General features: G+C 41.0%; 5 protein-coding genes across 6 annotated transcripts in view; all 5 read right to left on the bottom strand.

Moving 5' to 3' along the window:
- LOC124024441 (zinc finger protein OZF-like) overlaps positions 1-6,432 on the bottom strand; it is a 10,048-nt gene extending 3,616 nt beyond the window's left edge. The window contains exon 1 of the mRNA XM_046338335.1: positions 5,771-6,432. Coding sequence (XP_046194291.1) covers positions 5,771-6,143 — 373 coding nt within the window. The 5' untranslated portion in view covers positions 6,144-6,432. The remainder of the gene's footprint in view (positions 1-5,770) is intronic.
- Positions 6,433-12,503: 6,071 nt separating this feature from the next.
- On the bottom strand, positions 12,504-21,390 carry LOC124024440 (zinc finger protein 135-like). The gene is made up of 3 exons (XM_046338334.1): positions 20,935-21,390; positions 19,072-19,452; positions 12,504-14,618 (listed from the first exon to the last, which is right to left on the bottom strand). Exons 1-3 carry the CDS (start codon positions 21,143-21,145, stop codon positions 14,098-14,100), a joined length of 1,113 nt encoding a protein of 370 aa, XP_046194290.1. The 5' UTR covers positions 21,146-21,390; the 3' UTR covers positions 12,504-14,097.
- A 2,812-nt stretch (positions 21,391-24,202) lies between these two features.
- LOC124024437 (zinc finger protein 135-like) lies at positions 24,203-38,013 on the bottom strand. The gene is made up of 4 exons (XM_046338332.1): positions 37,432-38,013; positions 30,112-30,489; positions 25,367-25,894; positions 24,203-24,264 (listed from the first exon to the last, which is right to left on the bottom strand). Exons 1-4 carry the CDS (start codon positions 37,778-37,780, stop codon positions 24,203-24,205), a joined length of 1,317 nt encoding a protein of 438 aa, XP_046194288.1. The 5' UTR covers positions 37,781-38,013.
- Positions 38,014-43,920: 5,907 nt separating this feature from the next.
- Positions 43,921-60,490, bottom strand: LOC124024434 (zinc finger protein 239-like). 2 transcript variants are annotated; one of them, XR_006836981.1, is made up of 3 exons: positions 59,923-60,490; positions 44,869-46,071; positions 43,921-44,826 (listed from the first exon to the last, which is right to left on the bottom strand). XR_006836981.1 is itself a non-coding variant. In XM_046338328.1 (2 exons), the coding sequence occupies exons 1-2, from the start codon at positions 60,281-60,283 to the stop codon at positions 45,299-45,301; spliced, it is 1,134 nt and encodes a 377-aa protein (XP_046194284.1). In that variant the 5' UTR covers positions 60,284-60,490; the 3' UTR covers positions 43,921-45,298. The 2 variants fall into 2 exon arrangements, 1 of the variants encoding a protein (XP_046194284.1); XM_046338328.1 differs by having other exon boundaries at positions 43,921-46,071.
- Positions 60,491-63,719: 3,229 nt separating this feature from the next.
- LOC124024435 (gastrula zinc finger protein XlCGF49.1-like) lies at positions 63,720-70,051 on the bottom strand. The gene is made up of 2 exons (XM_046338329.1): positions 69,870-70,051; positions 63,720-64,458 (listed from the first exon to the last, which is right to left on the bottom strand). Exons 1-2 carry the CDS (start codon positions 69,916-69,918, stop codon positions 63,863-63,865), a joined length of 645 nt encoding a protein of 214 aa, XP_046194285.1. The 5' UTR covers positions 69,919-70,051; the 3' UTR covers positions 63,720-63,862.
- Between the last annotated feature and the right edge of the window lie 1,646 nt (positions 70,052-71,697).

The following is a 71,697-nucleotide window of genomic DNA, read 5'->3' as shown; positions in this document are numbered from 1 at the left end:
ATATACCACATACTATTAGTTAATTGTAGTATACTGTAACTACTTAATGAGTATATACTACATACTATTAGTTAATTGTAGTACACTGTAACTACTTAATGAGTATATACCACATACTATTAGTTAATTGTAGTATACTGTAACTACTTAATGAGTATATACTACATACTATTAGTTATTTGTAGTAGACTGTAACTACATACTTAATTTGAGTATATACCACATACTATTAGTTATTTGTAGTATACTGTAACTACATACTATTAGTTATTTGTAGTAGACTGTAACTACATACTTAATGTATATACTGTAACACATACTATTAGTTATTTGTAACTACATACTTAATGATACTGTACTACTAAGTCACTGTAACTACTTAACTATATACCACATACTATTAGTTATTTGTAGTATATACTGGCTATTTGTAGTAACCTCACTGTAACTACATACTATCATAGTATATACTACATACTATTAGTTATTTGTAGTATGACTGTAACTACATACTTAATGAGTATATCCACAGTTATTATTTGTAGTAGACTGTAACTACATACTATTAGTTATTTGTAGTAGACTGTAACTACATACTTAATGAGTATATACCACATACTATTAGTTAATTGTAGTATACTGTAACTACATACTATTAGTTATTTGTAGTATACTGTAACTACATACTTAATGAGTATATACCACATACTATTAGTTATTTGTAGTAGACTGTAACTACATACTATTAGTTATTTGTAGTAGACTGTAACTACATACTTAATGAGTATATACCACATACTATTAGTTATTTGTAGTATACTGTAACTACATACTATTAGTTCATTTTAGTAGTATAAACGACTGTTTCCTTTCAGATGAGTGTACTGTTTTCCTGGGCTCGGATGTGATGTGTGCTATGCAACCTCTTGCTAGCTAAAACTAGTACATTTTACTCATCCAGGAATGTAGTAGTGTAACTACGCCGCAGTTCTTATAGTGTTCAACTTTCCTAGAAGTTTCTTTCAGATGAGTGTACCTAGAGCTTTCTCCACTGGCTTCCAGTTGATGCTGCATCCGCTACAACCTCTTGCCCACAACCTGTAGTTAGCATAACGGCCCTAGTACCGCAGGGCAGGCTTGAACCGCAGGGCTTTACCCCATTTACTGGGCACCGTCCACAACCGCAGGGCACCGTTGAGCCTACAACCACCTGTCTGGTTATAGTAGTGGTAGTGTCTACAGTAGTAATGTTCAGTAGTGACTGGTTATAGTAGTGGTAGTGTCTACAGTAGTAATGGTAGTGACTGGACTGGTTATAGTAGTGGTAGGGACACCTGGTTATAACCCCAGTGTCTCTTTAGGTAATGGTAGTGACTGGTTATAGTAATGGTAGTGACTGGTTATAGTAGTGGTAGTGTCTGGTTATAGTAGTGGTAGTGTTCCACTGGTTATAGTAGTGGTAGTGACTGGTTATAGTAGTGGTACTGGTTATAGTAGTGGTCTGGTTATAGTAGTGGTAGTGTCTAAACTTATAGTAGTGGTAGTGACTAATTATAGTAGTGGTAGTGTCTGGTTATAGTAGTGGTAGTGGGTTAAGTAGTGGTAGTAGTATAGGTAGTGTCTACAGTAGTAGACCTAGTGTCTGGTTATAGTGGTAGTGACTAGTAGTGGTAGTGACTGGTTATAGTAGTGGTAGTGACTGGTTATAGTAGTGGTAGTGACCTAATGGTAGTGTCTATAGTAGTGGTAGTGACTGGTTATAGTAGTGGTAGTGACTGGTTATAGTGGTAGTGTTATAGTAGTGGTAGTTTGTGGTAGTGACTGGTTATAGTATGGTAGTGTCTGGTTATAGTAGTAGTAGTGTCTGGTTATAGTAACATAGTGTCTACATAGTAGTGGTAGTGTCTGGTTATAGTAGTGGTAGTAGACTGGTAATAGTAGTGGTAGTAGTGTAGTACATAGTATTAGTTAATGGTAGTATACTGTAACTACAGTAGTAATGGTTAGTATATACCACATAGTAGTGGTAGTTATTTATAGTAGTGGTAGTACTGTAACTACAGTAGTAATGGTAGTGTCTACAGTAGTATGGTAGTTATAGTGGTTATAGTTATAGTGTAGTGACTGGTTATAGTAGTGGTAGTGACTGGTTATAGTAGTGGTAGTGTCTACAGTAGTAATGGTAGTGTCTGGTATAGTAGTGGTAGTGTCTGGTTATAGTAGTGGTAGTGTCTGGTTATAGTAATGACATAGTATCTGGTTATAGTAGTGGTAGTGTCTGGTTATAGTAGTGGTAGTGAGTTATAGTAGTGGTAGTATTGGTTAATAGTAGTAGTAGTGTCTACAGTAGTAATGGTAGTGTACTCTGGTTATAGTAGTGGTAGTGTCTGGTTATAGTAGTGGTAGTGTCTGGTTATAGTAGTGGTAGTGTCTGGTTATAGTAGTGGTAGTGTGTAGTAGTACTGTAGTGTCTACATAGTAGTAATGGTTATAGTAGTGTCTGGTTACAGTAGTAGTGACTGGTAGTGGTAGGACTGTTATAGTAGTGGTAGTGACTGGTTATAGTAGTGGTAGTGACTACAGTAGTAATGGTAGACTGGTGTAGTGGTACTTAAGTAGTACTGGTAGTGACTGGTTATAGTAGTGGTAGTGACTGGTTATAGTAGTGGTAGTGACTGGTTATAGTAGTGGTAGTGACTGGTTATAGTAGTGGTAGTGACTGGTACATAGTAGTGGTAGTGACTGGTTATAGTAGTGGTAGTGACTGGTTATAGTAGTGGTAGTGACTTTATAGTAGTGGTAGTGACTGGTTATAGTAGTGGTAGTGACTGGTTATAGTAGTGGTAGTGACTGGTTATAGTAGTAGTGACTGTTATAGTAGTGGTAGTACTGGTTATAGTAGTGGTAGTGACTGGTAACTAGTAGTGGTAGTGATGGTTATAGTAGTGTAGTGACTGGTTATAGTAGTGGTAGTGACTGGTTACTAGTAGTGGTAGTGACTGGTTATAGTAGTAGACTGGTAGTACATACTTAATGAGTAGTGGTAGTGACTGGTTATAGTATTGGTAGTGACTGGTTATAGTAGTGGTAGTGATTGGTTATAGTGTAGTGACTGGTTATAGTAGTGGTAGTGACTGGTTATAGTAGTGGTAGTATACTGTTATAGTAGTGGTAGTGATGGTTATAGTAGTGGTAGTGACTGGTTATAGTAGTGGTAGTGACTGGTTATAGTATGATAGTGACTGGTTATAGTAGTGATAGTGACTGGTTATAGTAGTGGTAGTGACTAGTTAGTTGGTATAGTAGACTGGTTATAGTAGTGGTAGTGACTGGTTATAGTAGTGGTAGTGACTGGTTATAGTAGTGGTAGTGACTGGTTATAGTAGTGGTAGTGACTGGTTATAGTAGTGGTAGTGACTGGTTATAGTAGTGGTAGTGACTGGTTATAGTAGTGGTAGTGACTGGTTATAGTAGTGGTAGTGACTGGTTATAGTATGGTAGTGACTGGTTATAGTAGTGGTAGTGACTGGTTATAGTAGTGGTAGTGACTGGTTATAGTAGTGGTAGTGACTGGTTATAGTAGTGGTAGTGACTGGTTATAGTAGTGGTAGTGACTGGTTATAGTAGTGGTAGTGACTGGTTATAGTAGTGGTAGTGACTGGTTATAGTAATGGTAGTGACTGGTTATAGTAGTGGTAGTGTCTGGTTATAGTAGTGGTAGTGACTGGTTATAGTAGTGGTAGTGACTGGTTATAGTAGTGGTAGTGACTGGTTATAGTAGTGGTAGTGACTGGTTATAGTAGTGGTAGTGACTGGTTATAGTAGTGGTAGTGACTGGTTATAGTAGTGGTAGTGTCTACAGTAGTAATGATAGTGACTGGTTATAGTAGTGATAGTGACTGGTTATAGTAGTGGTAGTGACTGGTTATAGTAGTGGTAGTGACTGGTTATAGTAGTGGTAGTGACTGGTTATAGTAGTGGTAGTGACTGGTAGTGGTAGTGACTGGTTATAGTAGTGGTAGTGACTGGTTATAGTAGTGGTAGTGACTGGTTATAGTAGTGGTAGTGACTGGTTATAGTAGTGGTAGTGACTGGTTATAGTAGTGGTAGTGACTGGTTATAGTAGTGGTAGTGACTGGTTATAGTAGTGGTAGTGACTGGTTATAGTAGTGGTAGTGACTGGTTATAGTAGTGGTAGTGACTGGTTATAGTAGTGGTAGTGACTGGTTATAGTAGTGGTAGTGACTGGTTATAGTAGTGGTAGTGACTGGTTATAGTAGTGGTAGTGACTGGTTATAGTAGTGGTAGTGACTGGTTATAGTAATGGTAGTGACTGGTTATAGTAGTGGTAGTGTCTGGTTATAGTAGTGGTAGTGACTGGTTATAGTAGTGGTAGTGACTGGTTATAGTAGTGGTAGTGACTGGTTATAGTAGTGGTAGTGACTGGTTATAGTAGTGGTAGTGACTGGTTATAGTAGTGGTAGTGACTGGTTATAGTAGTGGTAGTGGTTTGGTGTATCTAGCTTGAATGGTTCAATAGTTTACTGGTAGTGGGTTATTTTATGTAAATTTATGCACATTTATATAGGTTAGTCGATAATGGATTGAAGATAGGATATCCTAAACATGTGAACATTGGTTTGGTGTATGTAGCTGTACTTGTGGTGGTCAGTAGCGTTGTGGTTGTGGTCAGTATCTGTAGTCAATAGGTGTGGTCTGTGGTAGTCAGTAGTTGGCGTCGGTAGGTGAGGTCTGTGGTAGTCAGTAGTTGTGGTCAGTATCTGTAGTCGGTAGGTGTGGTCTGTGGTAGTCAGTAGTTGGCGTCAGTAGGTGAGGTCTGTGGTAGTCAGTAGTTGTGGTCAGTATCTGTAGTCAGTAGGTGTGATCTGTGGTAGTCAGTAGTTGTGGTCAGTATCTGTAGTCAGTAGTTGTGGTCAGTATCTGTAGTCAGTAGGTGTGGTCTGTGGTAGTCAGTAGTTGGCGTCAGTAGGTGTGGTCTATGGTAGTCAGTAGTTGGCGTCAGTATCTGTAGTCGGTAGGTGTGGTCTGTGGTAGTCAGTAGTTGGCATCAGTAGGTGAGGTCTGTGGTAGTCAGTAGTTGTGGTCAGTATCTGTAGTCAGTAGGTGTGGTCTGTGGTAGTCAGTAGTTGTGGTCAGTATCTGTAGTCAGTAGGTGTGATCTGTGGTAGTCAGTAGTTGTGGTCAGTATCTGTAGTCAGTAGGTGTGATCTGTGGTAGTCAGTAGTTGGCATCAGTAGGTGAGGTCTGTGGTAGTCAGTAGTTGTGGTCAGTATCTGTAGTCGGTAGGTGTGGTCTGTGGTAGTCAGTAGTTGGCGTCAGTAGGTGTGGTCTGTGGTAGTCAGTAGTTGTGGTCAGTATCTGTAGTCAGTAGGTGTGGTCTGTGGTAGTCAGTAGTTGGCGTCAGTAGGTGTGGTCTGTGGTAGTCAGTAGTTGTGGTCAGTATCTGTAGTCGGTAGGTGTGGTCTGTGGTAGTCAGTAGTTGTGGTCAGTATCTGTAGTCGGTAGGTGTGGTCAGTGTCTCAGGTTCAGCCTAATGGGACTACCTCCCTGCTTTGAGGATATAGAGTATTCATTTATATTGTTTACAAACAAAGGAGTAAAACAAGCTTATATTTTAGGTTCGGAGTTCAGTGGACATTTATAAGTTGTATTCTCCAAGAATCAATGGCGAGGCTCAGAGCCAGATATTAAAACGATATATTAATTCAACAAGGGCAGTTTGTGGCCCTGCTTTTAAGACAGTACTCACTGGTGATAATCAGATCTTCAGTCTCCTCTCCTTCCTCTTCATCTCCCAAAACGTCTTCCTCCTCTTTTCTTAAGATAGCCTCCTCTGCCACAACAAAGGGTTCTTTCTCTTCTTCCACTGTGACAGTCTCTATCCCCTCTTCATCTTTCACTCTAAAATGTTCTCTCTCTTCTTTCACTGTAACATCATCCTCTTCTTTCAATGTGATACTGATAGCCTCCTCTTCCTCCTTTTTCATTCTGAAAGCTTCTTCCTCTCCTTTTACTGAAACATCCTCTTCTTCTTTCATGACAATGTTCATCCCCAGAGGTTCTTTCTCCGTCCAGTAGACCTCCTCTTCTTTAACAGGAGGAGAGTAGCTTAGTGAACTCATGGTCTGGGATGTTAGCTAGCTAGCGGGTTAGCATTAACGACTAGCCTGGAGCTAATCTAATTTATCCAGCCAGCTAGCTACCCGATTTACAAAGTAAATATGAAATTAAATGGGGCAACTAGCTATACGAAAGAAGTATGTTTTAAAACACAGAAAAATATACACTGAACGCGTCTAAAGAGCTCCAATGTTTCGGCTATGTTGCCTAGCAAGCTACCGAGATAGCTCAACAAGCTGTTGTTAATAAAGAAGCGGCCCGTCCACTAGATTAGACGTCACACTCGGCAGCGTCGCCTTAAAGACGAATGACAACATCCAACATGGCGCCTGGTGCGGTTGCTAGGTGATTTGTGGAGCAAACGCAAAGCCCTCTATATGTAGATGTATATAATGATTGTCCAATAATGGTGCAGGCTTTCCACATTTTATTTCCATTCAGACAGAAATATGTTCCATTAATTAAATCATTTTTTTTTTTTACAATCAGCACATTTTACAATCTGACATGGTGAAAAAATACTGATGGTAAGATTCATGAGGTGGTGAATGTTTTTTTTTAAAGTCAACAATTTATCAATGTTGTTATCAAAACAACAGCATCCTATTTTCATACAACAACGACCTCTGTCATTGCCAACAAAGGGTATATAACAAAGTATTGAGATAAACTTTTGTTATTGACCAAATACTTATTTTCCACCATAATTTGCAAATAAATTCATAAAAAATCCTACAGTGATTTTCTGGATTTTTTTTCTCATTTTGTCTGTCATAGTTGAAGTGTACCTATGATGAAAATTACAGGCCTCTCATCTTTTTAAAAGGGAGAATTTGCACAATTGGTGGCTGACTAAATATTTTTTTTGCCACACTATATTTTTTTAAACAATTAAATATTGCCTTGGTGACCTAGTGACTTCAAACAAGGTTCAGAATGTCCCTTCAATGGGCCTACACATTGCACACCCTTTTGTTGGTCATTTGGGGTGGCAGGGTAGCCTAGTGGTTAGAGCATTGGACTAGTAACCGAAAGGTTCAAGTTCAAATCCCAGAGCTGACAAGGTACAAAATATGTTGTTCTATCCCTGAACAGGCAGTTAACCCACTGTTCCTAGGCCGTCATTGAAAATAAGAATTTGTTCTTTAACTGACTGGCCTAGTAAAACAAAGGTAAAAAAATCTCATCTCATGCGATTTTACGTGAATTTTGTAAACTTTCAAATTTCAATAGCTCCTTGACCATCAAACTACCTATCTACCAAGAATCTGCATGAACCCTTCTAGTCTGAAGAGGTGATAAATAGGTATATTCTCTCTCTGGGTTGAAGAGGTGATAAATAGGTATACTCTCTCTCTCTGGGTTGTAGAGGTGATAAATAGGTATTCTCTCTCTCTCTCTGGGTTGAAGAGGTGATAAATAGGTATACTCTCTCTCTCTCTCTCTGGGTTGAAGAGGTGATAAATAGGTATTCTCTCTCTCTCTCTCTCTCTGGGTTGAAGAGGTGATAAATAGGTATACTCTCTCTCTCTCTCTCTGGGTTGTAGAGGTGATAAATAGGTATACTCTCTCTGGGTTGAAGAGGTGATAAATAGGTATACTCTCTCTCTCTCTGGGTTGTAGAGGTGATAAATAGGTATACTCTCTCTCTCTGGGTTGAAGAGGTGATAAATAGGTATACTCTCTCTGGGTTGAAGAGGTGATAAATAGGTATTCTCTCTCTCTCTCTCTCTCTGGGTTGTAGAGGTGATAAATAGGTATTCTCTCTCTCTCTCTCTCTCTGGGTTGTAGAGGTGATAAATAGGTATTCTCTCTCTCTCTCTCTCTCTCTGGGTTGTAGAGGTGATAAATAGGTATACTCTCTCTCTCTGGGTTGTAGAGGTGATAAATAGGTATACTCTCTCTGGGTTGAAGAGGTGATACATAGGTATACTCTCTCTGGGTTGAAGAGGTGATAAATAGGTATATTCTCTCTCTGGGTTGTAGAGGTGATAAATAGGTATTCTCTCTCTCTCTCTCTGGGTTGTAGAGGTGATAAATAGGTATACTCTCTCTCTCTCTCTCTCTCTGGGTTGTAGAGGTGATAAATAGGTATACTCTCTCTCTGGGTTGAAGAGGTGATAAATAGGTATATTCTCTCTCTGGGTTGTAGAGGTGATAAATAGGTATACTCTCTCTCTCTCTGGGTTGTAGAGGTGATAAATAGGTATATTCTCTCTCTGGGTTGTAGAGGTGATAAATAGGTATACTCTCTCTCTCTCTGGGTTGAAGAGGTGATAAATAGGTATACTCTCTCTCTGGGTTGAAGAGGTGATAAATAGGTATACTCTCTCTCTGGGTTGAAGAGGTGATAAATAGGTATACTCTCTCTCTCTCTGGGTTGTAGAGGTGATAAATAGGTCTACTCTCTCTCTGGGTTGAAGAGGTGATAAATAGGTATACTCTCTCTCTCTCTCTCTGGGTTGAAGAGGTGATAAATAGGTATACTCTCTCTCTCTCTCTCTCTCTGGGTTGAAGAGGTGATAAATAGGTATACTCTCTCTCTCTCTCTCTCTCTCTCTGGGTTGAAGAGGTGATAAATAGGTATACTCTCTCTCTGGGTTGAAGAGGTGATAAATAGGTATACTCTCTCTGGGTTGAAGAGGTGATAAATAGGTATACTCTCTCTCTCTCTCTCTCTGGGTTGAAGAGGTGATAAATAGGTATACTCTCTCTCTGGGTTGAAGAGGTGATAAATAGGTATATTCTCTCTCTGGGTTGTAGAGGTGATAAATAGGTATACTCTCTCTCTCTCTCTCTCTGGGTTGTAGAGGTGATAAATAGGTATATTCTCTCTCTGGGTTGTAGAGGTGATAAATAGGTATACTCTCTCTCTCTCTCTGGGTTGAAGAGGTGATAAATAGGTATACTCTCTCTCTCTGGGTTGAAGAGGTGATAAATAGGTATACTCTCTCTCTGGGTTGAAGAGGTGATAAATAGGTATACTCTCTCTCTGGGTTGAAGAGGTGATAAATAGGTATACACTCTCTCTCTCTCTCTCTGGGTTGAAGAGGTGATAAATAGGTATACTCTCTCTCTCTCTCTGGGTTGAAGAGGTGATAAATAGGTATACTCTCTCTCTCTCTCTGGGTTGAAGAGGTGATAAATAGGTATACTCTCTCTCTGGGTTGAAGAGGTGATAAATAGGTATACTCTCTCTCTGGGTTGTAGAGGTGATAAATAGGTATACTCTCTCTCTCTGGGTTGAAGAGGTGATAAATAGGTATACTCTCTCTCTGGGTTGAAGAGGTGATAAATAGGTATACTCTCTCTCTCTCTCTGGGTTGAAGAGGTGATAAATAGGTATACTCTCTCTCTGGGTTGTAGAGGTGATAAATAGGTATACTCTGTCTCTCTCTGGGTTGAAGAGGTGATACATAGGTATACTCTCTCTCTCTCTGGGTTGTAGAGGTGATAAATAGGTATACTCTCTCTCTCTCTGGGTTGAAGAGGTGATAAATAGGTATATTCTCTCTCTGGGTTGTAGAGGTGATAAATAGGTATACTATCTCTGGGTTGTAGAGGTGATAAATAGGTATACTCTCTCTCTCTCTCTGGGTTGTAGAGGTGATAAATAGGTATACTCTCTCTCTCTCTCTCTGGGTTGAAGAGGTGATAAATAGGTATACTCTCTCTCTCTCTGGGTTGTAGAGGTGATAAATAGGTATACTCTCTCTCTCTCTCTGGGTTGAAGAGGTGATAAATAGGTATATTCTCTCTCTGGGTTGTAGAGGTGATAAATAGGTATACTATCTCTGGGTTGTAGAGGTGATAAATAGGTATACTCTCTCTCTCTCTCTCTCTGGACTGAAGAGGTGATAAATAGGTATACTCTCTCTCTCTCTCTCTCTGGGTTGTAGAGGTGATAAATAGGTATACTCTCTCTCTGGGTTGAAGAGGTGATAAATAGGTATACTCTGTCTCTCTGGGTTGTAGAGGTGATAAATAGGTATACTCTCTCTCTGGGTTGAAGAGGTGATAAATAGGTCTACTCTCTCTCTGGGTTGTAGAGGTGATAAATAGGTATACTCTCTCTCTCTGGGTTGAAGAGGTGATAAATAGGTATACTCTCTCTCTCTCTCTCTGGGTTGTAGAGGTGATAAATAGGTATACTCTCTCTCTCTCTCTGGGTTGTAGAGGTGATAAATAGGTATACTCTCTCTCTGGGTTGAAGAGGTGATAAATAGGTATACTCTCTCTCTCTCTGGGTTGTAGAGGTGATAAATAGGTATACTCTCTCTCTCTCTGGGTTGAAGAGAAGATAAATAGGTATACTCTCTCTCTCTCTCTCTGGGTTGAAGAGGTGATAAATAGGTATACTCTCTCTCTCTCTCTCTCTGGGTTGAAGAGGTGATAAATAGGTATACTCTCTCTCTGGGTTGAAGAGGTGATAAATAGGTATACTCTCTCTCTGGGTTGAAGAGGTGATAAATAGGTATACTCTCTCTCTCTCTCTCTCTCTCTCTCTGGGTTGAAGAGGTGATAAATAGGTATACTCTCTCTCTGGGTTGAAGAGGTGATAAATAGGTATACTCTCTCTCTCTCTCTCTCTCTCTCTCTGGTTGAAGAGGTGATAAATAGGTATACTCTCTCTCTGGGTTGAAGAGGTGATAAATAGGTATACTCTCTCTCTCTCTCTCTGGGTTGTAGAGGTGATAAATAGGTATACTCTCTCTCTGGGTTGTAGAGGTGATAAATAGGTATACTCTCTCTCTGGGTTGAAGAGGTGATACATAGGTATACTCTCTCTCTCTCTGGGTTGTAGAGGTGATAAATAGGTATACTCTCTCTCTGGGTTGAAGAGGTGATAAATAGGTATACTCTCTCTGGGTTGAAGAGGTGATAAATGGGTATACTCTGTCTCTCTGGGTTGTAGAGGTGATAAATAGGTATACTCTCTCTCTGGGTTGTAGAGGTGATAAATAGGTATACTCTCTCTCTGGGTTGAAGAGGTGATACATAGGTATACTCTCTCTCTGGGCTGAAGAGGTGATAAATAGGTTCTCTCTATAAGGTTGTAAGGTAACAAAATGTGGAAAAATGTCTTGGGGGGTCTGAATACTTTCCAAAGGCATTGTATGACTTCATGACTGCCCCTCGCGAAAAACAAAATGGCAGTCAGGGTGAAATATAACTGCAGAATGCTGTGTCAAACATTAAATTCAAGAGGTTTAAGGTTAGAATCAAGAAATGCAAAAACTCCATTCATCTAATATATAGAGAGCAATATCCCCAGAATATAATGAACAACAGAGGGTTTATACTTGTATGCCAACACATTAAAGTTCATAATCAAAACACATTGTTTTGTATTCATCATTTGCCGTGACGTTACTATCATTAATCTGACGACTGTTATTTATTTGATCAAACTATATTGAATTGATACTCAATTATATTAATCATGAAACAATGAACTCATTAGGAATATGGGGCACCACGGGAACAGTTGTTTAATAACCTTTTACGACTAGGGGGCGATATTTTACTTTTTGGATAAAAAACATTCCCGTTTTGAACAAGATATTTTGTCACGAAAAGATGCTCGACTATGCATATAATTGACAGCTTTGGATAGAAAGCACTCTGATGTTTCCAAAACTGCAAAGATATTGTCTGTGAGTGCAGCAGAACTGATGTTACAGGCAAAACCCAGATAAAAATCCAAAATCCTCTCATTTTTTAAAACCGCCTCATGCCAATGACTCCTTATATGGCTGTGAATGAGCTACGAATGAGCTTACGTTTTCTACGTATTCCCCAAGGTGTCTACAGCATTGTGACGTCTTTTTACGCATTTCTGTTGACGAATAGCCGTAAGGGACCACATTTAGCAAGTGGTCACCTGATGTCTCCCGCAGAAAATCTTGCGTAAAATACTGAGGTAGCCATTTTTCCAATCGCTTCTTATGAGAAACCAATTGCCTCGACGGATATATTATCGAATATATATGTTAAAAACACCTTGAGGATTGATCCTAAACAACATTTGCCATGTTTCTGTCGATATTATGGAGCTAATTTGGAAAAAAGTTTGCCGTTGTAGTGATAGCATTTTCCGGTCGATTTCTCAGCCAAGCATGATGAACAAACGGGAGCTATTTCGCCTATAAAAATAATATTTTTGGAAAAAAGGAACATTTGCTATCGAACTGGGAGTCTCCTGAGTGAAAACATCCAAATTATCTCAAGAATATATAGATATTATAACAGTAACTCATTTAATCATTTCCTCGTATCAGTATCATTGTGAACGTCATGACTTCTTGAAATCGGTACAAACCCAAGTCTCACTGACTATTTCCATACCACACAAATTGATTTGATTATTTATTTACTAAAAAAATAAATGATAACATAGGATACACAAACATGGTATAGGTTATTGATTGGAAACTTAATACGACGGCAACAAGTCCCTAGCGGACTAACACGATATGACACTTGTTACACAAGATGGAGAGTTAGAGAAAGAAAGAGACGCAACACGGATACATTTGGGAACTACGCCCACAGTATAGCCCTTAATATCTTGCCCCAAGCTGCCACTATTCTGGGTAAGAAGTAACGCATGTATTTACGCGCTGGAGGTCTCTGTCGGGTATCACTGTTGGGCCCGTCGTGGGCCGGGTTCCTGCTTGATGAGGAGGGTTTAGTTGGGCCTTCTCTCTGTTGGGCCCTTCGTGGGCCGGGTTCCCACTTGATGAGGAGGTTCCTTCTTATTTCGGCTGGCCTTCTCCGGTCGTTCTCAGGTGTAAGGCTCTGATTTGTCCACAAAATGTCACGATGTCCTTTTTTTAGTTGTCTGATTACTTTGCACTCATTCTGGAAGAGTGGGTTGATTGTTAAGAGGTTCCGTTGTCTTCTTCAATGTGTTGTGTTTTGCGCTGTGGGTGGAGGGGGGGATGTGACTAATCGTAGATCTCAGCGACAGCTCGTGGTCCTCCTAGTCTGATATGATCATTCTTAACTCAATGTTTTTATACCCTCGTGTAAAACGGAGGCCTTTTTCGTCACTCTGACCCGTTCTCCGGGCTCCCTGGGGCGTGGCTAGTTATGAGGCAAGGTATCAGAATTACTATCTCGTTAGAGTACTAAAATCACAATCCTAATCATCACAAAAACATTCTCTTTAACCTTGATATTTTCTACACAACGTACAGAATGTAAACCTTAAATGTAAATGTAAACCTTGATATACATAGTGCGAAAGTTCTTGAAGTTAATGCTTTCATTAAAACCTATTTCTAACAATTTTAATGACATCACAAAATAGACATTACATTTTCCATATTCCATCTCTCATCGTTCCCAACATTCGGATGTTGGAATATATTGTCCCAGTGTCCATCGTTTGATGTTGAAGTTTTTTGGGTCGTCTAAGAATCTCTCGGTAACAAAGAGACATTCCAGTCGCCCAAATTAGACCCCAAAAGGAATAGTCCCCAAAAGGAATAGTCTGCTGCCTACAATATACAATCGACGGTGACGGTCATAAAACCCCCATATCCCTCCCTCTATTGGACACTGATCCACTGTAATAGTCTGCTGCCTACCAATCAACGGTGAGGTGTCATAAAACCCCCATATCCCTCCCTCTATTGAAGGCTGATCCACTGTAATAGTCTGCTGCCTACAATATACAATCGATGGTGAGGTGTCATAAAACCCCCATATCCCTCCCTCCATTGGACGCTGATCCACTGTAACCTGATCCTCAGATCCTCACAGGAGTCATGGCAACAGTATATCTGGAGAGAGAGAGAGCCATGATTCCGTGTAACAGAGTATGTTAGAAATCGTTGGATCCTCACAGGAGAGTCATGTCAGTCTCCAGATGAAAACTAAGACAAAAAAAGTAAGTCTATTTCAATAATGATTTCATTTGGCAGAAACAAAAAAAAACTCAATTCTGAGTCAAAAACACAAGTCAGAACACAGCCTCTCTATTCTCTCATGTGTTTTCAGGTCCTCTGACTGGGAAAATGTCTTTCCACACTGAGAGCAGTGGTATGTCTTCTCCTCCTGTCTATGTATTCTTTCATGCTTATTCAGATGCCTTAACCGGTTAAATCTCTGTCCACACAGGGAGCAGCGGTAGGTCTTATCCCCTCCTATGTGTGTCCTGTCATGCACATTCAGGGCCCCTAACTTGGTAAAACTCATTCCACACAGGGAGCAGCGGTAGAGCTTTTCGTGTGTGTGTGTCCTCTCATGGAGTTTCAGAGTCGTTAACCACCTAAAACTCTTTTCACACTGGGAACAGTGGTTGGGCTTTTCTCCTGTATGTATTCTCTCATGTGATTTCAGGTGTAGTAATCGGGTAAAACTTTTTCCACAGTAGGAGCAGTGGTGTCGTCTCGCTGGTTTGGGTGTCACTGGGTCTGGTTCCCCTGAAGGACTCTTCCCGCTGTTAGAGTGGGAGTCTGGTCTCTCTCCTGCCAAAGACAAACAGAGTATTTAGTTAAATACTTAAGAGACCCGAATAAAACTTATACATGATAAAACTGGCTCCATGTTAGAGGAGGAGTCTGGTGAAGAGCTCCGGTCTGAGAAACTGACTGATGCTGCCCCCTCTGTGACATCGCTGCCCCCTCTGTGACATCGCTGCCCCCTCTGTGACATCGCTGCCCCCTCTGTGACATCGCTGCCCCCTCTGTGACATCGCTGCCCCCTCTGTGACATCGCTGCTCCCTCTGTGACATCGCTGCTCCCTCTGTGACATCGCTGCTCCCTCTGTGACCATCGTTGCCCCCTCTGTGACCATCGTTGCCCCCTCCTTTTAAACTACTGCCCAGCCTTTCTGAACTGCCTGACTGAACAACACCTTATCATCTGAAGCTGTGGAAGACCATCACCAAGACCAGCCAGATCTCTACATGGGGTTTGTTAGTTTTGACAGTCTGGGGGGGGGGGGGGGGGGGATTGATCATGATGTTTAATCAGCTTCTTGATATGCCACACCTGTCAGGTGGATGGATTATCTTGGCAAAGGAGAAATGCTCACTCACAGAATGACTGCCCATTAACTTCAAGGAGGGGTCCCCTTGAGGCCCAGTGGTTCTGGTGTTAAAAAGACTTGGTGGCTTTAACAACACAGGACAGTAGATCTCCAGGAAGAGGGTTGGGCAGAACCTACAGGACAGTAGATCTCCAGGAAGAGGGTTGGGCAGAACCTACAGGACAGTAGATCTCCAGGAAAAGGGTTGGGCTGAAAACCCACAGGACAGTAGATCTCCAGGAAGAGGGTTGGACTGAAAACCCACAGGACAGTAGATCTCCAGGAAGAGGGTTGGACTGAAAACCTACAGGACAGTAGATCTCTAGGAAGAGGGTTGGACTGAAAACCTACAGGACAGTAGATCTCCAGGAAGAGGGTTGGACTGAAAACCTACAGGACAGTAGATCTCCAGGAAGAGGGTTGGGCTGAAAACCTACAGGACAGTAGATCTCCAGGAAGAGGGTTGGGCAGCACAGGCTTAGATCACAGACATCATTGTGCTGCCTTATTTCCAGACCTTTCCAAGGCCTTCAACACTGTTGACCATCACATTTTCATTCAAAAGTTTGACTGAAATAGGCCTGGATCATTATTATTATTATTATTTAATACATTTGCAAACATTAAAAAATAAATAAACAGGTTTTCTCTTTGTCATTACGGGGTATTGTGATGTCACTATGGGGTATTGTGATGTCATTACGGGGTATTGTGATGTCACTATGGGGTATTGTCCATCTGTTGTAACTTGTATAGTCACCTGTATACAGACCTACAGTAAATAACACTGGTCCATCATGTTGTAACTTGTATAGTATGCAGACCTACAGTAAATAACACTGGTCCAGCTGTATGCAGACCTACAGTAAATAACACTGGTCCATCTGTTGTAACTTGTATAGTCAGCTGTATGCAGACCTACAGTAAATAACACTGGTCCATCTGTTGTAAAAATCTTAAAATCTTTGGAGGGAGTTGAAAGTCTGTGTTGCCCAGCAACAGCCCCAAAACATCACTGCTCTAGAGGAGATCTGCATGGAGGAATGGGCCAAAATACCAGCAACAGTGTGTGAAAACCTTGTGAAGACTTACAGAAAACGTTTGACCTCTGTAGTTGCCAACAAAGGGTATATAACAAAGTATTGAGATAAACATTTGTTATTGACCAAATACTTATTTTCCACCATAATTTGCAAATAAATTCATTAAAAATCCTACAATGTGATTTTCGGGATTTTTTTCCTCATTTTGTCTGTCATAGTTGAAGTGTACCTATGATGAAAATTACAGGCCTCTCATCTTTTTAAGTGGGAGAACTTGCACAATTGGTGGCTGACTAAATACTTTTTTGCCCCACTGTATTTCAAGGTCTACCTTCAAACTCAGTGCCTCTTTGCTTGACATCATGGGAAAATCAAAAGAAATCAGCCAAGACCTCAGAAAAAAATTGTGGACCTCCACAAGTCTGGTTCATTCTTGTTTCATCCTTGGGAGCAATTTCCAAACACCTGAAGGTACCACGTTCATCTGTACAAACAATGGTACGCAAGTATAAACGCCATCGGACCACACAGCCATCATACCGCTCAGGAAGGAGACGCGTTCTGTCTCCCAGAGATTAATGTACTTTGGTGCGAAAAGTGCAAATCAATCCCAAAACAACAGCAAAGGACCTTGTGAAGATGCTGGAGGAAACTGGTACAAAACGATCTATATCCACAGTAAATCGAGTTCTATATCGACATAACCTGAAAGGCCGCTCAGCAAGGAAGAAGCCACTGCTCCAAAACCATCATAAAAAAGTCAGACTATGGTTTGCAACTACACATGGGGACAAAGATCATACATTTTGGAGAAATGTCCTCTGCTCTGATGAAACAAAAATAAAACTGTTTGGCCATAATGACCATCGTTATGTTTGGAGGAAAAGGGGGGACGCTTGCAAGCCGAAGAACATCATCCCAACCGTGAAGCACGGGGGTGGCAGCATCATGTTGTGGGGGTGCTTTTCTGCAGGAGGGACTGGTGCGCTTCACAAAATAGATGGCATCATGAGGAAAGAAGAAGATATCAAGATATCAGTCAGGAAGTTAAAGCTTGGTCGTAAATGGGTCTTCCAAATGGACAATTACCCTAAGCATACTTCCAAAGTTGTGGCAAAATGGCTTAAGGACCACAAAGTCAAGGTATTGGAGTGGCCATCACAAAGCCCTGACCTCAATTCCATAGAAAATTTGTGGGCAGAACTGACAAAGCGTGAGCGAGCAAGGAGGCCTACAAACCTGACTCAGTTACACCAGCTCTGTCAGGAGGAATGGGCCAAAATTCACCCAACCTATTGTTGGAAGCTTGTGGAAGACTACCCAAAAAGTTTGACCGAAGTTAAACAATTTAAAGGCAATGCTACCGAATACTAATTGAGTGTATGTAAACTTCTGACCCACTGGGAATGTGATGAAAGAAATAAAAGCTCAAATAAATCACTCTCTCTACTATTATTCTGATATTTCACATTCTTAAAAATAAAGCGGTGATCCTAACTAACCTAAGACAGGGAATGTTTTATTAGGATTAAACGTCAAGAATTGTGAAAACTGAGTTTAAATGCATTTGGCTAAGGTGTATGTAAACTTCCAACTTCAACTTGCCATTGCCTCAACTGTTGGCCAGCCTATGTTAGAGCTGCTATCTGACCTTGTTACCTAACAGTATTGTGATGTCATTATGGGTTATTGTGATGTCATTATGGGTTATTGTGTGTAGATCGATGAGGATAAACATTTAATCCATGTTTAGAATAAGGCTGTAACGTAACAAAATGTGTAAAAAAAGTCAAGGGGTCTGAATATTTTCCGAAGGCACCCGGAGGTCTCTCCATTGACCCAACTGTTGGCCAGACTATGTTAGACCTGCTAAATGACCTTGTTACCTAACAGTATTGTGATGTCATTATGGGTTAAGGCACTGGAGGTCTCGCCATTGACCCACCTGTTGGCCAGACTATGTTAGAGCTGCTATCTGACCTTGTTACCTAACAGTATTGTGATGTCATTATGGGTTATTGTGTGTAGATCGATGAGGATAAACATTTAATCCATGTTTAGAATAAGGCTGTAACGTAACAAAATGTGTAAAAAAAGTCAAGGGGTCTGAATATTTTCCGAAGGCACTGGAGGTCTCTCCATTGACCCAACTGTTGGCCAGACTATGTTAGACCTGCTATCTGACCTTGTTACCTAACAGAACGCCCTGGCAGGTTTAAAACTTGTACTGTAATGTGGACATGGACTATTATGGGGTATTGTGATGTCACTATGGGGTGTTGTGATGTCATTGGTTTAAAACTCGTACTGTAATGTGGACAAGACTAAATACATGTTGTTCTGTAGTTCAGGATGTTTCAGATGGACCATATATTTATTCACTGGGTGGTTTTTCCCATCGATCGGGTTCCTATAAATATCTGGGCATTTGGATTGACAAAGACTTCATGTTTTTGTTTTTTTTAACATATGGATGAGATAGTTAAAAAGCTCGGATTTAAACCGGGCTTCTTCTTTTTATTTTTTAGCTCTTGCCTCTCCCTAAAACAGCATAAATCAGATTGTACAGTCAACTGTTCCTGGCAGTTCTTGATTATGGTGACTGTAGAAAAGGCATACAGCACCGTTTCCCAGAATGCAGCAGTCACTACCCTTAAACCTTTGGATGCCATCTAGCATACAGCACCGTTTCCCAGAATGCAGCAGTCACTACCCTTAAACCTTTGGATGCCATCTAGCATACAGCACCGTTTCCCAGAATGCAGCAGTCACTACCCTTAAACCTTTGCATGCCATCTACCATACAGCACCACTTGTCTTATCACTGGTGACAGCTCTGATACTCACCACTGCATCCTGTATCAAAAGGTTGGCTGGTCCCTTGGTATTGGAAAGGCTTTTCCCCTGCGTGTATCTTCTCATGCTTCTTCAGGCTCCTTAACCAGGCGAAACTCTTTTCACACTGGGAACATTGGAAAGGCTTTTCCCCTGCGTGTATCTTCTCATGCCGATTTAGATTCCCTAAACAGGTAAAACTCTTTCCACACTGGGAACATTGGAAAGGCTTTTCTCCTATGTGTTTTTTCTCATGCCGTTTTAGGTCCCCTGAGAGGGAGAATCTCATTTCACATTGGGAGCAGTGGTGTTGTCTCCCTGGTTTGGGCGTCTCTGGCTCTGGTTCCCCTGAAGGACTCTTCCCGCTGTCAGAGTGAGAGTCTGGTCTCTCTCCTGCCAAAGACAAACAGACCTGAATAAAACTTCTACATGATAAAACTTGCCCCCTCTGTGACGTCGCTGCCCCCTCTGTTGGGCCAGTAACTGAAATGTTGCTGGGTTCGGTAGGTAGCCTAGTGGTTAGAGAGTTGGGCCAGTAACTGAAATGTTGATGGGTTCGGTAGGTAGCCTAGTGGTTAGAGAGTTGGGCCAGTAACTGAAATGTTGCTGGGTTCGGTAGGTAGTCTAGTGGTTAGAGAGTTGGACCAGTAACTGAAATGTTGATGGGTTCGGTAGGTAGCCTAGTGGTTAGAGAGTTGGACCAGTAACTGAAATGTTGATGGGTTCGGTAGGTAGCCTAGTGGTTAGAGAGTTGGACCAGTAACTGAAATGTTGATGGGTTCGGTAGGTAGCCTAGTGGTTAGAGAGTTGGACCAGTAACTGAAATGTTGATGGGTTCGGTAGGTAGCCTAGTGGTTAGAGTGTTGGACCAGTAACTGAAATGTTGATGGGTTCGGTAGGTAGCCTAGTGGTTAGAGAGTTGGACCAGTAACTGAAATGTTGATGGGTTCGGTAGGTAGCCTAGTGGTTAGAGAGTTGGACCAGTAACTGAAATGTTGATGGGTTCGGTAGGTAGCCTAGTGGTTAGAGAGTTGGACCAGTAACTGAAATGTTGATGGGTTCGGTAGGTAGCCTAGTGGTTAGAGAGTTGGACCAGTAACTGAAATGTTGATGGGTTCGGTAGGTCGCCTAGTGGTTAGAGAGTTGGACCAGTAACTGAAATGTTGATGGGTTCGGTAGGTAGCCTAGTGGTTAGAGAGTTGGACCAGTAACTGAAATGTTGATGGGTTCGGTAGGTAGCCTAGTGGTTAGAGAGTTGGGCCAGTAACTGAAATGTTGCTGGGTTGAATCCCCAAGCTGACAAGGTAAAAATCTGTTGTTCTGCCCTTGAACAACCCACTGTTCCCCGGTAGGCCACCACTGTAAATAATATGTTCTTTACTGACTTGCCTGGTTAAATAAAATATTTTTTTGGGGGGGGGATAATCATGAATAATAATGAGTGAGAAAGGTTAACAGGCAGTTAACCCACTGTTCCCAGGCCGTCATTGAAAATAAGAATGTGTTCTTAACTGACTTGCCTGGTTAAATAAAGGTAAAATAAAAATACCATACTCCTTATTGGTACTTAAACATTTTATATCTCCACTTTCCTAATAAACAGATAGGGGAGAGTAGCTGAGGGTTTGAACAAATGGAACATCTCTAATTCATAGACAGAGCTGTGGATGCAAGGACCCACCATGAGATCAAAATTATTGTTTTAACCACGTTTTGAGTCAAATACAGTGTTTGTTTACATTTTCATTGTTTACAAGCTTATATTTGGGGTTCTGGTGAGGAGCACATTTCAGTGTAATGACCCTTTGGCTTTAAAACCACACATTAGTTCAACAACTGCAGAGTTTCTGGCTGTGTTTTTAAGACAGTACTCACTGGTGTTAATCAGATCTTCAGTCTCCTCTTCCTTTCCTTCATCTCCCAAAAGATCATCCTCTTCTTTGTTCAATGTTACAGCCTCCTCTTCCTCCTTCACTCTAAACTGTTCTTTCTCTTCTTTCAGGACAATGTTCAGCCCCAGAGCATCTTTCTCCGTCCAGCAGACCTCCTCTTCTTTAACAGGAGGAGAGTAGCTTAGTGAACTCATGGTCAGAGATGTTAGCTAGCTAGCATTAACGATAAGCTTAGTGCTAGACTCGGTATAATCAACACATTTAACAAGCAAATTACTTTACGTTAAATAGTAGTTACGTAAAGAGTATTGTGTTAAAAAATACCGAGATCAATATACAGAAAAATGGTCTAAAGAGCTTGTTTTCGATTGTATGCTGGCTACCAGGCTAAAGAGGTGGTTGAATGAGTCAGTATCCGTGTTGGTGAAACAGCTTCCGGTGTCGTTTGGTCCACTAGATATGACGTCACCATCTGAAGGTCGCATATCGCCGTCAGCTGACTGGAATGGGTAACGCAGTTTAGAAAAATATTCACTACATTGTTTATTCGTTTAAAGATGAGCAAATATGTTTTGTCTGACTTCTTTACAGCCAATACATTCGTCTATGCAGACCTGTAGCTACATGTGACTATGTACATTATGAATATATACTGTTAGAATAGTTTAATGCAGACCTGTAGCTACATGTGAATATGTACATTATGAATACAGACCTATAGCTACATGTGAATATGTACATTATGAATGCAGACCTATAGCTACATGTTAATATATACTGGTAGAATAGTTTAATGCAGACCTATAGCTACATGTGAATATGTACATTATGAATGCAGACCTAGAGCTACATGTGAATATGTACATTATTAATGCAGACCTATAGCTACATTTGAATATGTACATTATGAATATATACTGTTAGAATAGTTTAATGCAGACCTATAGCTACATGTGAATATGTACATTATGAATGCAGACCTATAGCTACATTTGAATATGTACATTATGAATATATACTGTTAGAATAGTTTAATGCAGACCTAGAGCTACATGTGAATATGTACATTATGAATGCAGACCTATAGCTACATATGAATATGTACATTAGGAATATATACTGTTAGAATAGTTTAATGCAGACCTGTAACTACATGTGCATATGTACATTATTAATATATACTGTTAGAATAGTTTAATGCAGACCTATAGCTACATGTGAATACATGAGGATACATGAGGTGAGAATAGTTTCCTGTAGCTCAGTTGGTAGAGCATGGCGCACACAACGCCAGTCTTGACAATGTAAGGTCAGTTGCTGTCAAGGTGGTTGACTAGCTGCTGTTATTGAAGAAGACCTAATTCAGTACTTAACGCCAGTCTTGACAATGTAATGTCAGTTGCTATCGAGGTGGTTGACTAGCTGCTGTTATTGAAGAAGACCTAATTCAGTACTTAACGTCAGTCTTGACAATGTAAGGTCAGTTCAGTTGCTATCGAGGTGGTTGACTAGCTGCTGTTATTGAAGAAGTGTCCTGTCTACTAGATTACACATCACGCTGGTTTTCTGTACAAATGTATATTTGGATAGACTAGATTAGACTACACCTAATAGAGAATCGAAGAGACATTTGAAATTCACTGTATATTCAATTATATATAATATATATTTCAAAGTCGAAATGCAAAGATCTACCTCTCTACCAACAATCCACATGAACCCTTCTAGTCTGACTAGTTACAACTACAGAACTACCAACAATCCACATGAACCCTTCTAGTCTGACTAGATACAACTACAGAACTACCTCTCTACCAACAATCCACATGAACCCATCTAGTCTGACTAGTTACAACTACAGAACTACCAACAATCCACATGAACCCTTCTAGTCTGACTAGATACAACTACCTCTCTACCAACAATACACATGAACCCTTCTAGTCTGACTAGATACAACTACAGAACTACCTCTCTACCAACAATACACATGAACCCTTCTAGTCTGACTAGATACAACTACCTCTCTACCAACAATCCACATGAACCCTTCTAGTCTGACTAGATACAACTACAGAACTACCTCTCTACCAACAATCCACATGAACCCTTCTAGTCTGACTAGATACAACTACCTCTCTACCAACAATCCACATGAACCCTTCTAGTCTGACTAGATACAACTACAGATCTACCTCTCTACCAACAATCCACATGAACCCTTCTAGTCTGACTAGATACAACTACCTCTCTACCAACAATCCACATGAACCCTTCTAGTCTGACTAGATACAACTACCTCTCTACCAACAATCCACATGAACCCTTCTAGTCTGACTAGATACAACTACCTCTCTACCAACAATCCACATGAACCCTTCTAGTCTGACTAGATACAACTACAGATCTACCAACAATCCACATGAACCCTTCTAGTCTGACTAGATACAACTACAGAACTACCTCTCTACCAACAATCCACATGAACCCTTCTAGTCTGACTAGATACAACTACAGAACTACCTCTCTACCAACAATCCACATGAACCCTTCCAGTCTGACTAGATACAACTACCTCTCTACCAACAATCCACATGAACCCTTCTAGTCTGACTAGATACAACTACAGATCTACCTCTCTACCAACAATCCACATGAACCCTTCTAGTCTGGCTAGATACAACTACCTCTCTACCAACAATCTGCATGAACCCTTCTAGTCTGACTAGATACAACTACAGAACTACCAACAATCCACATGAACCCTTCTAGTCTGACTAGATACAACTACAGAACTACCAACAATCCACATGAACCCTTCTAGTCTGACTAGATACAACTACAGAACTACCTCTCTACCAACAATCCACATGAACCCTTCTAGTCTGACTAGATACAACTACAGAACTACCTCTCTACCAACAATACCAAGAGTGTGCAAAGCTGTCATCAAGGCAAAAGGTGGCTACTTTGAAGAATCTGAAATATATTTTGATTAGTTTAGTTTTTTGGTTACTACATGATTCCATATGTGTTATTTTATAGTTTTGATGTCTTCACTATTATTCTACAATGTAGAAAATAGTTTAAAAAAATAAACAACAACCCTGCAATGAGTAGGTGTGTCCAAACTTTAGACTGCTACTGTAAGTATTTTTTTTTCTATGAGACTCAACTTTGAGTTTAAATGCATCCTGTTTCCATTGATCATCCTGGAGATGTTTCTACAACTTGATTGTCTCTATAAGGTCTTACAGTCGACGGTGCAAAACACAAGCCATGAGGTCAAAGGGATTGTGTCCGAGGCACAGATCTGGGGAAGGGAACCAAAACGTTTCGGCAGTATTGAAGGTATCTAAGACCACAGTGGCCTCCATCATTCTTCAATGGAAGAAGTGTGGAACCACCAAGACTCTTCCTCGAGCTGGCCACCTGGCCAAACTGACCAATCGGAGGAGAAGGGCCTTGGTCAGGGAAGTGACCAAGAACCTGATGGTCACTCTGACAGAGCCCCAGTGTTTCTCTGTGGAGATGGGAGAACCTTCCAGACAACCATCTCTGCAGGAGTCCACCAGTTGGGCCTTTATGGAAGGCCCAACATACTTTTTCACTGTAAGCCTATTTTTAAGTAAGCTTTCATGTGGCATAAACAAAAACACAAATTCTCAGTTAAAAATACAAGTCAGAACACAGCCTCTCTATTCTTTCATGTGTTTTCAGGTCCTCTGACTGGGAAAATGTCTTTCCACACTGAGAGCAGTGGTATGTCTTCTCCTCCTGTGTATGTATTCTTTCATGCTTATTCAGATGTCCTAACCGGTTAACTTCTTCTCGAGTGTATTTGTATGTATTGTTTCATGCTCATTCAGGTACCTTAACCGGGTAAATGTCTTTCCACACTGGGAGCAGTGGTAGGTCTTATCTCCTCAGTGTGTGTGTCCTGTCATGCTTATTCAGGCCAACTAACTTGGTAAAACTCTTTCCGCACAGAGAGCATTGGTAGGGCTTCTCTCCTGTGTGCACTCTCTCATGTTGTTTCAGGTTCACTAACCCACTAAAGCTCTTCCCACAGTGGGAACAGTGGTAAGACCTTTCTCTTGTATGTATTCTCTCATGTGTTTTCAGGCTCGCCAACCAGGTAAAATTTATTCCACATTGGGAGCAGTAATAAGGCTTCTCTCCTGTGTGTATTCTATTGTGTATTTTCAGGGACCCTAACTCTGTAAATCTCTTTCCACACAGGGAGCATTGGTAGGGCTTTTCTTGTGTGTGTGTCCTTTCATGTGTTTTCAGGCTCCCTGACCACCTAAAACTCTCTCCACAGTGGGAACAGTGGTAAGGCATCTCTCCTGTATGTATTCTCTCATGCGTTGTCAGGGTGCCTAACGACCTAAAGCGCTTTCCACAATGGGAACAATGGTAAGGCTTCTCCCCTCTGTGTATTCTATCATGCTGTTTCAGGTTCTCTAAACGGGTAAACCTCTTTCCACACTGGGAGCAGTGGAAAGGCTTTTCTCCTCTGTGTGTCCTCTCATGCACTCTTAGGTTCTGTAGCTTAGTAAAACTCTTTCCACAGAGGGAACAGTGGTGTCGTCCTGCTGGTTTGGATGTCTCTGGGTCTGGTTCCCCTGAAGGACTCTTCTCTGGGTCTGGTTCCCCTGAAGGACTCTTCTTTGGGTCTGGGTCCCCTGAAGGACTCTTCTTTGGGTCTGGTTCCCCTGAAGGACTCTTCTCTGGGTCTGGTTCCCCTGAAGGACTCTTCTCTGGGTCTGGTTCCCCTGAAGGACTCTTCTTTGGGTCTGGGTCCCCTGAAGGACTCTTCTTTGGGTCTGGGTCCCCTGAAGGACTCTTCTTTGGGTCTGGTTCCCCTGAAGGACTCTTCTCTGGGTCTGGTTCCCCTGAAGGACTCTTCCCGCTGTCAGAGTGAGAGTCTGGTCTCTCTCCTGCCAAAGACAAACAGATTATTTTAGTTAAACAGAAAGACCTGAATGACACTTCAAAATGATAAAACGGCAGTGATGGAAAAAGTACTTGAATAAAACTTCAGATCCCTTAATAGAAAGGTACTCAAGTAACAGTGAATGTCACCCAGTAAAATACTACTTGAATAAAACTTCAGATCCCTTAATAGAAAGGTACTCAAGTAACAGTGAATGTCACCCAGTAAAATACTACTTGAGTAAAACTTCAGATCCCTTAATAGAAAGGTACTCAAGTAACAGTGAATGTCACCCAGCAAAATACTACTTGAGTAAAAGTCTACAATTATGAGAAAAGTCTAAAAGTATTTGGTTCTAAATATACTTAACTATCAAAAGTGAAAGTATAAATCACTTCAAATTCCTTATATTACACAAAGCAGACAGCACCATTTTCTTGTTTTTCAAATGCACAGATAGCCAGGGGCTATATCAATTATGCATTTGTGTCTGCCAGATCAGAGGCAGTAGGGATGACCACGTGTTCTCTTGATAAGTGCGTGAATTGTACCATTTTCCTGTCCTGCAACTTTTGGGTGTCAGGGAAAATGTATGGAGTAAAAAGTACATTATTTTCTTTAGGAATGTAGTGACTTAAAAGTCTTCCGGTACAGCTGGTGCTCTCATGCATTTTTCAGTGTTATTTGCCTCGAAGCGAGCATAGAAGTAGTTTAGCTTGTCCGGTAGGCTCGTGTCACTGGACAGCTCTCGGCTGTGCTTCCCTTTGTAGTCTGTAATGGTTTGCAGGCCCTGCCACATCCGACGAGTGTCGGAGCCGGTGTTGTACGACTCGACCTTAGTCAGATATTGACGCTTTGCCTGTTTGATGGTTCATTGCATAACGGGATTTCTTATAAGCTTCCGGGTTAGTCCCGCTCCTTACAGGCAGCGCGGATGCTGCCTGTAATCCATGGCTTCTGGTTGGGCTATATACGTACGTTCACTGTGGGGACGACATCATCGATGCACTTATTGATGAGGCCAATGACAGATGTGGTGTACTCCTCAATGCCATTGGGGGAATCCCGGAACATATTCCAGTCTTTGCTAACAAAACAGCCCTGTAGCTTAGCATCTGCTTCATCTGACTACTTTTTTATTGATCTACTCACTTGTGCTTCCCTCTTAAATTTTTGCTTGTAAGCAGGAATAAAGAGGATGGAATTATGGTCAGATTTTGCCAAATGGAGGGTGAGGGAGAGCTTTGTATGCGGTCCAGAGTTATTTTCCGTCTGGTTGCACATTTAACATGCTGATAGAAATTTGGTAAATTATTTAAGTTTCCCTTCATTAGAGTCCCCGGCCACTAGGAGCCTCTGGGTGAGTGTTTTCCTGTTTGCTTATGGCAGAATACAGCTCATTCAATGCTATCTTAGTGCCAGCCTCTAACTGTGGTGGTATGTGAACGGCTACAAAGAATATAGATAAACTCTCTTGGTAGGTAATGTGGTCTGCAGCTTATCATGAGAAACTCTACTTCGGTCAATGCGGTCTTAGTGCCAGCCTCTGACTGTGGTGGTATGTAAACAGCTACGAAAAATGCAGATAAACTCTCTAGGTAGATAGTGTGGTCTACAGCTTATCATGAGAAACTCTACTTCAGGCAATAGTATAGTAATAATTCAATAGCTCGAGACTTCCTTACAAAAATACATAGACCTCCACCCCGTGTCTTACCAGACGCTGCTGTTCTAACCTTCCGGTACAGCAGTACATAACCAGCCAGCTGTATGTTGATATTGTCGTAGTTCAGCCACGACACCGTGAAGCATAAGATGTTACAGTTTTTAATGTCCCGTTAGTAGTTTAATCTTCCCAATAACTTGTCAATTTAATTGTCCAAAGACGTTTGCTAGCAGAATTGAGGGAAGTGTTTTTTTTTCTTTTTCGATCGCCTCCTACTCTTCAGAAGGGAGCCCACCCTCAGGCCTCTCTTTCTCCATCTCCTCTTCAAGCAGATCACTGGGGTCGGGGCCTGTTCCCGAGGGAGCCATATATCCTCCGCCTCGGGCTTGTCAGAGTGGTGAAAGAAGAAAAAATGATTCTGCCGTGGTGAGTCACCGAGGTCCTGTTATTTTCTGTCATAAGAGACGTTAGCGGCAACATTATGACCAAAAATAGTAAAAAACATAAGTTACATGCAACACAGATAACGCAGATAAACAGACAAAAAACAATCGTTTGGGGGCCTGTAAAACGTCTGCAACTAGAGAACATTACCAACCCCTTCGCTCCATCGGTTGGGGGCCTGTAATACATCTGCACATAGAGAACATTACCAACCCCTTCGCTCCATCGGTTGGGGGCCTGTAAAACATCTGCACATAGAGAACATTACCAACCCCTTCGCTCCATCGGTTGGGGGCCTGTAATACATCTGCACATAGAGAACATTACCAACCCCTTCGCTCCATCGGTTGGGGGCCTGTAATACATCTGCACATAGAGAACATTACCAACCCCTTCGCTCCATCGGTTGGGGGCCTGTAATACATCTGCACATAGAGAACATTACCAACCCCTTCGCTCCATCGGTTGGGGGCCTGTAATACATCTGCACATAGAGAACAACCCCTTCGCTCCGTATTTTCCGCTGCCTGCTCCACCACCACAGAAAGCACTGGGCTGAAACACCTGCACTTTGGAGCTGCTACTCAAGAAAGCAAAAAAAGTTTGTATGCGGCTTTATTAACGCAATATTTTTTTATATATTTTTTTTATACATTGTTTGCAAACTGATGTGATGCATATTAATGCCAAAATAACATGCAAAACAGGCAACCACAAAAACAACAAAAAACGATATATATTCAATACCACATTAAATCATACTCAAAAAAGGTTTGCAGGACTTCCCAGGCCTCTCCTCTAAACCTTTTTAAACCTGTAAAACTTTTTTGAATATGATTTAAAAATGTGGTATTGAACAAAACCCCAAATTCTCTGTTAAAAACACAAGTCAGAACACAGCCTCTCTATTCTCTCATGTGATTTCAGGTCCTCTGCCTGGGAAAATGTCTTTCCACAATGAGAGCAGTGGTATGTCTTCTCCTCCTGTGTATGTATCCTCTGATGTGATTTCAGGTCCTCTGACTGGGAAAATGTCTTTCCACAATGAGAGCAGTGGTATGTCTTCTCCTCCTGTGTATTTGTATGAATTCTGCTAAAACAAAATAAAGGGAACACTAAAATAACACATCCTAGATCTGAATAAATTAAATACTTTTTTCTTTACACAGTTGAATGTGCTGACACCAAATCACACAAAAATGATCAATGGAAATCCAATGTATCAACCCATCAAGGTCTGGAATTAGAGTCACACTCAAAATTAAAGTGGAAAACCACACTACAGGCTGATCCAACTTTGATGTAATGTCCTTAAAACCAGTCAAAATGAGGCTCAGTAGTGTGTGTGGCCTCCACGTGACTGTATGACCTCCCTACAACTCCTGGACAGTCCGTGGTGCAATGTGGCGTTGGTGGATGGAACGAGACATGATGTCCCAGATGTGCTCAATTGGATTCAGGTCTGGGGAATGGGCGGGCCAGTCCATAGCATCAATGCCTTCCTCTTGCAGGAACTGCTGACACACTCCGTATGTCTTCTCCTCCTGTTTATTTGTATGAATTATTTCAGGTTCTATAACCGGGTAAATCTTATTCCACACTGAGAGCAGTGGTAGGTCTTTTTTCCTATGTGTCTCAGTGTTTTCAGGATCCCTAACAAGGTAAAATGTCTTTCCACATTGGGAGCAGTGGTCAGGTGTGTCCTCTCAAGGTCCTGTAATCATGAAAATCTCGTTCCTCACTGGGAGAATTGGTAAGGCTTTTCTCCTGTGTGTATTCCTTTATGCCTTTTCAGGCTCGCTAAATGGGTAAAACTCTTTCCACAGAGGGAACACTTAAAAGGCTTTTCTCCCGTGTGTGTCCTCTCATGCTCTTTTAGATTGCCCAAAGTGGTCAAACTCTTTCCACACAGGGAGCAGTGGTGAGGCTTCTCTCCTGTATGTATTCTCTTATGTATTTTCAGGGTCTCTAAATGAGAAAAATACTTGCCACACTGGGAGCAGTAATAAGGCTTCTCTCCTGTGTGCATTCTCTCATGTGTTTTCAGACTTCCTATCTGGGTAAAACTCTTTCCACACAGAGAACAGTGGTAAGGCTTCTCTCCTGAGTGCCTAACATGGTGAAATTCTTGCCACACAGAGAGCAGGGGTAAGGCTTCTCTCCTGTATGAATTCTCTCATGTATTTTCAGGCTTCCTAACTGAGTAAAACTCTTTCCACACTGGGAGCATTGGTAGGTCTTCCTCCCTGCTGTATGTATTTCTTCATGCCTATTCAGGGCCCTTAACCAGGTAAAACTCTTTCCACACTGGGAACATTGAAAAGGCTTCTCTCCTGTGTGCATCGTCTCATGCTGTTTTAGGTTCCAGAACCGGGTAAAACTCTTTCCACAGTGGGAGCAGTGGTGTGGTCTTGCTGGTTTGGGCGTCTCTGGGTCTGGTTCCCCTGAAGGACTCTTACTGCTGTCAGAGTGACAGACTGGTCTCTCTCCTGCCAAAGACAGAGTATTTGGTTAAACAGAGAGACCTGAATGAAACCTCCACATGATAAAACTGTCTTCCTATGGAGGTTTAATCCAGAATAGATCCCTCAATAACAAATAAAGAGTGGCTGTTGTGATTTATAGGCCAATAAAAACACTATTAAACTTCATGGGTGTTATGCATTCATTAGACCTAATAGATAAATAGACTAGTCAGTATAGGATACATTTATAAGACTAGTCAGTATAGGATACATGTATTAGACCTAATGGATAAATAAACTAGTCTGTATAGGATACACATATTAGACCTAATAGATACAGTGCCTTGCGAAAGTATTCGGCCCCCTTGAACTTTGCAACCTTTTGCCACATTTCAGGCTTCAAACATAAAGATATAAAACTGTATTTTTTTGTGAAGAATCAACAACAAGTGGGACACAATCATGAAGTGGAACGACATTTATTGGATATTTCAAACTTTTTTAACAAATCAAAAACTGAATAATTGCGCGTGCAAAATTATTCAGCCCCCTTAAGTTAATACTTTGTAGCGCCACCTTTTGCTGCGATTACAGCTGTAAGTCGCTTGGGGTATGTCTCTATCAGTTTTGCACATCGAGAGACTGAATTTTTTTTCCCATTCCTCCTTGCAAAACAGCTCGAGCTCAGTGAGGTTGGATGGAGAGCATTTGTGAACAGCAGTTTTCAGTTCTTTCCACAGATTCTCGATTGGATTAAGGTCTGGACTTTGACTTGGCCATTCTAACACCTGGATATGTTTATTTTTGAACCATTCCATTGTAGATTTTGCTTTATGTTTTGGATCATTGTCTTGTTGGAAGACAAATCTCCGTCCCAGAATGGTCCTGTATTTGGCTCCATCCATCTTCCCATCAATTTTAACCATCTTCCCTGTCCCTGCTGAAGAAAAGCAGCCCCAAACCATGATGCTGCCACCACCATGTTTGACAGTGGGGATGGTGTGTTCAGGGTGATGGGCTGTGTTGCTTTTACACCAAACATAACGTTTTGCATTGTTGCCAAAAAGTTCAATTTTGGTTTCATCTGACCAGAGCACCTTCTTCCACATGTTTGGTGTGTCTCTCAGGTGGCTTGTGGCAAACTTTAAACAACACATTTTCTGGATATCTTTAAGAAATTTCTTTCTTCTTTCCACTCTTCCATAAAGGCCAGATTTGTGCAATATACGACTGATTGTTGTCCTATGGACGGAGTCTCCCACCTCAGCTGTAGATCTCTGCAGTTCATCCAGAGTGATCATGGGCCTCTTGGCTGCATCTCTGATCAGTCTTCTCCTTTTATGAGCTGAAAGTTTAGAGGAACGGCCAGGTCTTGGTAGATTTGCAGTGGTCTGATCCTCCTTCCATTTCAATATTATCGCTTGCACAGTGCTCCTTGAGATGTTTAAAGCTTGGGAAATCTTTTTGTATCCAAATCCGGCTTTAAACTTCTTCACAACAGTATCTCAGACCTGCCTGGTGTGTTCCTAGTTCTTCATGATGCTCTCTGCGCTTTTTACGGACCTCTGAGACTATCACAGTGCAGGTGCATTTATACGGAGACTTGATTACACACAGGTGGATTGTATTTATCATCATTAGTCATTTAGGTCAACATTGGATCATTCAGAGATCCTCACTGAACTTCTGGAGAGAGTTTGCTGCACTGAAAGTAAAGGGGCTGAATAATTTTGCACGCCCAATTTTTCAGTTTATGATTTGTTAAAAAAGTTTGAAATATCCAATAAATGTCGTTCCACTTCATGATTGTGTCCCACTTGTTATTGATTCTTCACAAAAAAATACAGTTTTATATCTTTATGTTTGAAGCCTGAAATGTGGCAAAAGGTCACAAAGTTCAAGGGGGCCGAATACTTTCACAGGGCACTGTACACAGACTAGTCAGTATAGGATACATGTATTAGACCTAATAGATAAATAGACTAGTCAGTATGGGATACATGTATTAGACCTAATGGATAAATAGACTAGTCAGTATAAGATACATGTATTAGACCTAATAGATAAATAGACTAGTCAGTATAGGATACATGTATTAGACTAGTCAGTATAGGATACATGTATTAGACTAGTCAGTATAGGATACATGTATTAGACTAGTCAGTATAGGATACATGTATTAGACTAGTCAGTATAGGATACATGTATAAAATAAGGCTGTAACGTAACAAAATGTGGAAAAAGTCAAGGGGTCTGAATACTTTCCGAATGCATGCACTGTGACGCTTTTCTAGGAGCAGGTTTTTGATATTCTATTGATGATATTAATCAAGAACATGTTTAATTTTTGGATCTACGATTTCTTAACTTGTTTTAATCATATTGAGGATTATTTCAATTATATTGAGGAGTTGTGTCATTGTGTACCACTATCTCTATTTAAATTATATCTAGGGGCTGTGTCATTGTGTACCACTATCTCTATTTAAATTATATCCAGGGGCTGTGTCATTGTGTACCACTATCTCTATTTAAATTATATCTAGGGGCTGTGTCATTGTGTACCACTATCTCTATTTAAATTATATCTAGGGGCTGTGTCATTGTGTACCACTATCTCTATTTAAATTATATCTAGGGGCTGTGTCATTGTGTACCACTATCTCTATTTAAATTATATCTAGGGGCTGTGTCATTGTGTACCACTATCTCTATTTAAATTATATCCAGGGGCTGTGTCATTGTGTACCACTATCTCTATTTAAATTATATCCAGGGGCTGTGTCATTGTGTACCACTGTCTCTATTTAAATTATATTGAGGGGCTGTGTCATTGTGTACCACTATCTCTATTTAAATTATATCTAGGGGCTGTGTCATTGTGTACCACTATCTCTATTTAAATTATATCTAGGGGCTGTGTCATTGTGTACCACTATCTCTATTTAAATTATATCTAGGGGCTGTGTCATTGTGTACCACTATCTCTATTTAAATTATATCTAGGGGCTGTGTCATTGTGTACCACTATCTCTATTTAAATTATATCTAGGGGCTGTGTCATTGTGTACCACTATCTCTATTTAAATTATATCCAGGGGCTGTGTCATTGTGTACCACTATCTCTATTTAAATTATATCCAGGGGCTGTGTCATTGTGTACCACTGTCTCTATTTAAATTATATTGAGGGGCTGTGTCATTGTGTACCACTATCTCTATTTAAATTATATCCAGGGGCTGTGTCATTGTGTACCACTATCTCTATTTAAATTATATCTAGGGGCTGTGTCATTGTGTACCACTGTCTCTATTTAAATTATATCGAGGGTGTCACGCCCTGGTCGAAGTATTTTGTGTTTATCTTTATGTATTGGGTCAGGCCAGGGTGTGGCATGGGGTTTTTGTATTGTGGTGTGTTTTGTCTTGGGGTTTTGGTGTTGGTATTGGGATTGTAGCTTAGTGGGGTTATCTAGCAAAGTCTATGGCTGTCTGGAGTGGTTCTCAATCAGAGGCAGGTGTTTATCGTTGTCTTTGATTGGGAACCATATTTAGGCAGCCATATTCTTTGAGTTTGTGGTGGGTGATTGTCCTTAGTGTCTTTGTTCCTGTCGCTGTGTTAGTTGACAAGTATAGGCTGTTTCGGTTTTCGTTTCGGTTTTGTAGTGTTTGTGTTTGTGTTTGTGTTTATTCGTGTTTACATTGTTTATTAAACATGGATCGCAATCTACACGCTGCGTTTTGATCCGACTCTCCTTCACCACACCTAGAAAACCGTTACAGAGGGGCTGTGTCATTGTGTACCACTATCTCTATTTAAATTATATTGAGGGGCTGTGTCATTGTGTACCACTATCTCTATTTAAATTATATTGAGGGGCTGTGTCATTGTGTACCACTGTCTCTATTTAAATTATATTGAGGGGCTGTGTCATTGTGTACCACTATGTCTATTTAAACTATATCGAGGGGCTGTGTCGTTGTGTACCACTGTCTCTATTTAAACTATATTGAGGGGCTGTGTCATTGTGTACCACTGTCTCTATTTAAACTATATTGAGGGGCTGTGTCATTGTGTACCACTGTCTCTATTTGCAGTAATTCATAGTCCATTATATTGTGAAAGGTTTGTCTCACTGAGTCATTTTATATCATTAATTCATATTATTTTGAATCTACTCATATTTCAACATTGGTGCCTTATTCTATTATAATGTATTAGCTACCATGGAGCCTTATTATAATGTATTAGCTACCATGGAGCCTTATTATAATGTATTAGCTACCATGGAGCCTTATTCTATTATAATGTATTAGCTACCATGGAGCCTTATTCTACTCTACTGTATTAGATACCATGGAGCCTTATTCTATTATAATGTATTAGCTACCATGGAGCCTTATTATAATGTATTAGCTACCATGGAGCCTTATTATAATGTATTAGCTACCATGGAGCCTTATTCTATTATAATGTATTAGCTACCATGGAGCCTTATTCTATTATAATGTATTAGCTACCATGGAGCCTTATTATAATGTATTAGCTACCATAGAGCCTTATTATAATGTATTAGCTACCATGGAGCCTTATTCTATTATAATGTATTAGCTACCATGGAGCCTTATTCTATTATAATGTATTAGCTACCATGGAGCCTTATTCTATTATAATGTATTAGCTACCATAGAGCCTTATTATAATGTATTAGCTACCATAGAGCCTTATTATAATGTATTAGCTACCATGGAGCCTTATTCTATTATAATGTATTAGCTACCATGGAGCCTTATTCTATTATAATGTATTAGTTACCATGGTGCCTTATTCTATTATAATGTATTAGCTACCATGGAGCCTTATTATAATGTATTAGCTACCATGGAGCCCTATTATAATGTATTAGCTACCATGGAGCCTTATTCTATTATAATGTATTAGCTACCATGGAGCCTTATTATAATGTATTAGCTACCATGGAGCCTTATTATAATGTATTAGCTACCATGGAGCCTTATTCTATTATAATGTATTAGCTACCATGGAGCCTTATTATAATGTATTAGCTACCATGGAGCCTTATTCTATTATAATGTATTAGCTACCATGGAGCCTTATTCTATTATAATGTATTAGCTACCATGGAGCCTTATTCTACTCTACTGTATTAGATACCATGGAGCCTTATTCTATTATAATGTATTAGCTACCATGGAGCCTTATTATAATGTATTAGCTACCATAGAGCCTTATTCTATTATAATGTATTAGCTACCATGGAGCCTTATTATAATGTATTAGCTACCATGGAGCCTTATTCTATTATAATGTATTAGCTACCATGGAGCCTTATTCTATTATAATGTATTAGCTACCATGGAGCCTTATTCTACTCTACTGTATTAGATACCATGGAGCCTTATTCTATTATAATGTATTAGCTACCATGGAGCCTTATTCTATTATAATGTATTAGCTACCATGGAGCCTTATTCTATTATAATGTATTAGCTACCATGGAGCCTTATTCTAATGTATTAGCTACCATGGAGCCTTATTCTATTATAATGTAATACAGTGAATAAAGCCGACCCTCAAACGCCCCTTTCAGTTTCCCCATGTGAACCATACTGAATAAAGACGACCCTCAGACTCCTCTTCCCTTTTCCCCATGTGAACCGTAGTGAATAAAGACGACCCTCAGACTCCTCTTCCCTTTCCCCCATGTGAATCATACTGAATAAAGACGACCCTCAAACTCCTCTTCCCTTTTCCCCATGTGAATCATACTGAATAAAGACGACCCTCAGACTCCTCTTCCCTTTTCCCCATGTGAATCATACTGAATAAAGCCGACCCTCAGACTCCTCTTCCCTTTCCCCCATGTGAATCATACTGAATAAAGCCGATCCTCAGACTCCTCTTTTTGCACGTTGCACACCTCAGGCGAGTAATACCCTGTGACTTCTTTAATATTAGACATCGCGCACCAGGTGTTATGGACAAATATAGACACACACCCCCCACCTGTCGTCTTGCCAGACGTAACGTCTCTGTCCTACCGATACACAGTAAACCCAGCTCTATATTATCCATGTCCTCGTTCAGCTATGACTCGGTGAAACATAAAATTACAGTTTGTGATGTGCCGTTGGTAGGATATAAGTGCATTTTTTGTTTTCCAACAACGTTGGCCAATAGAACGGTTGGTAGTGGAGGTTTACTCACTCGCCCGAACTCCGCCCCCTTTTTATCCGTCTTTTCTTTACGCAAATGATGGGGATGTGGGCCTGTTCTCGAGAAAGCAGTATATCTTAGGCTTGGCAGGAACTAATGGGGATCCATAATAAACCCCAGGAAGAGTAGCTGCTGCCTTGGCAGGAACTAATGGGGATCCATAATAAACCCCAGGAAGAGTAGCTGCTGCCTTGGCAGGAACTAATGGGGATCCATAATAAACCCCAGGAAGAGTAGCTGCTGCCTTGGCAGGAACTAATGGGGATCCATAATAAACCCCAGGAAGAGTAGCTGTTGCCTTGGCAGGAACTAATGGGGATCCATAATAAACCCCAGGAAGAGTAGCTGTTGCCTTGACAGGAACTAATGGGGATCCATAATAAACCCCAGGAAGAGTAGCTGCTGCCTTGACAGGACCTAATGGGGATCCATAATAAACCCCAGGAAGAGTAGCTGCTGCCTTAGCACAACCTAAAAGGGATCCTTAATAAATACAAATGGAACTACCTCCATGTTTTGAGGATATACAGAGTTTGTTTACAGTTACATTGTTTACAAACAATGAGAGTAAAACAAGCTTATATTTTGGGTTCGGATAGAGTACAACAGTTGTTACAACAGTAAGTTGTATTCTCCAAGAATCAATGGCGAGGCCCAGAGCCAGATATTAAAACGATATATTAATTCAACAAGGGCAGTTTGTGGCCCTGCTTTTAAGACGGTACTCACTGGTGTTAATCAGATCTTCAGCCTCCTCTTCCTCAGGTTCTTTCTCTTCTTTCATTATAACATCCTCCTCCTCTTCCTCCTTTTTCATTCTGAAAGCTTCTACCTCTTCTTCCACTGTGACAGCCTCTATCCCCTCTTCATCTTTCACTCTAATATGTTCTCTCTCTTCTTTCACTGTAACATCATCCTCTTCTTTTAATGTGATACTGTTAGCCTCTTCTACCTCCTCTTTCATTCTGAAAGCTTCTTCCTTCTCCTCTTTCACGACAATGTTCAGCCCCAGAGCTTCTTTCTCCGTCCAGTAGACCTCCTCTTCTTTATCAGGAGGAGAGTAGCTTAGTGAGCTCATGGTCGGAGATGTTAGCTAGTTAGCATTAACGACTAGCCTGGTTCTAAGCTAATTCAGCAATCCAGCTAGCTACTATCTTAACAACGTATATATTTAATTAAATGGGGAAACTAGCTATACGAAATAAGTATGTTTTAAACACAGGGACCAATATACACCGAAACAGTCTTACGAGCTCATACGTTTCGGCTATATTGGCTAACAGGCTACGGAAGTGTCTGACAAGCTGCTGTTGTTGAAGAAACTTCCCGTTCCGTCCACTAGATTATACGTCACGCTGGTAGCGACGCCCGAAAGACGCTCATCACCATCTGCGGCCTGGAGTGGGGAAGTTGATTGATTAGAGCAGATTTGTAATGAGTATACAATCAAAACATATTTGACATCTGCTACACACAGTGGTGTAAAGGACTTAGGTAAAAATGACTTCAAAGTTCTACTTAAGTCGTTTTTGGGGGGGGGTATCTGTACATTACTAATCTTATTTTTGACAACTTTTACTAAAGAAAATTATGCAGGTTTTATTCCATACATTTTCCCTGACACCCAAAAGTACTCATTACATGTTTAAATGCTTAGCAGGACAGGAAAATGGTCTAATTCACACACTTATCAAGAGAACACCCCTGGTCATCCCTACTGCCTCACCAAGCAGACTCACTAAACATAAATGATGTTTGTAAATGATGAGTGTTTAAGTGTGCCCCTGCATGAAATCATGCCGCCTGGTTTGCTTAATATAAGGAATGTGAAATGCTTTATACTTTTATTCTTGATACTTAAGAATATTTCATCAATTTCATTTACTTTTGATAGTTACATATATTTAAAACCAAACACTTAAGACTTTTACTAAAAGTAGTATTTTATTCAGTGACTTTAACTATTTTCTTTAGTAACTTTCTATTAAAGTATCTTTACTTTTACTTAAGTATGATAATTGGGTACTTTTTCCACCACTGATTACACATCTGCATTTAAAGGGAAATGTCACATCTTTTTTACGTCATATCCGGATGTAACCTAAAACATTACCCCAGTTTGATATGCTGCGTGTGTATTCATTCCCATATCAGCAAAATAAAACGTCATGTTTTGGTCACAGAGAAACAACCACATGGTTAGCTTGTTGGCTTCAGCAGGTTCTACCATTTCACAATAGTCTGTAATGACTAGTTAACAAAATATGGTTTTGTTGTGAAAGCAAAATAAGTGTATCGAGCCTTTTAGCTCCCTCTGGTTGATGAATGCTAGCTAGCCTTTTAGCTCCCTCTGGTTGATGACTGCTAGCTAGCCTTTTAGCTCCCTCTGGTTGATGACTGCTAGCTAGCCTTTTAGCTCCCTCTGGTTGATGACTGCTAATTACTGAACCTTTCTGGCTGTAGTAACTAGTGACATCCTTGTTGTTGTGAAGAAGCTGTCATGTCCACCAGATTATACGTCACACTGGCAGCATTGCCTCAAAGACCGGTAACGCATTTGAAGAAAATATTTTATTTATTTTTCATTTCTTTCAATAAAGATAAATATTATATTGAGGCTTTGATTTATTTTTCATTTCTTTCAATAAAGATACATATTATATTGAGGCTTTGATTTATTTTTAATTTCTTTCAATGAAGTTTAAATATTATATTGAGGCGTACAAAGAGAAACACATGTTAATTTATTCGTTTTTGATTCATTTAAAATAAACTTTACATCTACTACACAATCTAGTCAAATAAACAGTTGATTTTAACAATGCTATTCAAATGAGCCACTTGCTATATACATGGTATTAGAATAGATAGATACCCATATATACAATACCAGTCAAAAGTTTGGACACATCTACTCATTCAAGGGGTTTTCTTTATTTTTACTATTTTCTACATTGTAGAATAATAATGAAGACATAAACTACAAAATAACATATATGATAGGGATGCACCGATATTACATTTTTGGCCAATACCGATAACCGATATTAAAAAATGTTTGCGGCCTTTTAAGCATTCTACTACAGTTAAATAGTTGAAACACACACACACACACACACACACACACACACACACACACACACACACACACACACACACACACACACACACACACACACACACACACACACACACACACACACACCAAAAAGTTATTTTGTATTTACGTATGTTCCCATTACCCGTAAAACATCATCAAATCAAAACCTATTTATTTAACTTATGTGCTGTTTCGTGGTTCATTTGTTCAGTCATTTCATTCTTAACCAGGATTTCACCATACATGTCAAGCAGTGAAGTTTCAGCTCTGTCTGTCCGTGGCCTCTTCCTCGGTGCGCACAATCACTGTGTCCGTTTCCATGTTGTCCAGCTGTGTCAGTCCGTGGCCTCTCTTCCTCGGTGAGCACGATCACTGTGTCCGTTTCCATGTTGTCCAGCTCTGTCTGTCCGTGTCCTCTTCCTCGGTGAGCACGATCACTGTGTCCGTTTCCATGTTGTCCAGCTGTGTCAGTCCGTGGCCTCTCTTCCTTGGTGCGCACTGTCACCGTGTCCGTTTCCATGTTGTCCAGCTGTGTCAGTCCGTGGCCTCTCTTCCTTGGTGCGCACTGTCACCGTGTCCGTTTCCATGTTGTCCAGCTGTGTCAGTCCGTGGCCTCTCTTCCTTGGTGCGCACTGTCACCGTGTCCGTTTCCATGTTGTCCAGCTGTGTCAGTCCGTGGCCTCTCTTCCTTGGTGCGCACTGTCACCGTGTCCGTTTCCATGTTGTCCAGCTGTGTCAGTCCGTGGCCTCCCTTCCTCCTTGCCCACGGTCACTGTGTCCGTTTTCATCTTGTCTGTAACATTTCATGTAAACCCTGTTTCTTGTTTGTATTGAAATAGCGGGTCTTGTACCTAGCATCGAGCACGGCACGGACACAGTAAAGAGGCTCAGAGAGAATGCCTGTTAAAGAAGTAGCGGTCCTTGAACCTAGTGTAACGGATGTGAAACGGCTAGCTAGTTAGCGGTGGTGCGCGCTAAATAGCGTTTCAATCGGTGACTTCGCTTGCTCTGAGACCATGAAGCTCTGCAAGGGCCGCGGCTTTTGTGGAGTGATGGGTAACGATGCTTCGAGGGGTGACTGTTGTTGATGTGTGCAGAGGGTCCCTGGTTCACGCCCGGGTATGGGCGAGGGGACGGTCTAAAATTATACTGTTACACTAGTATCGAGGCTCAGAGAGAATGCCTGTTAATAAAGAAGTAGCGGGTCTTGTACCTAGCATCGAGCACGGCGGTGACACAGTAAAGAGGCTCATAGAGAATACCACCGAATCGCTTGTTCACAGCTTCTAGTTGAGTACTTTTACAAGTTTTAATCCTCTACCTTCTTGCCCTTTGTGCTGTTGTCTATCAGATATCAGCTGATGTACGAAGGGCTATATAAATACATTTGATTTGATTTGATTTGTCTGTGCCCAATAATGTTTGTACCATGTCCTGCTGCTGCCATGTTGTGTTGATACCATGCTGTGTTGTCATGTGTTGCTATTTAGCGAGCACCACCGCTAACTAGCTAGCCGTTTCACATCCATTACACCTAGTAAATTTCTTTTTAAAAGGTTACATATACATATTTTTTTAAATAAATAAAACCCCACGGTCGGCAGTTTTGTTGAGTGTTTCAATGCCATGACAGAGCGTATCACGTCTGCTGCAGACACAGTTGAGGAGCTTATTACTCCAAACAGTTGTTAGAATGTTAGAATGTTAGAATGTCTAGAATGTTAGAATGTTTGAAAGTTTCAAACATGTTCTCAAATCCATTGAAATGGCAGCATTGGTATGAGAACCAGCACATTCTTGAAATACGGCTTTCCTAAGTACGAAATCCTCGTCGACCAACTGTGCTCTCAGACTCAGCATGCTCATGGGGCTGACATTGCTGGTCCAAATGTCAGTCGTGAAGCTAATAACAGTGACACCCATAAGCAAGTAGATGTGAGTTTCAACAACTCTGAGACTGTGTAACTCCGGTAGGGCAACATCTGAAAAATAGCTTCTACTTGGTCGTGTGTACGTTAGTGGATTTCACTTTTGTGTTGCCAGACTGAAATTTTCTTACCCTTTCAAATGACTGCTGGACTTGAACTTGTTTAGTTGTTTGAACTTAGTTTTTCTTTCTGCTTTTGTTCTAAGTCGTCGCAGAACACCTGGGGGTGATGCACTTTCAAATGAGTCATTGTGGTATTGAAAAGATTACACTTTCTCCCCTCAGGAAATAATAGCAGCACAAACATTGTATATGCCCTTTTTGTTATCATCCTTTGAAACTTTAAAATCGATCCACACAGCAGACATTGTGGGCTAGGTTAGGAATGCTGTGCAAATTAATTAATTAAAAATCCTACAATGTGATTTTCTGGATTTTTTAAATCTCATTTTGTCTGTCATAGTTGAAGTGTACCTATGATGAAAATTACAGGCCTCTCTCATCTTTTTAAGTGGGAGACCTTGCACAATTGGTGGCTGACTAAATACTTTTTTGCCCCACTGTATCGTGGCGTCATTACGTCATCTACCTACTTTATATGCGCGTCAGCTTTGACGTCGGTTTTGCACATCGGCGTTAAACTAGACATCGGGCCGACCTTGGCATTGTTAGCTATAATCAGCCGATTCCGATATGCTTACCGATATATTGTAACCCTAATATAGACACAGTGCAGTCAGAAAGTATTCAGAACCCTTGACTTTTTCCACATTTTGTTACAGCCTTATTCTAAAATAAATTAAATTGTTTTTGTTCTCATCAATCTACACACAATACCCCCTAATGACAAAGCAAAAACAGATGACTTCACAATACCCCATAATGACATCACAATACCCCATAATGACATCACAATACCCCCTAATGACATCACAATACCCCCTAATGACAAAGCAAAAACAGGTTTTAAGAAATGTTTGCAAATGTATAAAAAAAATATCACATTTACATAAGTATTCAGACCCTTTACTCAGTACTTTGTTGAAGCACCTTTGCCAGCGATCACATCCTAGAGAGTCTTCTTAGGTATGTTGCTACAAGCTTGGCACACCTTTATTTGGGGAGTTTCTCCCATTCTTCTCTGCAGATCCTCTCAAGCTCTGTCAGGTTGGATGGGGAGCGTCGCTGCACAGCTATTTTCAGATCTCTTCAAAGATGTTAGATCGGGTTCAAGTCCGGGCTCTTACTGGGCCACTCAAGGACATTCAGAGATTTGTCTCAAAGCCAGTCCTGCGCTATCTTGGCTGTGTGCTTAGGGTCATTGTCCTGTTGGAAGGTGAACCTTCGCCCCAGTCTGAGGTCCTGATCGCTCTGGATCGCTCTGGAGCAGGTTTTCATCAAGGATCTCTCTGTACTTTTCTCCATTCATCTTTGCCTCGATCCTGACTAGTCTCCCTGCCAATGAAAAAAATCCACACAGCATGATATTGCCACCACCATGCTTCACCGTAGGGACAGTGCCAGGTTTCCTCCAGACATGACACTCGGCATATAGGCCTATCTCGGTTTCAGAGATGGTTGTCCTTCTGGAAGATTCTTCCATCTTCACAGAAGAGCTCTGTCAGAGTGATCATCGTGTTCTAGGTCACCTCCCTGACCAAGGCTCTTCTCCCCCGATTGCCCAGTTTGGCCAGGCGACCAGCTCTAGTTAAGAGTCTTCAATTTAAGATGGAGACCACTATGTACTTGGAGGCCTTCAATGTTGCAGACATTTTTTGGTGCCCAGGATCACAACCCTTCCCCAGATCTTGTCCTCGACACAATCCAGTCTCGGTGCTCTATGGTTTTTGCTGACATGCACTGTCAACTGTGAAACCCGTATATAGACAGCTGTGTGCCTTTCCAAATCATGTCCAATCAATTGAATTTTCCACAGGTGGACTCCAATCAAGTTGAAGAAACATCTCAAGGATGATCAATGGAAACAGGATGCACCTGAGCTTAATTTCGAGTTTCAAAGCAAAGGGTCTGAATATTAATGTAAATGATGAAAAAACTAAAAAAAATTGTTGTTGTAAGAATTCATAAAACAATATTAAATAAATATAATAATAATATAATATAATAATACAATTTGTGGTGTTTGGTTCTAAATATCAGAGTAAGAAATTGACGGACACAAACAAAAGTGCCAACCAACTTTAATCACCCAAAGGATCGAACAGCTGAACAGACAAAGACATACTTCCACCAGTGGTAGTGTATATATATGTATATGTGTATATATATATATATATACACCCCAATCTGGGTGGAGTCTCGTCCTTCTCTCTAGACATGACATCTTTGTTGCTAGGCAGGAAGTTAAGTGACGCGGGCAATAAACTGTTCCTTCTCCCTTCATGTGACCTCGGCTCCCTTCCTCACTAATCCACATCTCTCCACCAGTATGTGATCTGACCTCGGCTCTCTTCCTCACTAAGCCACATCTCTCCACCAGCATGTGACCTGACCTCGGCTCTCTTCCTCACTAACCCACCAGCATGTGTCCTGACCTCGGCTCCCTTCCTCACTAACCCACCAGGATGTGATCTGACCTCGGCTCCCTTCCTCACTAACCCACCAGCATGTGATCTGACCTCGGCTCCCTTCCTCACTAACCCACATCTCTCCACCAGCATGTGATCTGACCTCGGCTCTCTTCCTCACTAATCCACAACTCTACACCAGCATGTGATCTGACCTCGGCTCCCTTCCTCACTAATCCACAACTCTCCACCAGCATGTGATCTGACCTCGGCTCCCTTCCTCACTAACCCACATCTCTCCACCAGCATGTGATCTGACCTCTGCTCCCTTCCTCACTAACTCACATCTCTCCACCAGCATGTGACCTGACCTCGGCTCCCTTCCTCACTAACCCACATCTCTCCACCAGCATGTGATCTGACCTCGGCTCCCTTCCTCACTAACCCACATCTCTCCACCATCATGTGACCTGACCTCGGCTCCCTTCCTCACTAACCCACATCTCTCCACCAGGATGTGACCTGACCTCGGCTCCCTTCCTCACTAACCCACCAGGATGTGACCTGACCTCGGCTCCCTTCCTCACTAACCCACCAGGATGTGACCTGACCTCGGCTCCCTTCCTCACTAATCCACATCTCTCCACCTAACTGAACCCACCACATATACATTCCTCATAACCATTAACTTCTGTTGTAGAAACCAGACTTATGTCTCTCGTAAAACGGATTATTAACAATATTTAAAGTTTAAAAATCTAAACCCATCAGTGGGTTATAAAAAACAAAAACACTAATTCTCAGTCAAAAGCTAAATGAGAACAGTGGAAGGTTTTCTCTCCTGTGTGTGTTATAGTACAGTTATGTATTATATAGACAGGTTAAATCACAAACAACATGAAACAAAAACACTTAATTCTCAGTCAAAAGCAAAATGAGAACAGTGGAAGGTTTTCTCTCCTGTGTGTGTTATAGTACAGTCATGTATTATATAGACAGGTTAAATCACAAACAACATGAAACAAAAACACTAATTCTCTGTTAAAAGCACAAGTCAGAACACAGCCTCTCTATTCTCTCATGTGATTTCAGGTCCTCTGACTGGGAAAATGTCTTTCCACACTGAGAGCAGTGGTATGTCTTCTCCTCCTGTGTATGTATTCTTTCATGCTTATTCAGATGTCTTAACCGGTTAAAACTCTTTTCACACAGGGAGCAGTGGTACGTTTTATCCCCTCCAGTGTGTGTCCTCTCATGCCGATTCAGGGCCCCTAACTTGATAAAACTCTTTCCACACAGGGAGCATTGGTAGGGTTTTTCTTGTCTGTGTCTCCTCTCGTGGTATTTAAGGCTCCCTGAATGGCTAAAACTCTTTCCGCAGTGGGAGCATTGGTAGGGCTTTTCTCCTGTGTGTGTTCTTTTATGCTGTTTTAGGTTCCCCAGCTTGCTAAAACTATTTCCACACTGGGAGCATTGGTAGGGCTTTTCTCCCGTGTGTGTCCTCTCATGCGCCTTCAGGTCACCTAACTTCCTAAAACTCTTTTCACAGTGGGAGCAGTGGTAAGGCTTCTCTCCAGAGTGTATTCTCTTATGCCACCATAGGCTTCCTGCCCAGGTAAAAGTCATTCCACATTGAGAACAGCGATAAGGCTTCTCTCCAGAGTGTTTTTTCTTATGCTGCTTCAGGGCCTTTAACCAGGGAAAACTCTTTCCACAGTGGGAGCACTGATGTCGTCTCGTTGGTTTGGGTGTCGCCGGGTCTGGTTTCCCTGAAGGACTCTTCCCGCTGTCATCATGAGAGTTTGGTCTCTCTCCTGCCAAAGACAAACAGATTTAGTTTAACAGAGACCTGAATGAAACCTCCACATAATACAACTGTCTTCCTATGAGGTTAAATCTGGACTAGATCCCTCAACAAAGGAGCATGTTAACCAGCAGCATACCACTGCTGATTTGCCTCTGAAGCTAAGCAGGGTTGGTCCTGCTCGGTATCTGGATGGGAGGTCAGGTGCTGCTGGTGTTGGAGGGCCAGTTGGAGGCAGTCTTTCCTCTGGTCTAAAAAAAATATCCCAATTCCCCAGGGCAGTGATTGGGGACAGTCTTTTGGATTCCCAGCCTGGCCGTCATACCATCATGGCCAACCTCATCATCCCCAACTTCCAATTGGCTCATTCATCTCCTCTCCCCTGTCACTATTCCCTAGGTCGTTGCTGTAAATGAGTCAATGTGTTCTCAGTAAACATACCTGATAAAATAAAGGATACAAATAAATCACAGTGGCATAACCGCCACACTGATCCTCAACACAGGGGCCCCTCAGGGGTACGTGCTCAGTCCCCTCCTGTACTGATCCTCAACACAGGGGCCCCTCAGGGGTACGTGCTCAGTCCCCTCCTGTACTGATCCTCAACACAGGGGCCCCTCAGGGGTACGTGCTCAGTCCCCTCCTGTACTGATCCTCAACACAGGGGCCCCTCAGGGGTACGTGCTCAGTCCCCTCCTGTACTGATCCTCAACACAGGGGCCCCTCAGGGGTGCGTGCTCAGTCCCCTCCTGTACTGATCCTCAACACAGGGGCCCCTCAGGTGTGCGTGCTCAGTCCCCTCCTGTACTGATCCTCAATACGGGGGCCCCTCGGGGGTGAGTGCTCAGTCCCCTGCTGTACTCCCTGTTCACTCATGACTGCAATGCCAGGCACGACTCAAACACCATCATTAAGTTCGCCGATGACACAACAGTGGGTAGGCCTGATCACTGACAATGATGAGACAGACTATAGGGAGGGGATCAGAGACCTGGCCGTGTGGTGCCAGAACAACAACCTCTCCCTCAAGGTGATCAAGACAAAGGAGATGATTGTGGACTACAGGAAAAAGAGGACCGAGCACTTTTAGGACAACACTGTCAGTATCTGGATGTACATATAAATAGTAGAAGGATATGGGGAGTTGCAGAGGCTATATTAAGGTCTCAGGGCAGAGGTTACTCTCAAAACACTTAAGAAATTGCTGCTTGTCAAGAGAAGCCACGGATGGAATATTTGAGCTTCTGAAGTTTAAGATGGGCCATAACATTACTGACACAGTGAACATGCGAAGGTACCTGACTTCCACTTAAGAATAATAATACGCTTGGAGGGATGAGATGCTATGGCCTCTGATTGGGTGTTACAGAGAGTGAAGAGATGCTATGGCCTCTGATTGGGTGTTACAGAGAGTGATGAGAAGGCTATGGCCTCTGATTGGGTGTTACAGAGAGTGATGAGAAGACTATGGCCTCTGATTGGGTGTTACAGAGAGGGATGAGATGCTATGGCCTCTGATTGGGTGTTACAGAGAGTGATGAGATGCTATGGCCTCTGATTGGGTGTTACAGAGAGGGATGAGATGCTATGGCCTCTGATTGGGTGTTACAGAGAGGGATGAGATGCTATGGCCTCTGATTGGATGTTACAGAGAGTGATTAGATGCTATGGCCTCTGATTGCGTGTTACAGAGAGTGATGAGATGCTATGGCCTCTGATTGGGTGTTCCAGAGAGTGAGCACTTCGGGTGCTACCCAGAAAATAGCGACAGAGGTATCTGGGGAAATTTCCTTAGTGCGTGAGACAGTCTCAAAGAACGAGGGGCAGAATGAACTAGTGTCAGACATGACCAGTAGAGGAACAGAATGAACTAGTGTCAGACATGACCAGTAGAGGAACAGAATGAACTAGTGTCAGACATGACCAGTAGAGTAACAGAATGAACTAGTGTCAGACATGACCAGTAGAGGAACAGAATGAACTAGTGTCAGACATGACCAGTAGAGTAACAGAATGAACTAGTGTCAGACATGACCAGTAGAGGAACAGAATGAACTAGTGTCAGACATGACCAGTAGAGGAACAGAATGAACTAGTGTCAGACATGACCAGTAGAGTAACAGAATGAACTAGTGTCAGACATGACCAGTAGAGTAACAGAATGAACTAGTGTCAGACATGACCAGTAGAGTAACAGAATGAACTAGTGTCAGACATGACCAGTAGAGGAACAGAATGAACTAGTGTCAGACATGACCAGTAGAGTAACAGAATGAACTAGTGTCAGACATGACCAGTAGAGTAACAGAATGAACTAGTGTCAGACATGACCAGTAGAGGAACTGTAGTAAACTGTAGTAACCTGTGTCTAATACAGAATATTTAAACTGTAGTAACCTGTGTCTAATGTAGAATACTTTAAACTACAGTAACCTGTGTCTAATGTAGAATACTATAAACTGTAGTAACCTGTGTCTAATGTAGAATACTTTAAACTACAGTAACCTGTGTCTAATGTAGAATACTATAAACTGCAGTAACCCGTGTCTAATGCAGAATACTTTAAACTGTAGTAACCCGTGTCTAATACAGAATATTTAAACTGTAGTAACTGTGTCTAATGAAGAATACTTTAAACTGTAGTAACCTGTGTCTACTGCAGAATACTAATGTAGAATACTTTAAACTGTAGTAACCTGTGTCTAATGTAGAATACTCCTGCAGAATACTTTAAACTGCAGTAACCCGTGTCTAATGCAGAATACTTTAAACTGTAGTAACCTGTGTCTACTGCAGAATACTAATGTAGAATACTTTAAACTGTAGTAACCTGTGTCTAATGCAGAATACTTTAAACTGTAGTAACCTGTGTCTAATGCAGAATACTTTAAACTGTAGTAACCCGTGTCTAATGCAGAATACTTTAAACTGCAGTAACCCGTGTCTAATGCAGAATACTTTAAACTGCAGTAACCCGTGTCTAATGCAGAATACTTTAAACTGCAGTAACCTGTGTCTAATGCAGAATACTTTAAACTGCAGTAACCTGTGTCTAATGCAGAATACTTTAAACTGCAGTAACCTGTGTCTACTGCAGAATACTTTAAACTGCAGTAACCCGTGTCTAAAGCAGAATACTAATGCAGAATACTTTAAACTGCAGTAACCTGTGTCTAATGCAGAATACTAATGCAGAATACTTTAAACTGCAGTAACCTGTGTCTAATGCAGAATACTTCACTCACGCCGCCAAGCTTACCCTAGTAAAACTGACTATCCTACCGATCCTCGACTTCGGCGATGTCATCTACAAAATGGCTTCCAACACTCTACTCAGCAAACTGGATGCAGTCTATCACAGTGCCATCCGTTTTGTCACTAAAGCACCTTATACCACCCACCACTGCGACTTGTATGCTCTAGTCGGCTGGCCCTCACTACATATTCGTCGCCAGACCCACTGGCTCCAGGTCATCTACAAGTCCATGCTAGGTAAAGCTCCGCCTTATCTCAGTTCACTGGTCACGATGGCAACACCCATCCGTAGCACGCGCTCCAGCAGGTGTATCTCACTGATCATCCCTAAAGCCAACACCTCATTTGGCCGCCTTTCGTTCCAGTACTCTGCTGCCTGTGACTGGAACGAACTGCAAAAATCGCTGAAGTTGGAGACTTTTATCTCCCTCACCAACTTCAAACATCAGCTATCCGAGCAGCTAACCGATCGCTGCAGCTGTACATAGTCTATTGGTAAATAGCCCACCCATTTTCACCTACCTCATCCCCATACTGTTTTTATACTGTTTTTTATTTATTTACTTTTCTGCTCTTTTGCACACCAATATCTCTACCTGTACATGACCATCTGATCATTTATCACTCCAGTGTTAATCTGCGAAATTGTATTATTCGCCTACCTCCTCATGCCTTTTGCACACATTGTATATAGACTGCCCATTTTTTTCTACTGTGTTATTGACTTGTTAATTGTTTACTCCATGTGTAACTCTGTGTTGTCTGTTCACACTGCTATGCTTTATTTTGGCCAGGTCGCAGTTGCAAATGAGAACTTGTTCTCAACTAGCCTACCTGGTTAAATAAAGGTGAAATAAAAAAACTTTTAAAAAACTGCAGTAACCTGTGTCTAATGCAGAATACTTTAAACTGTAGTAACCTGTGTCTAATGTAGAATATTTAAACTGTAGTAACCTGTGTCTACTGCAGAATACTTTAAACTGTAGTAACCTGTGTCTAATGCAGAATACTTTAAACTGTAGTAACCCGTGTCTAATGCAGAATACTTTAAACTGCAGTAACCCGTGTCTAATGCAGAATACTTTAAACTGCAGTAACCTGTGTCTACTGCAGAATACTTTAAACTGCAGTAACCTGTGTCTACTGCAGAATACTTTAAACTGTAGTAACCTGTATCTAATGTAGAATACTACTGTAGAATACTACTGCAGAATACTTTAAACTGCAGTAACCTGTGTCTAATGCAGAATATTTAAACTGTAGTAACCTGTGTCTACTGCAGAATACTTTAAACTGCAGTAACCTGTGTCTAATGTAGAATACTCCTGCAGAATACTTTAAACTGCAGTAACCTGTGTCTAATGTAGAATATTTAAACTGTAGTAACCTGTGTCTACTGCAGAATACTTTAAACTGTAGTAACCTGTGTCTAATGCAGAATACTTTAAACTGTAGTAACCCGTGTCTAATGCAGAATACTTTAAACTGCAGTAACCCGTGTCTAATGCAGAATACTTTAAACTGCAGTAACCTGTGTCTACTGCAGAATACTTTAAACTGCAGTAACCTGTGTCTACTGCAGAATACTTTAAACTGTAGTAACCTGTATCTAATGTAGAATACTACTGTAGAATACTACTGCAGAATACTTTAAACTGCAGTAACCTGTGTCTAATGCAGAATATTTTAAACTGTAGTCACCTGTGTAATGTAGAATACTACTGTAGAATACTACTGCAGAATACTTTAAACTGCAGTAACCTGTGTCTACTGCAGAATACTTTAAACTGTAGTAACCTGTGTCTAATGCAGAATACTTTAAACTACAGTAACCCGTGTCTAATGCAGAATACTAATGCAGAATACATTAAACTGCAGTAACCCGTGTCTAATGCAGAATACTTTAAACTACAGTAATCCGTGTCTAATGCAGAATACTAATGCAGAATACTTTAAACTGCAGTAACCCGTGTCTAGTAACCTGTGTCTACTGCAGAATACTAATGCAGAATACTTTAAACTGCAGTAACCCGTGTCTAATGCAGAATACTTTAAACTACAGTAACCCATGTCTACTGCAGAATACTTTAAACTACAGTAACCCATGTCTACTGCAGAATACTACTGCAGAATACTTTAAACTGCAGTAACCTGTGTCTACTGCAGAATACTTTAAACTGTAGTAACCTGTGTCTAATGCAGAATACTTTAAACTGCAGTAACCCGTGTCTAATGCAGAATACTAATGCAGAATACTTTAAACTGTAGTAACCTGTGTCTACTGCAGAATACTACTGTAGAATACTTTAAACTGCAGTAACCTGTGTCTACTGCAGAATACTTTAAACTGTAGTAACCTGTGTCTAATGCAGAATACTTTAAACTGTAGTAACCCGTGTCTAATGCAGAATACTTTAAACTGCAGTAACCCGTGTCTAATGCAGAATACTTTAAACTGCAGTAACCTGTGTCTACTGCAGAATACTTTAAACTGCAGTAACCTGTGTCTACTGCAGAATACTTTAAACTGTAGTAACCTGTATCTAATGTAGAATACTACTGTAGAATACTACTGCAGAATACTTTAAACTGCAGTAACCTGTGTCTAATGCAGAATATTTTAAACTGTAGTCACCTGTGTAATGTAGAATACTACTGTAGAATACTACTGCAGAATACTTTAAACTGCAGTAACCTGTGTCTACTGCAGAATACTTTAAACTGTAGTAACCTGTGTCTAATGCAGAATACTTTAAACTACAGTAACCCGTGTCTAATGCAGAATACTAATGCAGAATACATTAAACTGCAGTAACCCGTGTCTAATGCAGAATACTTTAAACTACAGTAATCCGTGTCTAATGCAGAATACTAATGCAGAATACTTTAAACTGCAGTAACCCGTGTCTAGTAACCTGTGTCTACTGCAGAATACTAATGCAGAATACTTTAAACTGTAGTAACCTGTGTCTACTGCAGAATACTTTAAACTGCAGTAACCCGTGTCTAATGCAGAATACTTTAAACTACAGTAACCCATGTCTACTGCAGAATACTTTAAACTACAGTAACCCATGTCTACTGCAGAATACTACTGCAGAATACTTTAAACTGCAGTAACCTGTGTCTACTGCAGAATACTTTAAACTGTAGTAACCCGTGTCTAATGCAGAATACTTTAAACTGCAGTAACCCGTGTCTAATGCAGAATACTTTAAACTGCAGTAACCTGTGTCTACTGCAGAATACTTTAAACTGCAGTAACCTGTGTCTACTGCAGAATACTTTAAACTGTAGTAACCTGTATCTAATGTAGAATACTACTGTAGAATACTACTGCAGAATACTTTAAACTGCAGTAACCTGTGTCTAATGCAGAATATTTTAAACTGTAGTCACCTGTGTAATGTAGAATACTACTGTAGAATACTACTGCAGAATACTTTAAACTGCAGTAACCTGTGTCTACTGCAGAATACTTTAAACTGTAGTAACCTGTGTCTAATGCAGAATACTTTAAACTACAGTAACCCGTGTCTAATGCAGAATACTAATGCAGAATACATTAAACTGCAGTAACCCGTGTCTAATGCAGAATACTTTAAACTACAGTAATCCGTGTCTAATGCAGAATACTAATGCAGAATACTTTAAACTGCAGTAACCCGTGTCTAGTAACCTGTGTCTACTGCAGAATACTAATGCAGAATACTTTAAACTGCAGTAACCCGTGTCTAATGCAGAATACTTTAAACTACAGTAACCCATGTCTACTGCAGAATACTTTAAACTACAGTAACCCATGTCTACTGCAGAATACTACTGCAGAATACTTTAAACTGCAGTAACCTGTGTCTACTGCAGAATACTTTAAACTGTAGTAACCTGTGTCTAATGCAGAATACTTTAAACTGCAGTAACCCGTGTCTAATGCAGAATACTAATGCAGAATACTTTAAACTGTAGTAACCTGTGTCTACTGCAGAATACTACTGTAGAATACTTTAAACTGCAGTAACCTGTGTCTACTGCAGAATACTTTAAACTGTAGTAACCTGTGTCTAATGCAGAATACTTTAAACTGTAGTAACCCGTGTCTAATGCAGAATACTTTAAACTGCAGTAACCCGTGTCTAATGCAGAATACTTTAAACTGCAGTAACCTGTGTCTACTGCAGAATACTTTAAACTGCAGTAACCTGTGTCTACTGCAGAATACTTTAAACTGTAGTAACCTGTATCTAATGTAGAATACTACTGTAGAATACTACTGCAGAATACTTTAAACTGCAGTAACCTGTGTCTAATGCAGAATATTTTAAACTGTAGTCACCTGTGTAATGTAGAATACTACTGTAGAATACTACTGCAGAATACTTTAAACTGCAGTAACCTGTGTCTACTGCAGAATACTTTAAACTGTAGTAACCTGTGTCTAATGCAGAATACTTTAAACTACAGTAACCCGTGTCTAATGCAGAATACTAATGCAGAATACATTAAACTGCAGTAACCCGTGTCTAATGCAGAATACTTTAAACTACAGTAATCCGTGTCTAATGCAGAATACTAATGCAGAATACTTTAAACTGCAGTAACCCGTGTCTAGTAACCTGTGTCTACTGCAGAATACTAATGCAGAATACTTTAAACTGTAGTAACCTGTGTCTACTGCAGAATACTTTAAACTGCAGTAACCCGTGTCTAATGCAGAATACTTTAAACTACAGTAACCCATGTCTACTGCAGAATACTTTAAACTACAGTAACCCATGTCTACTGCAGAATACTACTGCAGAATACTTTAAACTGCAGTAACCTGTGTCTACTGCAGAATACTTTAAACTGTAGTAACCTGTGTCTAATGCAGAATACTTTAAACTGCAGTAACCCGTGTCTAATGCAGAATACTAATGCAGAATACTTTAAACTGTAGTAACCTGTGTCTACTGCAGAATACTACTGTAGAATACTTTAAACTGCAGTAACCTGTGTCTAATGCAGAATACTTTAAACTGTAGTAACCCGTGTCTAATGCAGAATACTTTAAACTGTAGTAACCTGTGTTTAATGCAGAATACTTTAAACTGTAGTAACCCGTGTCTACTGCAGAATACTACTGCAGAATACTAATGCAGAATACTTTAAACTGCAGTAACCTTTGTCTAATGCAGAATACTTTAAACCGCAGTAACCTGTGTTTAATGCAGAATACTTTAAACTGTAGTAACCTGTGTCTAATGTAGAATACTACTGCAGAATACTTTAAACTGTAGCAACCTGTGTCTAATGCAGAATACTACTGCAGAATACTAATGCAGAATACTTTAAACTGCAGTAACCCGTGTCTAATGCAGAATACTTTAAACCGCAGTAACCTGTGTTTAATGCAGAATACTTTAAACTGTAGTAACCTGTGTCTAATGTAGAATACTACTGCAGAATACTTTAAACTGTAGTAACCTGTGTCTAATGTAGAATACTACTGCAGAATACTTTAAACTGTAGCAACCTGTGTCTAATGCAGAATAATACTGCAGAATACTTTAAACTGCAGTAACCCGTGTCTAATGCAGAATACTAATGCAGAATACTATTGCAGAATACTTTAAACTGCTGTAACCTGTGTCTAATGTAGAATACTACTGCAGAATACTTTCAACTGCAGTAACCCGTGTCTAATGCAGAATACTAATGCAGAATACTATTGCAGAATACTTTAAACTGCTGTAACCTGTGTCTAATGTAGAATACTACTGCAGAATACTTTAAACTGTAGCAACCTGTGTCTAATGCAGAATAATACTGCAGAATACTTTAAACTGCAGTAACCCGTGTCTAATGCAGAATACTAATGCAGAATACTATTGCAGAATACTTTAAACTGCTGTAACCTGTGTCTAATGTAGAATACTACTGCAGAATACTTTAAACTGCAGTAACCCGTGTCTAATGCAGAATACTAATGCAGAATACTATTGCAGAATACTTTAAACTGCTGTAACCTGTGTCTAATGTAGAATACTACTGCAGAATACTTTAAACTGCAGTAACCCGTGTCTAATGCAGAATACTTTAAACTGTAGTAACCTGTGTCTAATGTAGAATACTACTGCAGAATACTTTAAACTGTAGCAACCTGTGTCTAATGCAGAATACTACTGCAGAATACTTTAAACTGCAGTAACCCGTGTCTAATGCAGAATACTAATGCAGAATACTACTGCAGAATACTTTAAACTGCAGTAACCTGTGTCTAATGCAGAATACTAATGCAGAATACTTTAAACTGCAGTAACCTGTGTCTAATGTAGAATACTACTGCAGAATACTTTAAACTGCAGTAACCTGTGTCTAATGCAGAATACTAATGCAGAATACTTTAAACTGCAGTAACCTGTGTCTAATGTAGAATACTACTGCAGAATACTTTAAACTGCAGTAACCCGTGTCTAATGCAGAATACTTTAAACTGCAGTAACCTGTGTCTAATGCAGAATACTACTGCAGAATACTTCAAACTGCAGTAACCCGTGTCTAATGCAGAATACTTTAAACTGTAGTAACCTGTGTCTAATGTAGAATACTACTGTATAATACTTCTGCAGAATACTTTAAACTGCAGTAACCCGTGTCTAATGCAGAATACTTTAAACTGCAGTAACCTGTGTCTAATGTAGAATACTAAAGTAGAATACTACTGCAGAATACTTCAAACTGCAGTAACCCGTGTCTAATGCAGAATGCAGATGAATGTGAATCTGTTGGTACCTGAAGAAGTGTGTCTGGGGTTTACTGTGAATCTGTTGGTACCTGAAGAAGTGTGTCTGGGATTTACTGTGAATCTGTTGGTACCTGAAGAAGTGTGTCTGGGGTTTACTGTGAATCTGTTGGTACCTGAAGAAGTGTGTCTGGGATTTACTGTGAATCTGTTGGTACCTGAAGAAGTGTGTCTGGGGTTTACTGTGAATCTGTTGGTACCTGAAGAAGTGTGTCTGGGGTTTACTGTGAATCTGTTGGTACCTGAAGAAGTGTGTCTGGGGTTTACTGTGAATCTGTTGGTACCTGAAGAAGTGTGTCTGGGGTTTACTGTGAATCTGTTGGTACCTGAAGAAGTGTGTCTGGGGTTTACTGTGAATCTGTTGGTACCTGAAGAAGTGTGTCTGGGGTTTACTGTGAATCTGTTGGTACCTGAAGAAGTGTGTCTGGGGTTTACTGTGAATCTGTTGGTACCTGAAGAAGTGTGTCTGGGGTTTACTGTGAATCTGTTGGTACCTGAAGAAGTGTGTCTGGGGTTTACTGTGAATCTGTTGGTACCTGAAGAAGTGTGTCTGGGGTTTACTGTGAATCTGTTGGTACCTGAAGAAGTGTGTCTGGGGTTTACTGTGAATCTGTTGGTACCTGAAGAAGTGTGTCTGGGGTTTACTGTGAATCTGTTGGTACCTGAAGAAGTGTGTCTGGGATTTACTGTGAATCTGTTGGTACCTGAAGAAGTGTGTCTGGGGTTTACTGTGAATCTGTTGGTACCTGAAGAAGTGTGTCTGGGGTTTACTGTGAATCTGTTGGTACCTGAAGAAGTGTGTCTGGGATTTACTGTGAATCTCTAACTAGATGTTCAAAGGAGGTAAATATACAGTCATGGAAAAGGTATTTTACACTCTTCAGTCCTCTCTGAAACCATAGCTGGAAGCCTGTGTCTATGAGGAAGAATCCTCTCTGAAACCATAGCTGGAAGCCTGTGCCTATGAGGAAGAATCCTCTCTGAAACCATAGCTGGAAGCCTGTGTCTATGAGGAAGAATCCTCTCTGAAACCATAGCTGGAAGCCTGTGTCTATGAGGAAGAGTCCTCTCTGAAACCATAGCTGGAAGCCTGTGCCTATGAGGAAGAATCCTCTCTGAAACCATAGCTGGAAGCCTGTGTCTATGAGGAAGAATCCTCTCTGAAACCATAGCTGGAAGCCTGTGTCTATGAGGAAGAATCCTCTCTGAAACCATAGCCGGAAGCCTGTGTCTATGAGGAAGAATCCTCTCTGAAACCATAGCTGGAAGCCTGTGCCTATGAGGAAGAATCCTCTCTGAAACCATAGCTGGAAGCCTGTGTCTATGAGGAAGAATCCTCTCTGAAACCATAGCTGGAAGCCTGTGCCTATGAGGAAGAATCCTCTCTGAAACCATAGCTGGAAGCCTGTGTCTATGAGGAAGAATCCTCTCTGAAACCATAGCTGGAAGCCTGTGTCTATGAGGAAGGGAGTGAAGAGTCCTCTCTGAAACCATAGCCGGAAGCCTGTGCCTATGAGGAAGGGAGTGAAGAGTCCTCTCTGAAACCATAGCTGGAAGCCTGTGTCTATGAGGAAGAATCCTCTCTGAAACCATAGCTGGAAGCCTGTGTCTATGAGGAAGAATCCTCTCTGAAACCATAGCCGGAAGCCTGTGTCTATGAGGAAGAATCCTCTCTGAAACCATAGCTGGAAGCCTGTGTCAATGAGGAAGAATCCTCTCTGAAACCATAGCTGGAAGCCTGTGTCTATGAGGAAGAATCCTCTCTGAAACCATAGCTGGAAGCCTGTGTCTATGAGGAAGAATCCTCTCTGAAACCATAGCCGGAAGCCTGTGCCTATGAGGAAGAATCCTCTCTGAAACCATAGCTGGAAGCCTGTGTCTATGAGGAAGAATCCTCTCTGAAACCATAGCTGGAAGCCTGTGTCTATGAGGAAGAATCCTCTCTGAAACCATAGCCGGAAGCCTGTGTCTATGAGGAAGAATGCTCTCTGAAACCATAGCCGGAAGCCTGTGTCTATGAGGAAGAATCCTCTCTGAAACCATAGCCGGAAGCCTGTGTCTATGAGGAAGGGAGTGAAGAGTCCTCTCTGAAACCATAGCTGGAAGCCTGTGTCTATGAGGAAGAATCCTCTCTGAAACCATAGCCGGAAGCCTGTGCCTATGAGGAAGGGAGTGAAGAGTCCTCTCTGAAACCATAGCTGGAAGCCTGTGTCTATGAGGAAGGGCGTGAAGAGTCCTCTCTGAAACCATAGCTGGAAGCCTGTGTCTATGAGGAAGGGTGTTTCGAGTGGGTTGGAAATAAAAAGGCATGTATGAGATAGCTTGTCTATGTCCCTAAACTGAGACCTGAGTGAACTTTTCACAATAGGGTTGATTGAGTGGTATTGTTTACTCAATGGTAGGGGCACAGACTAAGGAGACCAGGGATGGTAGGGGCACAGACTAAGGAGACCAGGGATGGTAGGGGCACAGACTAAGGAGACCAGGGATGGTAGTGGGGCACAGACTAAGGAGACCACGGATGGTAGTGGAGCACAGACTAAGGAGACCAGGGATGGTAGGGGCACAGACTAAGGAGACCAGGGATGGTAGGGGCACAGACTAAGGAGACCAGGGATGGTAGTGGGGCACAGACTAAGGAGACCACGGATGGTAGTGGAGCACAGACTAAGGAGACCAGGGATGTCTCTCTGTCTATTCTTGTGAATATTAGTAGTACAGTAGTAATGGAGGACGAGGGTCTCTCCTTTCTGTCTCTCCAAAAACGCTTTACGCAACCGTGGGACCTTTTGATTCCAAATTTAAGTAGATAAGATAGTAGCTGTCTATTAAAAAAATATATACTGGTTGTTGGATTCCTCATGTCCACTCAAAAGGTAGGAAGAAGAAGTGTTTGGTCCTAATTGGATGTTGGACACTATATTTATTGACTATTATGTGATTCCTATAAATCAAAAAGGGCCAATCAACTAGCTTCATTTCCTCAGTGATCAAATTACATTTCAAGTTGCTGAAATGACATGGAATGCCTCAGCTGTTTTTCCTAAATCTGTAGCAGCAGCTGGAATTTCCAGAGTTTTCCATCCCTGTGATTGGGTAACTCCTACTCCTATAGGTCAGTAAAGAGGTCAGGTAGTATGGGAGTTGGATTGTGCCTAAGAACAGCCCTTAGCCGTGGTATATTGGTCATATACCACAACCCCGAGGTGCCTTATTGCTGTTATAAACTGGTTATCAACGTAATTAAAGCAGTAAAAAATAAATGTTTTGTCATACCTGTGGTATACGGGCCTCATTGCTTAAATAAACTAAATATACTCCCCTACGTATTTATCTGGACAGGGAAGATAACAGTTTAATGTGGCTCTATACTCCCCTACGTATTTATCTGGACAGGGAAGATAACAGTTTAATGTGGCTCTGTACTCCCCTACGTATTTATCTAGACAGGGAAGAGAACAGTTTAATGTGGCTCTGTACTCCCCTACGTATTTATCTGGACAGGGAAGATAACAGTTTAATGTGGCTCTATACTCCACTACGTATTTATCTGGACAGGGAAGAGAACAGTTTAATGTGGCTCTATACTCCACTACGTATTTATCTGGACAGGGAAGATAACAGTTTAATGTGGCTCTATACTCCCCTACGTATTTATCTAGACAGGGAAGATAACAGTTTAATGTGGCTCTGTACTCCAGCATGTTAGATTGGAGATCAAATGTTTCATATGAGACAGTACAGAACGTCACCTTTTGGCTTTAAAACCACACATTAGTTCAACAACTGCAGAGTTTCTGGCCGTGTTTTTAAGACAGTACTCACTGGTGTTAATCAGATCTTCAGTCTCCTCTTCATCTCTCCAAGCGTCTTCCTCCTCTTTTCTTAAGATAGCCTCCTCTGCCACAACAAAGGGTTCTTTCTCTTCCGCTGTGACAGTCTCTATCCCCTCTTCATCTTTCACTCTAAAATGTTTTCTCTCTTCTTTCACTGTAACATCATCCTCTTCTTTCAATGTGATACTGATAGCCTCCTCTTCCTCCTCTTTCATTCTGAAAGCTTCTTCCTCTCCTTTTACTGAAACATCTTCCCCCTCTTCTTTCACGACAATGTTCAGCCAAAGACCCTCTTTCTCTGTCCAGCAGACGTCCTCTTCTTTAGCAGGAGAGTAGCTTGGAGAGCTCATGGTGGGCTAGCTAGCATTGACGATTAGCTTAGGTTAAGTATAATCAACACATTTGTAAATTGAATATTTACATTAAATTAACGTTTAAGTTAAATAGTAGATCGGTGTGTTAAAAACGCCGAGATCAATTTACACAAAAAAATGGTCTAAAAAGCTTTAATGTTTTCGGTTGTATGTTGGCTACCAGGCTAAAGAGATGGTTGAATGAGTCAGTATCCGTGTTGGTGAAACAGCTTCCGGTGTCGTTTGGTCCACTAGATATGACGTCACAAACTGAAGGTCGCATATCGCCGTCAGCTGACTGGAATGGGTAACGCAGTTTAGAAAAATATTCACTACATTGTTTATTAATTTAAAGATGAGCAAATATGTTTTGTCTGACTTCTTACAGCCAATACTTACAGCCAATACCTTCGTCTATGCAGATCTATAGCTACATATGAATATGTACATTATGAATGCAGATCTATAGCTAAATGTGAATATGTACATTATGAATATATACTGTTAGAATAGTTAAATGCAGACCTGTAGCTACATGTGAATATGTACATTATGAATATATACTGGTAGAATAGTTTAATGCAGACCTATAGCTACATGTGAATATGTACATTATGAATACATAATATGGTAGAATAGTTCCGTGTAGCTCAGTTGATAAAGCATGGCGCATGCAACGCCAGGGTCGTTGCTTTGATATGAGTCTGCTTAATGAATAAAATGTTCATAAATGAATACCTAGATGGGGATTTAACTCCAATCTTGACAATATAACGTCAATTGTCAGTGTTATGGCTGCTTTGCTTGATGTATTGTTGTCTCGACCTTCTTCCTCTTTGTGCTGTTGTCTGTGCCCAATAATGTTTGTACAATGCCTTGTGCTGCTGTCATGTTGTCATGTGTTGTCGTTTTAGGTCTCTCTTTATGTAGTGTTGTGTTGTTGTATTGTGTTGTCTCTCTTGTCGTGATGTGTTTGGTCCTATATATTTTTTATATCCCCCGTCCTGCATTTTGCCTTTTGGTAGGCCGTCATTGTAAATAAGAATTTGTTCTTAACTGACTTGCCTAGTTAAATAAAATTATACTACTTCACATCAGCAATATTTTGTGATTCAGTCAAACAAACAGATAATTGTTTATTAATTTATTAAGAAAATCTGCGAAATGGAGAGTTGAAAATAAAGAGACGGGAGGGTCACAAAAGTGAAGTTTGGGAAAGATTTGCTGAAGTGCTGAAAGAGCAAGATGATACCTATGTCATGTGAGGCAAAGGACCATGTTTATGCAACTAGCCTTCCATAGCGATGGCTCAGTGAGTTACCAAGGCTTCCATCTGGAGTATAGAGGCACAACTTTGTTCCCATTGGAAACAACGCCAATGACACATCTGGGGTTAGTTATCAGTACGCTGCATTCATAACCAAGTGGGAATTTACCACATACGACTGGGAAGAAATCCACATGAATGGCCATTCAACTGGTATTTACTACTTCACAATTGAAAAATCCCGACCTCCCACTTGGTTACGAACACAGCATTATTGGTTGCCACACCTCAGTCCATCTCATTCACCTGAAAAGGGTTGGGGCTAGCTCTTAAAATTCCCCCCACCTGCAGTCTTTGGGCGCGTTTCTCTGCTCAGACGTTGCTGACACCTGACTGAGTTTACAATGCTTGGACAGGTATTTGCACATGTTATGGCAATGGGCTCGTTCGAGCGGATCACTTTCGTCAAGTCACCGCCTTTTCAAATTGTGATGCATTATGGGGATAAAAAGTGTCCATCTTGCGCCTACATGAACTTTAAAAAAAACAACCATTTGATCAAAGATCATAAAGTCAATTGCAGACAAGCGACTGCACACAGTTCCTCATCCCCAGCTGTAACTTACAGCCATTGGCTGAAATTGTGGAAGGTTCTATTGGGTCAACCAATCATCAGAGTGTTTCTGTTTGACCAAATACAAACAGGACCAAACACTTCAACAGGAACCAACTTTGCAAAACAATGGATGGTTACTAATGAATGTTAGTAATGGATAGTTACTAATGAATGTTAGTAATGGATAGTTACTAATGAATGTTAGTAATGGATAGTTACTAATGGATGGTTACTAATGGATAGTTACTAATGGATGGTTACTAATGAATGTTAGTAATGGATGGTTACTAATGGATGGTTAGTAATGGATAGTTAGTAATGGATAGTTACTAATGAATGTTAGTAATGGATAGTTACTAATGAATGGTTACTAATGGATAGTTACTAATGGATAGTTACTAATGAATGTTAGTAATGGATAGTTACTAATGGATGGTTACTAATGGATAGTTACTAATGGATGGTTACTAATGAATGTTAGTAATGGATGGTTACTAATGGATGGTTAGTAATGGATAGTTAGTAATGGATGGTTACTAATGAATGTTAGTAATGGATAGTTACTAATGGATAGTTACTAATGAATGTTAGTAATGGATAGTTAGTAATGGATGGTTACTAATGGATGGTTACTAATGAATGTTAGTAATGGATAGTTAGTAATGGATGATTACTAATGAATGTGATATTTGAGGATCTCTTTGTACTAATTGATTGTAAAATGTAGACATCTATTTATAGTTTCTGACTGTGTGAAAATGAAGACATGTTTATTTCGACATTGTTTCAACATACTATTTGAAATATACAGTGAATTCGGAAAGTATTCAGACCCCTTCCCCTTTTCCAACATTTTGTTACTTTACATTCTTATTCTAAAATGGATTAAATACATTTTCCCCCTCATCAATCTACACACAATACCCCATAATGACATCACAATACCCCATAATGACATCACAATACCCCATAATGACATCACAATACCCCACAATGACACAATACCCAGTAATGACACAATACCCCGTGATGACACAATACCCCATAATGACACAATACCCCATAATGACATCACAATACCCCACAATGACACAATACCCAGTAATGACACAATACCCCGTGACGACACAATACCCGGTAACGACACAATACCCGGTAACGACACAATACCCCATGATGACACAATACCCCATGATGACACAATACCCCATGACGACACAATACCCCGTGATGACACAATACCCCATAATGACACAATACCCCGTGACGACACAATATCCCATGACGACACAATACCCCATAATGACACAATACCCCATAATGACACAATACCCCGTGACGACACAATACCCCGTGACGACACAATACCCGGTAACGACACAATACCCGGTAACGACACAATACCCCATGATGACACAATACCCTAGGGGCTGTGCTGGAAGGCTACTTACTTATATACTAATTTACTTTTTGCAAATAATATAATAAACAACATCATAGGGTTGACATTTTGCATCCAATCAATCGAAGCTAATACGTTTTTTTTTGTATACATATTTTACAATATTTTGATTTGATTTTAGACATGATCAGGTCTCCAGATGAAAAAACTCAAAACAAAAGTAAAGCTCTTTTTTAAATGATTTGATATAAAACAATACAATTTCATTTGAACAAAAACACAAATTCTCAATCAAAAACTTAAGTCAGAACACAGCCTCTCTATTCTCTCATGTGATTTCAGGTCCTCTGCCCGGGAAAATGTCTTTCCACAATTAGAACAGTGGTATGTCTTCTCCTCCGGTGTATGTATCCTCTGATGTGATTTCAGGTTCCCCAACTGAGTAAAACTCTTTCCACAGTGGGAGCATTGGTAGGGCTTTTCTCCTGTGTGTGTCCTCTCATGCTTTGTCAGGCCTTCTAACCACCTAAAACTCTTTCCACAGTGGGAACAGTGGTAGGGCTTTTCTCCTGTGTGTATTCTCTCGTGTGACTTCAGGCTCCCTAACCAGGTAAAAGTCAATCCACAATGGGAGCAGTGGTAAGGCTTCTCTCCAGAGTGTATTCTCGTGTGTATTTTCAGGCTCCCTAACTGACTAAAACTGTTTCCACACTGGGAGCATTGGAAAGGCTTTTCTCCTGTGTGTGTCCTCTCATGCTCTTTTAGGTTTCGTAACTTAGTAAAACTCTTTCCGCAGTGCGAGCAGTGGTGTTGTCTCCCTGGTTTGGGCGTCTCTGGGTCTGGTTCCCCTGAAGGACTCTTCCCGCTGTCAGAGTCTGGTCTCTCTCCTGCCAAAGACAAACAGAGTATTTAGTTAAAAAGAGAGGCCTGAATGAAACCTCCACATGATAAAACTGTCTTCCTATGCGGTTTAATCTAGACTACAACCTGAGGTCAGTTTTCACAACATTACATCATTAAAAGTAAACTTGGTGAGATTGTAAAAACAAATGGTGTAGAGCTCCAAATCCAATCTTGTTCTCATGGGTGTCATGTTTTGGTCGAAATATGTTCTTAAATGGTCATAAAATGTACATTTTCGACTTCCAAAGCGAACCACAAAGATGGTTGGAGGTCCACACATCAGAGAATGTTGGACTTGAATGGGAATATCTGTTATAAATTATATATATAAATTATACTGTCAATCCTCCATAGGAAACCTGTTGAAATCATAGAAATAAACAGAATAGAGAGGACCATTTAAGTTGACATTCAACGGATGGATGGACCGGCGGCCATCTTTGTGGTAGTAATTAGAAGTTAAAATGTAAATGTCATTACAATTTCAATGATGTACTGCAGTGGTCTGAAGCAGAGGTGCAAAGTACTTAAGTAACAATACTTTAAAGTACTACCTAAGTACTTTTCCTTGACATCCAAAAGTACTTGTTACATTTTCAATGCTTAGCAGGACAGAAAAATGGTCCAATTCACACACTTATCAAGAGAACATCCCTGGTCATCCTTACTGCATCTGATCTGACAAATAAATTGTTTGTAAATTACATCTGAGTGTTGGAGTGCGCCCCTGGCTATCTGTAAAATAATAAAACAAGAAATGCTAAATATAAGGAATGTGAAATGATTTATACTTTTACTTTTTATACTTAAAAGTATATTTTAGGAATTTCATTTACATTTGATACTTAAAGTATATTTAAAACCAAATACTTTTAGACTTTTACTCAAGTAGTCTTTCACTCTGTGACTTTTACTTGAGTCATTTTCTATGAAGGAATCTTTACTTTTACTCCAGTTTGACAGTTGGGTACTTTTTCCACCCCTGGTCTGAAAGATCCATTCTATGAATTCTATGGTCTGAAAGGTCCATTCTATGAATTCTATGGTCTGAAAGGTCCATTCTATGAATTCTATGGTCTGAAAGGTCCATTCTATGAATTCTATGGTCTGAAAGGTCCATTCTATGAATTCTATGGTCTGACAAGTCCATTCTATGAATTCTATGGTCTGAAAGGTCCATTCTATGAATTCTATGGTCTGAAAGGTCCATTCTATGAATTCTATGGTCTGAAAGGTCCATTCTATGAATTCTATGGTCTGAAAGGTCCATTCTATGGTCTAAAAGGTCCATTCTATGAATTCTATGGTCTGAAAGGTCCATTCTATGGATTCTATGGTCTGAAAGGTCCATTCTATGAATTCTATGGTCTGAAAGATCCATTCTATGAATTCTATGGTCTGAAAGGTCCATTCTATGAATTCTATGGTCTGAAAGGTCCATTCTATGAATTCTATGGTCTGAAAGGTTCATTCTATGAATTCTATGGTCTGAAAGGTCCATTCTATGAATTCTATGGTCTGAAAGGTCTATTCTATGAATTCTATGGTCTGAAAGGTCCATTCTATGAATTCTATGGTCTGAAAGGTCCTTTCTATGAATTCTATGGTCTGAAAGGTCTATTCTATGAATTATATGGTCTGAAAGGTCTATTCTATGAATTATATGTGTATAATTGAAATGACTCCCTGTATTCAACCAATGGCAGAAACCTCAGATGATGTAAAGTAGGGTCTAAACTACAACATGGACCTCAGATGATGTAAAGTAGAGTCTAAACTACAACATGGACCTCAGATGATGTAAAGTAGGGTCTAAACTACAATATGGACCTCAGATGATGTGATGTAGGGTCTAAACTACAACATGGACCTCAGATGATGTAAAGTAGGGTCTAAACTACAACATGGACCTCAGATGATGTAAAGTAGGGTCTAAACTACAACATGGACCTCAGATGATGTAAAGTAGCGTCTAAACTACAACATGGACCTCAGATGATGTAAAGTAGGGTCTAAACTACAACATGGACCTCAGATGATGTAAAGTAGGGTCTAAACTACAACATGGACCTCAGATGATGTAAAGTAGGGTCTAAACTACAACATGGACCTCAGATGATGTAAAGTAGAGTCTAAACTACAACATGGACCTCAGATGATGTAAAGTAGGGTCTAAACTACAACATGGACCTCAGATGATGTAAAGTAGGGTCTAAACTACAACATGGACCTCAGATGATGTAAAGTAGGGTCTAAACTACAACATGGACCTCAGATGATGTAAAGTAGGGTCTAAACTACAACATGGACCTCAGATGATGTAAAGTAGGGTCTAAACTACAACATGGACCTCAGATGATGTAAAGTAGGGTCTAAACTACAACATGGACCTCAGATGATGTGAAGTAGGGTCTAAACTACAACATGGATTTTGCACGGTAGAAAGGTAAAAAATGTAATAAAAAATAAATAAAAATTGGGAGGGGGGGGGGTTATAAAACAGTTTAACAAACCTTTTGTAAGCTTTTAAATTATATCACACTCAACTGTTTGTCTATTCCAGTGATTCAAACATGGGATGTCTCATGGTATGGTGGGGAATACAAAACGGGTCAACTTTGAACATTTTCTATTATTTATTTAACGAGACAAGTCAGTTAAGAACAAATTCTTATTTTGAATGAAGGCCTAGGAACAGTGGGTTTAACTGCCTTGTTCAGGGGCTGAACGACAGATTCTCACCTTGTCAGCTCGGGGATTCGATCTTGCAATCTTTTGGTTACTAGTCCAATGCTCTAACCACTAGGCTACCTGCCGCCCCTACACTCTAACCACTAGGCTACCTGCCGCCCCTACACTCTAACCACTAGGCTACCTGCCGCCTCTACACTCTAACCACTAGGCTATGTATCCCATGATTCAAACATGGGATGTCTCATGGTATGGTGGGGAATACAAAACGGGTCAACTTTGAACATTTTCTATTATTTATTTAACGAGACAAGTCAGTTAAGAACAAATTCTTATTTTGAATGAAGGCCTAGGAACAGTGGGTTAACTGCCTTGTTCAGGGGCTGAACAACAGATTTTCACCTTGCCAGCTCAGGGATTCGATCTTGCAGTCTTTTGGTTACTAGTCCAATGCTTTAACCACTAGGCTACCTGCTCCCCCTACACTCTAACCACTAGGCCACCTGCTCCCCCTACACTCTAACCACTAGGCTACCTGCTCCCCCTACACTCTAACCACTAGGCCACCTGCTCCCCCTACACTCTAACCACTAGGCTACCTGCTCCCCCTACACTCTAACCTCTAGGCTACCTGCCGCCTCTACACTCTAACCACTAGGCTACCTGCCGCCCCTACACTCTAACCACTAGGCTACCCTGCCGCCCCTACACTCTAACCACTAGGCTACCTGCTCCCCCTACACTCTAACCTCTAGGCTACCTGCCGCCCCTACACTCTAACCTCTAGGCTACCTGCCGCCTCTACACTCTAACCACTAGGCTACCTGCCGCCCCTACACTCTAACCACTAGGCTACCTGCCGCCCCTACACTCTAACCACTAGGCTACCTGCCGCCCCTACACTCTAACCACTAGGCTACCTGCCGCCCATACACTCTAACCACTAGGCTACCCTGCCGCCCCTACACTCTAACCACTAGGCTACCTGCCGCCTCTACACTCTAACCACTAGGCTACCTGCCGCCCCTACACTCTAACCACTAGGCTACCTGCCGCCTCTACACTCTAACCACTAGGCTACCTGCCGCCCCTACACTCTAACCACTAGGCTACCTGCCTCCCCTACACTCTAACCACTAGGCTACCTGCCTCCCCTACACTCTAACCACTAGGCTACCTGCCACCCCTACACTCTAACCACTAGGCTACCTGCCGCCCCACATCTCCTGAATGTTTTGCCATTCAGGTCCAAAAAGTAACTTTCTGACCACTTCTTACATGGACAAACATCTATGGACACTATGGACACTCTATGGACACTCTATGGACCCTCTATGGACACTCTATGGACACTCTATGGAGACTCTATGGAGACTATGGACACTCTATGGAGACTATAGACACTCTATGGACACTCTATGGACACTCTATAGACACTCTATGGACACTCTATGGACACTCTATGGACACTCTATGGACACTCTATGGACACTCTATGGACACTCTATGGACACTCTATGGATACTCAAAATGGATGCTGTCAAAAACGTGATTGAATTGAAATGGATTTATCCACTATATCTACAACAGGGCTACGCTACATCCTCTATATCTACAACAGGGCTACGCTACGTCCTCTATATCTACAACAGGGCTACGCTACATCCTCTATATCTACAACAGGGCTACGCTACATCCTCTATATCTACAACAGGGCTACGCTACATCCTCTATATCTACAACAGGGCTACGCTACGTCCTCTATATCTACAACAGGGCTACGCTACGTCCTCTATATCTACAACAGGGCTACGCTACGTCCTCTATATCTACAACAGGGCTACGCTACATCCTCTATATATGTAAAACAGGGCTACGCTACAACCAGAACATATTAAACTGAGACCTCAATAAAAGACACCAAAAAATAAAAGTTGTCTATTTCTATTTATAAAACGGGTCATATCATTCAAAAGTACCTCGAGTCCATGTGTTTAAAGAGTAGGCTATATCGTTACAAATGATATATGTCTAAAAATGAGCTGGATCAGAAAGGCTACTTTTGAGATATTAACATATAAAAATACATCTCATAATCTAGACTCTCTATATTAGAGCACAATATAAGAAGCATAATGACACCAAGATGTTGTCTGTATCATGGAGGGGTCAGAGGTCATTGGGTCTGACAGTATAATGACTAGATGATGTCTGTATCATGGAGGGGTGATAAGGTATTACAGTATAAATACTAGATGATGTCTGTATCCTGGAGGGGTCAGAGGTCATGGGGTCTTTCAGTATAATGACTAGATGATGTCTGTATCCTGGAGGGGTCAGAGGTCATGGGGTCTTTCAGTATAATGACTAGATGATGTCTGTATCCTGGAGGGGTCAGAGGTCATTGGGTCTGACAGTATAATGACTAGATGTTGTCTGTATCATGGAGGGGTCAGAGGTCATTGGGTCTGACAGTATAATGACTAGATGTTGTCAGTATCATGGAGGGGTCAGAGGTCATGGAGTCTGACAGGGGGCATATACAGGTCTAAAAAAGTCCTATAATGGCCCTTTTATCATGGTTTTATGAAACATGGATTGTGTTACAAATGTAAAAAGCATATCGAACATACTTCCTCCAACGAGGTTTCAATGAGAGAATAGTAACAATAGTTTGTGCTGCCGTTTTTAAGACAGTACTTACGGGTCTTAATCAGATCTCCTGTCTCCTCCTCTTTCAATGTGACAGTCATCTCACCCGCCTCCTCTTTCACTCCAAAAACTGCATCCTCCTCTTTCTCTTCCTCCTCTTCTTTTACTGTAACATCCTCCTCCTCTTTCACTCTGAACGCGTCTTCCTCTTCTTTTACTGTAACATCCTCTTCCTCTTTCACTCTGAACGCGTCTTCCTCTTCTTTTACTGTAACATCCTCTTCCTCTTTCACTCTGAACGAGTCTTCCTCTTCTTTTACTGTAACATCCTCTTCCTCTTTCACTCTGAACGAGTCTTCTTCTTCTTTCACCGTAATAGCCTCACATTCTACTTGTTTTTGTATTGTAACATCTTTCTCTTCCTCCTCCTCTTTCACCAGACCCTCTTTCTCCGTCCAGCAGACCTCCTCTTCTTCAGCAGGAGGAGAGCAGCTCAGTGAACTCATGGTCGGAGATGTTAGCTAGCTAGTTAGCGTTCGTTAGCCTATTGATAAGCTCATTTATCAAGCCAGCTACCTAACAACGTATACATGAAATTAAATGGGGAAACTAGCTAGCAATAAGACATACACATTTTTAAAACACAGGTGCAACTAAACAACGACTATTTTGTCTAGAAAGCTACCGAGGTGTCTGACTAGCTGTTGTTGTTGAAAGAACGTCCCGTCCACTAGATTATACGTCACAACTGGCAGCGTCGCCTGAAATTCCCAGATCGCCATCTGCTGACTGGAGTGGGCAACGCAGTTGAGATCGATGTTTATTTTATTTCCAGACAAAAAAAGCTCATATTTTTAATTTCTTTCATCACATAATAATAAAATAATGGGCGGCAAGTAGCCTAACGGTTAGAGCGGTTTGAATACCAGAGTGGAACAGGAAAACATCTGAAAGATTTGTTGATGTGTCTTTAATTAAGCAAGGAACTCATTTGCTCCAGGGATGCTGTACTACTGTGGCTGACCCAGTAAAACAACACATTTCACTGCACCTATGTGGTGTTTTTTGTTGTTGTATATTACTAGCAGAAGTCCAAAGGAAAGCATGTGTTGATTGATTAGTGCAGATTTGTAATGAGTATGAATGTAAAGCATATCACCAGACTGCATTCAAAGAGGAGCTGCACACAAGTTACACTAATCTCATTGCAAATGGTGAGGGGGACCCCAGAATAATAATGGTGAGGGGGGACCCCAGAATTATAATGGTGAGGGGGGACCCCAGAATAATAATGGTGAGGGGGACCCCAGAATAATAATGGTGAGGGGGGACCCCAGAATTATAATGGTGAGGGGGGACCCCAGAATAATAATGGTGAGGGGGGACCCCAGAATAATAATGGTGAGGGGGGACCCCAGAATTATCATGGTGAGGGGGACCTCAGAATTATCATGGTAAGGGGGACCCCAGAATTATCATGGTGAGGGGGACCCCAGAATAATCATGGTGAGGGGGGACCCCAGAATAATAATGGTGAGGGGGGACCCCAGAATTATCATGGTGAGGGGGACCCCAGAATAATAATGGTGAGGGGGACCTCATAATAATAATTTATGTTGTAAAGAAATTAGTTCAACCACCAGAAAAACTCCTGTTTTACCCACTCCATTGAATAAAGTACAATATTTCATGCATTTTTCAAATCCCCAAATCCGAAATAAAGAGCATTTACTTCAGTGTCTAATCTACCCCCCGATTCAGACCTGCCTCTCTGCTTCACACTGAGCCTCCCAGCTGCAGTTTCACTGTACAATCTACCCCAAGACTCAGACCTGTCTCTCTGCTTCACACTGAGCCTCCCAGCTGCAGTTTCACTGTAC

Source organism: Oncorhynchus gorbuscha, unplaced genomic scaffold (assembly GCF_021184085.1).
Source record: "Oncorhynchus gorbuscha isolate QuinsamMale2020 ecotype Even-year unplaced genomic scaffold, OgorEven_v1.0 Un_scaffold_1853, whole genome shotgun sequence".
In the NCBI taxonomy this organism is placed as follows: domain Eukaryota; kingdom Metazoa; phylum Chordata; class Actinopteri; order Salmoniformes; family Salmonidae; genus Oncorhynchus; species Oncorhynchus gorbuscha.
Note: the sequence above shows the minus strand (reverse complement) of the source record. Positions and strands in the feature narration are given on the sequence as shown.

Excerpts from the sequence above, each read along its gene's own strand:
- LOC124024440 (XM_046338334.1), bottom strand. The coding sequence starts at position 21,145 with ATGAGTTCACTAAGCTACTCTCCTCCTGTTAAAGAAGAGGAGGTCTGC. Across the intron at positions 19,453-20,934 it reads TGAAGATCTGATTAACACCA|GAGAGAGACCAGACTCTCAC; the intron begins GTGAGTACTGTC and ends TGTCTTTGGCAG. Across the intron at positions 14,619-19,071 it reads TTTTGATACAGGATGCAGTG|GAGAGAGACCAGACTCCCAC; the intron begins GTGAGTATCAGA and ends TGTCTTTGGCAG.
- LOC124024437 (XM_046338332.1), bottom strand. The coding sequence starts at position 37,780 with ATGAGCTCACTAAGCTACTCTCCTCCTGATAAAGAAGAGGAGGTCTAC. Across the intron at positions 30,490-37,431 it reads TGAAGATCTGATTAACACCA|GAGAGAGACCAGTCTGTCAC; the intron begins GTGAGTACCGTC and ends TGTCTTTGGCAG. Across the intron at positions 25,895-30,111 it reads CAAGAATTTCACCATGTTAG|GAGAGAGACCAGACTCTCAC; the intron begins GCACTCAGGAGA and ends TGTCTTTGGCAG.
- LOC124024434 (XM_046338328.1), bottom strand. The coding sequence starts at position 60,283 with ATGAGCTCTCCAAGCTACTCTCCTGCTAAAGAAGAGGACGTCTGCTGG. Across the intron at positions 46,072-59,922 it reads TGAAGATCTGATTAACACCA|GAGAGAGACCAAACTCTCAT; the intron begins GTGAGTACTGTC and ends TGTCTTTGGCAG.
- LOC124024435 (XM_046338329.1), bottom strand. The coding sequence starts at position 69,918 with ATGACTGTCACATTGAAAGAGGAGGAGACAGGAGATCTGATTAAGACC. Across the intron at positions 64,459-69,869 it reads AGGAGATCTGATTAAGACCC|GAGAGAGACCAGACTCTGAC; the intron begins GTAAGTACTGTC and ends TGTCTTTGGCAG.